General features: G+C 47.4%; 2 protein-coding genes across 3 annotated transcripts; one reads left to right on the forward strand and one right to left on the reverse strand.

Moving 5' to 3' along the window:
• The first annotated feature begins 10,076 nt into the window (after positions 1 to 10,076).
• Positions 10,077 to 49,713, forward strand: GPAT4 (glycerol-3-phosphate acyltransferase 4). Of its 2 annotated transcripts, XM_079779085.1 has the most exons (14): positions 10,143 to 10,204; positions 23,371 to 23,421; positions 24,776 to 25,775; positions 34,822 to 34,891; positions 35,065 to 35,365; positions 36,325 to 36,399; positions 37,657 to 37,746; positions 37,920 to 38,013; positions 38,611 to 38,726; positions 39,559 to 39,614; positions 40,070 to 40,155; positions 43,492 to 43,620; positions 43,699 to 43,778; positions 45,597 to 49,713. In XM_079779085.1, the coding sequence occupies exons 3-14, from the start codon at positions 25,587 to 25,589 to the stop codon at positions 45,703 to 45,705; spliced, it is 1,395 nt and encodes a 464-aa protein (XP_079635211.1). In that variant the 5' UTR covers positions 10,143 to 10,204; positions 23,371 to 23,421; positions 24,776 to 25,586; the 3' UTR covers positions 45,706 to 49,713. The 2 variants fall into 2 exon arrangements, with proteins under 2 accessions (XP_079635210.1, XP_079635211.1); XM_079779084.1 differs by lacking the exon at positions 23,371 to 23,421 and having other exon boundaries at positions 10,077 to 10,204.
• Positions 49,714 to 63,741: 14,028 nt separating this feature from the next.
• NKX6-3 (NK6 homeobox 3) lies at positions 63,742 to 67,734 on the reverse strand (the record flags this gene model as incomplete). Its single annotated transcript, XM_079778792.1, has 3 exons — positions 63,742 to 63,987; positions 65,331 to 65,500; positions 67,353 to 67,734. 3 exons carry the CDS (start codon positions 67,732 to 67,734, stop codon positions 63,742 to 63,744), a joined length of 798 nt encoding a protein of 265 aa, XP_079634918.1.
• Positions 67,735 to 70,939: the final 3,205 nt, after the last annotated feature.

Raw genomic sequence — 70,939 nt, forward strand, 5'->3', positions numbered from 1 at the left:
CGTCACAAGATGGCCACCATAAGATGGCCACCCCCCATGTCACAAGATGGCAGCCCCACATTGTCACAATATGGCCGCCCCACATCATCACAAGATGGCTGCCACAAGATAACTGCCCCCACATTGTCACAAGATGGCCAGCAGAGGAGGGAAGTTGGGGGGGACCAGGCCGGCAGGGGAGGGCAGTTGGGGGTGAGATCAGGCCAGCAGGGGAGGGCATTTAGGGGTGATCAGGCTGGCAGGCAGAAGCAGTTAGGGGCAATCAGGCAGGCAAGCAAGCGGTGGGAGCCAGCAGTCCAGGATTGTGAGAGAGATGTCCGATTGCCTGTTTAGGCCCGATCCCAAACAGGCAGTCAGACATCCCCCGAGGAGACCCAGATTGGAGAGGCTGCAGGCTGGGCTGAGGGACACCCCCTCCAGTGCATGAATTTCGTGCACTGAGCCTCGTGTGTGTGTGTGTGTGTGTGTGTGTGTGTGTGTGTGTGTATTTAATGATTTGAGAGAGGAAGGGAAAAGGAGAGGGAGCGATAGAAACATAATGATGAGAGAGAACCATTGATCAGCTGCCTCCTGCATGGCCCACACTCGCGTCCTCTACTGGGGATGGAGCTCGCAACCAGGGCATGTGCCATGACTGGGAATCGAACCATGACCTTCTGGTTCATAGATCCACGCTCAACCATGGAGCCACCCCGACTGGGCGCCTGTGCTGCTTTTTATCCAGTGTCTTTAGACACCTGTGAGCAGGGAGGAGCGCACTGAGGCGCAGGCTGCAGTTGAGAACACCTGGTTCTTCTGCTCTTCATCGGAACTTCCTTCCTCCTTTGTCAAAGGTCCCCGTGCTGCCAGCAGGTCGTCTGTGCACTGCCCCATGCACCTCTGCCTCAGCCACAGCCCACCTGGAGCAGCTCCCGCAGGCTGGACCAGGGGAGCTATGGCCCCAGTCGTCCTTTCGCTCCTGCTTGGCACGACCCCCTGAACCCCAGAGACCCAAGAAGCAAGTGTTGTTCGCAGACAGGAAGGGGCTCAGGTTGAGTCGGTGCACAGGTTTGAAGAGGCTGTGGGCAGACTCCGAAGAGGGCGCATATCCCGTGCCCAGTTTCCCGCGCCCAGAAACCACCTGCACGCTGGGCATCCCTGCATCCAGCCTCCCGGGACTCCGCGGGTCTCGAGGTACCTGCAGACTCCGAGCTTGTGCCCAGAACAGCGTGCGGTGCAGGGAGCCTTCCTGCGAGGCACCCTGCGGGTGCAAGGGCTAGGTTTCTAGAAGCCAGTGCAGGTGCGCATCACCTTTGATACTTGGGGCTCCTTCAGAGAAGTGCCCGGTGTTCCCACGCCCGGTTTTTGGCAGAGGCCAGACTGACCGCTTTGCCTTACAGGAGGTGTTGCCTCCAGGTCCCCCAAGCCCGGTGGGCACCATCTATCTCCTTCTCTTTCGTGTGCTCAACAGCTTTTGGGGAACAGTAATCAAGGTCAAAACTGTTGCGTGTACCCAGTTCACAGTCCTGCACATCAGAATGACATTGAACTCCGAGGGCCTACAGATAGGGTGAGCCCTGGGGTTACTTTTGCCGCACAGGCAAAGCTTGAATTCCTTGCGCAGGGGGGTGTTGTTTTCCCCGGTCCTGGAACTTTGTTCGGACCCTTCTTGCTCCGGATCACATAGTAGGGATACAGGATTCAACTCCTAACCACGCAGAAGGCCCTGAATGCCTTGCACTCTTGTCTCACCCGCTTCCTGACCAGAGGGATGAGATTTCCTTCAGGAGACCTGGGAATGGCGCCCTTTACGGTTTGCAGGGACGCCTTTGGAGTGCCGAAACAGAAGAAACGAAAATAAAGCTTTTATATGTGATTAAAAGGCCTGGCAGAGTGTCTGAAGGGCTGTGGGAGGCGGCAGGGAAATGTGCTCTTTCACTTTCCTCTCGGTCTGGAAAGGCTAGTTTTCTGGCTACATACTTGCAATTATCTTGTGTCTTTGAAATTACCTTGCGTTGTCAGCTTCTGCCTAGCAATGTTCCTTAAAGCATCCTCAACCGTTCATGTTGTAAAAACTTGACACCCCCCCCCCCCCCCCCCCCCCCCCCGCGCCCTTCCTCTGCCCTTTATCAGCTAAGAGTCTGGAAAAACTGTTTGCCTCAAATGTATACAGTTTAGTACATTTTTTGGAGTGTCATTTACCTAGACCCAGAAGTTGGACTTTTGTTCTTATAAACAACAACAATTTTTGTTCCCACACTTTTCTTTGTATCAATCACACCGTTTTGAAACTGCACACTGAACAACTTGCCTACCTCAGGATCTGGGAAGGGTGGGACAGATCCTGAGGTAGGCAATGTGCACTGCTGGCTTCTAGGCCGGCCACACCTGGGGCACCCAGAATGAATGGGTTGGAGTAACACATGAGTATGTGTGCCACGTATGCCTCTAGCTCCAATTTCCAGTGTCCTGGGAATCTTTAGTCTTTGGAAGATTTTAACCTCTAATCAAAGATTGTTCATTCCCTCAGATTATTATTCATGGATGACAAATCCTATATAATAAAAGCAAATTGTCCATTCAACCAGGAGTTCGACCAGGGGACAGGGTCAGCGGAGGCAGGCGGCTGGAGGAAAGGAGGCGCCCCTGGTCGGCAGCTGCTAGGGACCCTACCTGTGCAGGAATTTCATGCACTGGGCCTCTAGTTTTAAATAAAAGTGTTGTTTTAAATATATATATATATATATATATATATATATATATATATATATATAATTGATTTTTTACAGAGAGGAAGGGAGAGGGATAGAGAGCTAGAAACATCAATGAGAGAGAAACATCGATCAGCTGCCTCCTGCACACCCCCAACCGGGGATATGCCCGCAACCAAGGTACATGCCCTTGACCGGAATCGAACCTGGGACCTTTCAGTCTGCAGGCCGACGCTCTATCCACTGAGCCAAACTGGTTAGGGCTTTAATAATATTTTTTAAAAATCTTTTGATCCTTGACTTCTTGGGCTACATTTGTTTGTGCCAGTGGCAGGCTAAATAAATGCAGTCATAGTGGTTAAGCAAGCAACATTGCTTTATTTCTTTTCGTTTTCTCCCTGCCCCAGACACTCCCTGTGTGTTGATAGATGGTTAACAGGGTGAAGACAGCCGAGGCCAAACAGGCCTGCTTCCAGGGACAGAATGAACACAGGGCAGCTTCCTCAACTGATAAGGAATGTTATTGAAAACGCCCTGTTTCCTCCCACTCCTGTCCAGTCTTTTACTCCTGACTCCATTCAGGGATGATCAGGAGGAGGGTGGCCACCCCCACAGGGTATGCTGCCAGGATTGGAGGTGGCTCTCTGAAATCAAAGCTGGTAAACATCAACAGAAAACATGAGTAGCCAACTATAAAGGTGACTTGCCCCTGGAATGCGTTGTACTACAGTTTTAATGAAACTAAGGTTTCTAAAATCTCATCGACGAGCCTCTGAAAAAAATGCAACTCAGGTCAAGGCCACTGGGGAGGGAAAGTCCTGGAAGACCTCGGGGGTCAGGCCTCACAGTCACAGGGGACCTGGAATCGAGACTTTTAATATTATCTCCAATGATCAAGTTACACGCACAACCACAGAGATAGCTAACAGGACTGAAAAATATGTACTTATTAGTCATCTTTGAATTTCACATTTGTGTCTTATTGCCTACAGTGCACTTTGAAGTAATGTTTTTATAAAGCCTTATTTTATAAATAGCACACTGTTTATTGCCCCCTTTTCTATTAAAATTGTTTATTTTGTTTATTTATTTTATTTTTTTAAATATATTTTATTGATTTTTCACAGAGAGGAAGGGAGAGGGATAGAGAGCTAGAAACATCGATGAGAGAAAGACATCGACCAGCTGCCTCCTGCACACCCCCGACTGGGGGATGTGCCCGCAACCAATGTATATGCCCTTGACCGGAATCGAACCTGGGACCTTCCAGTCCGCAGGCCGACGCTCTATCCACAGAGCCAAACCGGTTTCGGCTAAAATTGTTTATTTTGGAAATACACATGTGTACTATATGCCACAACTATAAACCTGTAATTCTTTTTTTTTTTTTTCCATAGTGATAATCTCAAAAAGATAAAAGTGGCCAAGGACTCCCTTGACCTCTGAAACATCCAGATTAAGATAAACTGGTCTAATTTATGACATTCTTTCCTATCTAGGTAATGTTTCCATTCAGTGAGCTCTGATCAATATCAATTTTTGCTCTTAAGAACCCTTCTTATTATTTTTCCACATACCCCTATCTTGTCTACCAAATTTCATGCATTAAGTACTAGTTGATTTCATGGTTTTATTGAATGCATACATTATTTTTCAAGTTTCTCATAGTCACCCCGAGTTTTCACTTTTTCAACAAACATTTATTGAGCCACTGCTATGTGCCAGACATTATGCTAACTATTGGGTATACAAAGACGAATAAAACAAAACTCACAGCCCAGTGAGGGGAGCCAAACATACAAATAGGTAATCCCTAAAAATAAATAATGTTAGAGACACACAGAGAGTGTTAGGGAAATATGGAGAATCTATCTATATAAAAGCCTAAGCAACCGGCCAACTGGTAGCTATGGTGCGCACTGACCACCAGCGGGCAGACGCTCAACGCAGAAGCTGCTGAAGTGCGGTGACTTGGCAGCTGTGGTTCTCAGGTGATGCACCCAGAACCAGAGAGGATGGAGCCTGATTCTGGGGTGCGTCACCTGAGAACCGCCCTCTCGCAATCTGGTACCACACGGGGGATGTCGGAGAGCCGGTTTTGGCCCTATCCCCACAGGCCAGACCGAGGGACCCCACCAGTGCACGAATGTGTGCACCAGGCCTCTAGTAATTCCCTAAGCAGAAATATGAGAAAACTTCCTGATGGAGTTAAGCCCTGAAGTAAGTTTCTACAAGATGAGTGAATGTTTGCCAAAAATTCCAGTTTATAAGTCAACTGGATAAAGACAAATACCATATGATTTCACTCATATGTGGAATACATATATATTTTAAAAGAACAAACAAAACAAGAACAAACTCATAGATGCAAACAGATTGATGGTCACCAGAGGAGAAGTGGACGGGGGAAGGTAGGGAAGACAAAATGGATAAAGGGAGTCAATTGTATGGTGACGGCTAGAAACTGTAGTGTATACAGATGTTGAATTACAATGTTGTACACCCGAAACTTATATTATGTGATAAACCAATGTTACCTCAATAAAAAAAAATTACATTTTAGCTAGCTTAAGTGGCTTTTTCTATTTTATTTTTTAAAATATTTTTATTGATTTCTGAGAGGAAGAGAAGGGGGGAGAGAGAAACATCAATGATGAGAGAGAATCATTGATTGGCTGCCTCCTGCACGCCCCCCCCCCCCACTGGGGGTGGAGCCCACAACCTGGGCATGTGCCCTTGATGGGAATCGAACCTGGGACCCTTCAGTGCACAGACCGACGCTCTATCCACTGAGCCAAACCTGCTAGGGCAAATGGCCTTTTTTACATATGTGATTTCCACTAGAGATTTTGAATTACTATTAAAGTAATTGGAAATCCCCTTTTCTTTCCTTGGAAGGAAGGTGGCCATTGTTTTAATGGCAGGTAAAGTGAATTTTAGAAAGTGGGCAAAGTGAAGTAGTTTATCATATTCACCCAAGAGGATGTTCTGCTGAGCCCAGGCTTTGTTGTTTTTTCTTTCGGCTGCTTGTCAGGTAGAATCCTATAGAAGTAGAACTTTGGAGGGTGTGTGTGTGTGGGGGGGGGGGGGGGGGGGGGGTGTTGCCAGAGCCCTCAGAGTCATACATTTCCTTTTTTCTTTTTAAAAAACTTTATTGTCAACAAACAACCTATTTATGTTGATTTGGTTCCCTAAGTAGATTTTACTACTGCTAAGGGTATAAGCTGACCTATGAATTCTGTTATTCCAGTTGGTTCTGCATTTTCCACTATCCACCTAAATTAATAACTGAGCCCTCTCTTATTATCAGTGTCTCCTGTAGGTTTGATTACTATGAGTCAATCATCAAAACCAGCTCATCCTTGTGTGAATTGGCAAAATTGAGTGTATGTATTTTCAACTTGGGACCACAGTGTGGAAATGGACTAAAAACTGTCTTCATTTTGCTCTTAACTGCAAAGTCTCTACTTCTTAAGTCTGAGCATGCTTGTATGAATCTGACTCAACATATGTATCATCCATATTCTGATGACTTTGTAATTTACATCACTAGCCCAATTCTCTCCTCCCAACTCTAGACTCATATACCAAAGAATAGCATCTCAAATGGCAATTCCCCAAAATATTGAAAATAGAATTACCACATGATTCAGCAATCCTACTTTAGGTATATGGCCAAAAGAATTGAATGCAGGATCTCAGATATTTGTATATTCACGTTCATAGCAGCATTATTCACAATAGCCAAAAGGATGAATTCAAATGCCCATCAAGGATGAATGAGTAAAGAAAATGTGGTGTATGCATAAGATGGAATATTATTCAGCCTTAAAAGGAAGGACATTCTGACACATGCTACAACATGGGATGGACCTGGAGGACATTATGCTAAGTAAAATAAGCCAGTCACCAAAAGACAAATATTGTATTATTTCACTTATATAAGGTATGACTATGAGTATGAGGATATAGTAGTCAAACTCATAGAAACAGAAAGTAGAATGATGGTTTCCTGGGGCTGGGGGAGGGACAATGGAAAGTTTTCACTTTTCAAGATAAAAAATGTCCAGAGACTGGTTGCACAACAATGTGAATATACTTAATGCTACTGAATTGTACACCTAGAAATGGTGAAGATGGTAAATTTTATATGTACTTTACCATAATTAAAAAATTTTAAAAAAAAGATGCCTTTGGTTAATTTGGGCCTTTTTTCCCTTGTGCTTGGAAATGAGTATTGGTGTTGCTGGTTCCGTAGTAAGCAATTGTGAATTTGCTTCTAAATGAATGTCAGAGACTTTGCACATGTCGATGGTGCCTGTGGAAGGGAAAGAAGGTATACAGCATACTTACAGCAGCATTCTGCTACAGGAAAGAGTATCTTTTCAAAGGAGTATCTTCCCAGGTTAATAGTACTATGTGCCATATACACAGTAAACACAATGATTGTAGAGGCACATTTCGGGAAATGAGCTCAAAGTTAGGATGGAAGGGGGGTTGTTAAACCTCTCACTGAGACCTTAACACTATGATCCTCTTCTTTCTTTTTATAGGATTTAATTTTTTAATCCTCACCCAAGGATATGTTTTTCATTGATGAGAGAGAGAGAGAGAGAGAGAGAGAGAGAGAGAGAGAGAGAGAGAGAGGAAGAGAAGAGAAGAGAAGAGAAGAGAACGGAGAGGGAGAAAAATATTGAGGTGAGAGAGAATCACCAATTGCCTTTGCAAATCCTCAACCTATGGTATGTGCCCTGACGGGGAATCAAACCCATGACCCTTCAGTGCATAGGATGACACTCTAACTAACTGAGCCACATGGGCCAGGGCTGATCCCCTTCTTTGAATGGACTATCTTACATCAGGCTTTAAAAAATTATTCACATAGTTTTTTATAGAATATGAAAATGCCTTCAAAAATAATCTAAAGACAGTCCAAATTCACAGTGACAAGGAATTTAATGTAGGACATAAACCTGGTCATGATATAGGCAGTGGGCCTTCTCTATAGATAAATCTGCTTTGCGTCTAATTTTTCAAGCATTACTTGCTCATTTTATCTTTCCCATTTGTATTACTCGTTTGTCAAAATGAATATGCCAGAGATCTGTCCAGATCATTGATCTTTGCAAACAAAACTGTGAAGCCTAAGGGAACTATATTAAGCCAGTTCTTGTTGGTTTTCTCTTCAGAGGGAAGTTTGATTGCCTTCCTGTGCTCAAGTTTAGGGACTGTGCCAGTGAATGTTTGCAGACTCTGTGTGTGTGTACCCAATAACTAAGTCCACTATTTGGTTGGGCAAAGAACCAATCAACACTATTTTTGTTCGGTCTCTAATATGTGAGAAACATTTTTAAACTTCCAAATTATTACATACAAAGAATTATACCAATGGCAAAGGTTGTGAAAAAATGTAAACATGAACACACAGGAGAGAGCAGATGATGGACTACTTGTAAGTTTTGACTGGTTCTGGGGCAGAATAAAAAACACACACAACACACATAAGAACCTAAAGAGCATTTAAGATAGTGGCCACTTAAAACCCCTCTCCCTAGCATTGGGGAAGAACACAAAAATGTATGATGTCCAGTTTCTTCTTAACCTAGTTGAAGATTAGACATGGCCATGCATTCATTATTCAACTTTGCATCATTGTGACTCTGACAAAAACTGCCCACATAGGGCGATGGGGGCTTGCCCCGGCTGGGAATGGCTGCGGGGGTGTGGGGTAGGGGGGTGCGGGGGAGGGGGTACAATTGAGGAAAAAGGAGACATATGTAAAACTTTAGACAATAAAAAATATATAAACCTGCCCATATAGTGAGTGCTCAGTGGAGGTGTACTAAATGGGTAAATGATTGAGTTTATGATAGGTGTTGTGACATATAGTGTGGGGATGAGTGATCCAGTGTTTTGGAGCAGAGTCATTCTTAAAGTCAGATTTTGAGGTCTCAGAATATGGACTTTACTATCAAGATTTATTATCTGACTAGAGGCCCGGTGCATGAAAATTCATTTACTGGGCAGGGGTGGGGGGTCCCTCAGCCCGGCCTGCCCCCTCTCACAGTCCGGGAGCCCTCAGGGGCGGGAGGTGACCCGGCGATCAGGGGAACGTGACGCCCCCATCACACCTCTGCTGCTGCCACTGCCAGCAGTGCAAGCCTTGGCCGGCCCTGGTTACCTGAGTCTCGGGTGGCCCTGGGCAGCTGTGCAACTGCCATCCAAGGCTTGCCTGCACCTCAGGCCGGCCCTGGGTGTTTGGAGGGCTGAAGGGACTGGGGGATTCTGGAGGCAGGTATTCAGAGTACCTACAGCCCCAGCGGGGCTGAGGGGACTGGGTGCCACCATCTTGTGGCTGTGGGCACCGCCATCTTTGAGGGCGTGACAGTCAATTAGCATATTCCCTCCTTATCGGCTGTGGGCACTGCCATCGTTGTGATGGTGTGAGGGTTAATTAGCATACTCCCTCTTTATTAGATAGGATTATTTAGCTCGGAAAAACAGTACTTGGAATAAACAAGGGAGGGCTTGGTATTGGAGGCAAAAAACGCCTTTTAAGGAGGACCTATTTTAGGGGAAATGATAAGCTTGAGCTAGGCATTTGAAGTCTGACGAGATGGTGAGAAATTCCCGTGCAAACTCCAGCAGGCACCAGCCGGCCTTTAGTAGCCAGGTGAGCTCCACATTTAGGGTAGACTTGGAAGGTGGCAGCAGGGAGGGATCCTGTGTACCAGCTCCTTGCACGCCTTGGCTTCACGGGTAAGGCAGGTGAGCCAGGGATGATGAGGTGGTGGTGGTGGTGGCAGCTACTATTTCGGGAGTGCCAGCCCGTGAGCTCAGTTCTTTACCTACAGAACTGTACCCCACTGCATCCTCACAACATCCCCAAGAGGACAAGGTAATGTGGTGACTCACGCCTCCGCTCCCTAACCAGGACTGACACCATCCTCCCCAGAACTGATGCTACGAAACCTAGGGGCAAGTATCCAGTATTCGGGCTCTGGCGCAGCTCTGAGGAGACCCCTATTTGGAAAGCGCGCCTCCTATCAGAGCAGGAATGCGGGGGGCAAGCGGGGGTGGGGGGGGGGGTACCGTGCCTCGGAGAGGGGCCGGCGACCAGGGCCTCGGGGCACAGCCCCAGTCTCTGCAGCACCCGCCCGCCTGGGACAGAGCCCCCCCCCCCCCCCCCCCCCCCGCGCCCCCGCTCGCCAGGGGGCGGCTCGGCGGTTCCCGGGCGCGCCCACCCGGGGTTGCTGACGCGGCACCACCTCCCCGCCCCGCCCCGCGAGCCCCCCCCCCACCCCCCCGCCCGATCAGGCCCGGCGCGCGCGCGCTAGGGTGAGGGGCGTGAGATCCGACGGCGGGAGGGCGGGTGGGACGCGAGGGGTCACGTCAGAGCGGCGTAGACAAAGGCGGCGCGCGCACGTCTGACGCACGCCTCGGCCGCGGCGGCGGGCCAGCGGGGGGGAGGGACGGGCACCGGAGGGGTTTGGAGCCTCGCTGCCTCGCGGTCGGTGAGTATGACCCAGCCGCCTCCCTCCTGAAGGTCACTGGTCTCCGGGGAGCCGACCGGAGAGCGTGGGGTTCGGGGCGAGGGGCCTGCGGTCCGGGGACGCCCTGCCTGCGCCGCGCCGGCGTCAGGAGACACCATCGCGGCTTCCTGGGGTTGCCCGGCCCGTCGGAGCGTTCCGCCCCGCGGCCGCAGTGGAACCGTCCGCGCCCCTTCCGCCGCCCCAGCGCAGGGGAGCCGGGTCCCCGCGCGGCCCGCCCTCCGCCCGCGCCCTCCCCGCTCCGACCGGTCCCCGCGACGGACTCCTAGGTCCTCTCGATCCCGGGGCCCCCGGGCGCTCCATCCCCTCCCGCCTGGGGGTGCAGCTCGTGAGGCTGCAGGGGGGTGTTAGACCTCTCCAGGAAGTGCCTTCGCCTCTGATTTCCTTTCCTGTGTCCTTCGGCTTGCCGGGGATGTCCATTCTCTCTTGTTCTCCAAAGGAGCCCCATTTTTTCCCCCTTTTACCCCCGAAATCCCTTGCCTTTCCGTTTGGATTTCACGCTCAGCGAGGTATCCTCCTTCCTACCAGAGGGTCTTGTTTATTTCCTCACTTTCCGTTTCGCGTAGGGTTTAACTTTGGCAGTTGAAAAGTTGGGGAAAATGTAGCATAGGAAACCTAATAGCGTAGCTCCGTGGAGGGAAGTTCCATACTGATGTGTATATTAGTGCCTCTCCCTGCCCACGCCCTCCTGCCTGGGACCTTCTCATTGATAACCTTGGGATCCGTTGGAGAATTTCCTCTTTGGTTCATTTTCCTTAATTTTGGCCAGACTTGGAGTAGCTTTGCTTAGTTTCAGGTCTTGTAGATTCTATCTCAGCCCAAGGGACATGTTGTGAACAGCAATTATCCTTAGGCCAAAGACTGTGTAGAAAAGAGTCCTGTGATAATTCCAGTTCGGTATTCTTTTCTCACTTTGACAGTGATGTCGTGTTTTGTTTTTGTTTGTGTATGGTTTTTTTTTTTTTTTTTTTTTTTGCATTTTTCAACTTTATATGATGGAGGATTTCTGACATGCAAAAGTAGATAGAATAGTAAATCAGATACCCATCATCCAGCCCCCACAGCTCACTGTATGGCTAAGCCTTTTCCATCCATGTCCCCATCCATCTCCCCCTCCTTTGTATCTTTGGGATAAATCCTTGATGTCAAAAGTAGCTTGAGATTCAGAATAGAAATCTTGCTATCAAATAGTCATCATGTACTTTTATTGGGACACCGTCTGCTATTAGAAGTCCTTCAGATAAGAAACACGTATAGCACTGGAGAAGGACTAGAAAAGGGCATCTAAAATGATTAAGTTGCTGGAGGGCAGGTTAAAACAAGCTCTTTCAGGTCAGGATGAGAACTTCTAGGTCATCTTGTCTAACTTCATTTTTGATGAGCCCTCGAAAGGTCCAGAGAGGTTCAGTGACTTGTCCAGTTCTACAGGAATAAGAGCTGAACTGAGATGAGGAGACATCTCCCAACTCTGCGCTCATCCTTTCCGCTGTACCATACTGCGTGCTCTAGGTCGTCTTCAGGAAAGATGTGTGGAAGGGCTATGACTGAAAACCCTTACACTGAAGGGTTTGGACAGGTAAATGTGAAAAACTTTCCCACCAAATTCTGGTATAACACAACTAGGTGCTATGCCTCAAATTAGTGCTTAAACTACATTGGGGGCAAATGTCTAATCATAGCTTTTCAGGCACATGGGAAAGTTGTGACCCTGGAACTAGAATAGCAGACTGATAATAAGAACACGCTTTTAAAAGATTAGGTAACATTCACAGCTATTTAATTGTGTTTGGAATATACCCCAGAGGTTTTGCTCTTGATATTGGGGAGAATAGCACTTTCCAAAAAACATTCTTTCTTGCCATGAACTGATAAGAATCCTGGGCTGGATGAATTGTGGGGTTGGGTTTTTTGTTTTTCTTACCATGTACATATTTCCTAGCACACTTTATGCTATTAAAATTTCCTATCTCAAGAAAGACAGGTAAGTTCAGTACTTGTACCTCAATTTTCTTACTTTTAAAATGGGGATAGTCTGTCTCCAAGGTATATAGAGTTCTTTGAGTTCAGTTTATATAATGTAACATAATTGTTTATAAATTTCTTTCAGGGCGGACTTTTGTGAGTTTGTGACCTAAATAATAGTTATCATGTGTCTGTTACTGGGGAGATGCAGAGCCCTCAGTTCAAAGATGTTACCAGGGAGACTCAGAGCCTTCAGTTCTTGTCTTCTTGAGGGAAAGATTTTTTAAATATATTTTATTGATTTTTTTTACAGAGAGGAGGGGAGAGGGATAGAGAGTTAGAAACATCGATGAGAGAAACATCGATCAGCTGCCTCCTGCACACTCCCCTACTGGGGATGTGCCCGCAACCAAGGTACATGCCCTTGACTGGAATCAACCTGAGACCCTTCAGTCCGCAGGCTGACGCTTCATCCACTGAGCCAAACTGGTTAGGGCAAGATTTTTTTTTTTTAAATATATTTTTATTGATTTCAGAGATGAAGGGAGAGGGAGAGAGAGAGGGAAACATCAGTGATGAGAGAGAATCATTGATTGGCTGCCTCCTGCGTGCCCCACACTGGGGCCTTCATTTTTTTCATCCTAAGTCATTGAAATCCAATGTGTACTTTACAGAACATTTCATTTTGGCCCAGCCACTTTCAAGTGCTCAGGAGTCCTGTGTTAGTGGCTGCTGTATTGTGCAGCACAGGGTCACTGTCAGCTGAGCATAAAGATGGAGTGTTTTATGTTGCTTAGTAACATTCACTTCTGAGGTTAACGTAGAGTTTGTGGTTGTGGTCATTGGTTTTTTTGTCATGTTCTAGTGATTTTTCTTTGAACAGTTAGTATTGTTTTCGAGTTTGTGGTGAGTTGAACAAAGAAATCTGTTTCATAAATTTTGTGCCTTTGTGAAAAATGCTTTCTCATCCTTTTTGTTGTTGTCTGTGGGATTAATTTCCTCATTTTTTAAAACCATCTTAACCATTCTTTTTTATATATGTATATTTTATTGATTTTTTACAGAGAGGAAGGGAGAGGGAGAGAGAGTTAGAAACATCGATGAGAGAGAAACATCAATCAGCTGCCTCCTGCACACCCCCTACTGGGGATGTGCCTGCAACCAAAGTACATGCCCTTGACCGGAATCGAACCTGGGACCCTTCAGTCCGCAGGTCGACGCTCTATCCACTGAGCCAAACCGATTAGGGCCATCTTAACCATTCTTAAGTATAGTTCAGTAGTAATGCTTTCTCGTTTTAAATGAGACTGTTTAGTCATTGGGGAGGAAAAGCTTTACTTCTAAAAAATGGCCTGTAACAAATTTAATAATAAAATAACCTTAATAAAAAATGGGCAAAAGATTTGAGCATTTCATCAGAGAAGATACACAGGTGGCAAATTAGCACATGAAAAGATGCTCAATAGATGGTCATTAGAGAAATACAAATTAAAACTTTCGTATACCACCTCACATCCACAAACCCCGTGGTCGGCAAACTGCGGCTCGCGAGCCACATGGGGCTCTTTGGCCCCTTGAGTGTGGCTCTTCCACAAAATACCACGTACAGGCACGCACGTACAGTGCGATTGAAACTTTGTGGCCCATGCACAGAAGTCGGTTTTTGGCTCTCAAAAGAAATTTCAATCGTTGTACTGTTGATATTTGGCTCTGTTGACTAATGAGTTTGCCAACCACTGCACTAGTATGAGTAAAATTAAAATACCAATCATGTCAAGTGTTGGTGAAGATGTTGAACTTTCACACACTGCTAGTGAGAATGCAAAATGGTACAACAGTTTATAATGAGGTTTGGCAGTTTCATAAAACGCTAAACATACACCTACCTTAGTCTCAGTCTTTCCACAATTTGGATATTTTCCCAAGAGAAGTGAAAGCATATCTCCATACAAAGCCTGACCTGAAATCCAGCCATGACCTCCTGAATCATAGGTCGATGCTCAACCACTGAGCTACTCAGGCAGGCTAGAAAAATAGGTTTTTAAAGAAAAGACAAAGACCAGGCAGTTGTTTCCAGTTACATAAACAATACTCAAATGTAAAACACCAGTTTTGATATTGAGCTGTTAGAGCAATGTTCAGGCTTGGTAAATGAAATGTCTAGGGTCTTAGAGCTCCAGCAAACAGTTTGTTCTTTTTTAAACTGATGGCCCCCAAATATAAAAATATTCTATATCCTTTGTCTTTTTCCCCCCCCCCCCCCAGCTTTGAAGACTTATGTTGCTTTTGGACGAAATTGGTACTATGTTATATATTACCCAGTTCCAACTCAAGCTTTTCTAGGCAAGGGGAAAATATTTAAGGTCAGAGTGACCTTAGATCAAGACCCTGAAACTGACTATAATCCTGTCTTCATCATAATGAGTTGAGTTATTCTTTGGCCGATCATTCTGGCTTTGTCTTGGTCCATTTATTTTATCCAGGATTAATGTTGGCTGTATGTGTCTTCTTGGTTTGTTTACCATCACATCAGAATGGGATATTCTATGGGTCTGTGTCTTGACAGTACATTAGGAAAAATGAGTGGTGCCTCAAAGCAAAAGAGAGGTCAGCCTGGGGAGCAGTTCTGAGTTCTAGTTCTGCCTCTGGTACTGGCCAAGTTTTAAATTTGTCCCAGTTATTTAGCCCTTCCAAGGCTCAGTTATTTGAGCCATAAAAAAAAAGAGGTTGGATTAGAATTCTCAATGGTTGACTAATAAAGTTGCAATTTATCATTTTACTAGAGGCCTGGTGCATGACATTCATGCACTGGGGGGGCGGGGGACCCTCAGCCTGGCCTGCATCCTCTCGCAGTCCGGGACCCCTTGGGGGATGTCTGCTGCCAGCTTAGGCCTGATCCCCCTGGGAATCGGGCCTAAGCTGGCAGTCAGACATCCCTCTCGCAGTCCAGGACCTCTCGCTCCTTACCACAGATGGGAGAGGCTCCTGCCACCGCCGCTGTGCTCACCAGCCATGAGCCGGCTGAGCAGCGCTCCCCCTGTGGGAAGCGCACTGACCACCAGGGGGCAGTTCCTATGTTGACCGTCTGCCCCCTGGTGGTCAGTGCGCATCATAGCAACCGGTCGTTCTGCCATTTGGTCGATTTGCATATTAGCCTTTTATTATATAGGATTATTATTGCCTCCAGCTTTGTAGTGACAGTTACTTAGTAATAACTTCTATTTATTGAGTACTTTGTGTCAGGCACTCTACTGATCACTTGCATTCTGTTCAGTCTTCACAGCAATACCACAGGATACATATTATTCCCATTTTACAGATGAGAAAACTGAAGCATGGAAAGTTGATTTATTTTCCTGAGGTCACACAACTAGAAAGTAATGGAGGCTGGTTTTGAATGCAACCTGTCTGATTCCCTGTATATTGAGTCATCATGCTTTACTGCTTCTCTAACATTCTACTATTTTAAGTAAAGATACATAGCCAAAAATCTGGATTTGAAAGGAAATTTAAAACATCTGGTCTAATCCTGCAGAATCCAGATATGGGTGAATATCTTCCTAAACAGTCTATTTAAAGACTTCTTTCATTAATTTTTTAGAGAGAAAGGGAGGGAGGGAGGGAGAAACATGGACAGGAGAGGGAAACATCCATCAGCTGCCCCGGCCCCCCTATCAGGGATCAAGCCCACAAACCAGGCACATGCCCTTACTGGGAATCAAACTGGTGACCTCTTGGTGTATGGGACAACACCCAACCAACTGAGCCACACTGGCCAGGGCTAAACAGTTTATTCTTTTTGAACAACTCCTCTGAGATTCTTAACAGCTTTATTGAGATACAAGTCACATACTATACAACTCACCCATTTAAAGTGTACAGTTCAGGTGTGTGTTTTTTAATCCAAAATGTGTTTAATGGGATGCTTCCCCACTCGTCTTGATTGGAGGTGCTTGTAGTGCTGCTTCCTTCTGGAGGAGCATCCTCTGAAAGCTGGCTTTTCCTCCTGTTGAATGGCAGAGGACAGTGGAGCAGCCAGCACACAGAACTACCGTTTGTGCGTGGCTGAAGACGGTGATGTTATAGCAGCCTGCGCATTGCACCTCCATGAAGTAGGCATCGGGGCTCTGCGCCAGGTGGTGCTTCTCGTGTTTTCTCTTCTGGAGAGGATGAAGGAGATCCTTAGTGAGAGGCATGTTGTCATGGGGAGGACATCACTGCCAAAAAGGTGCAATTCGGGTTTTTATTATATTCACAGATATATGTGACCCAACACCACAGTCAATTTTAGGATGTTTTTATTAACTAGCCCTGCAGGTATTGCTCAGTGGTTAGGACATTGGCCTACACACCAGAGGGTCATGAGTTCGATTCCTGGTTGAGGGCACGTATCTGGGTTGCAGGTTTGATCGCTACCCCTGGTTGGGGCTTGTGCGGGAGGCAACCATTTGATATGTCTCACATCATGTTTCTCTCTCTTCCCTCTTTCTCTCTCTCCCTCCTCTCTTCTCTGTCTTCCTATTCTCCCAGCCCTAAGTAACCACTAATGTACTTTCTGTCTCTAAAGATTTAAATTCATATTATGGAATCACATAATGTGTGGTCTTTTGTGACTGGCTTCTTTCACTTTACCTTGATGTGTTCTTTTTGTTTTATTTGTTAATCCTCACCCGAAGATATTTTTCCATTGATTTTTAGAGAAAGTAGAAAGGAGGGGGGGAGAGAGAGAAACATCGATGTTAGAGACACATCAATTGGTTGCCTACCGCACTTGCCCTGGTGGCCTGGATCGAGCCTGCAACTGAGATATGTGCTCTTGATTGGAAATTGAACCCGGGACCCTTTAGTCCACAGGCCAACATTCTATCCATTAAGCCAAACCAGCTAGGGCTACCATGTTTTCAAGGTTCATCCGTATCGTAGCAACTACCAATACTTCATTCCTTTGAATGGCCAAATAATATTCTATTTGTCAGTGTAAAAATGTACAAACCTATTCAAGCAAATTTCTTATACCTCACTACTCCCTAAATTTTTATAAAAACTTATTTGAGTCAAACAGAGGATACTTTTGGAAGCAAGATTTCAATAGGCTGAGAAAAATGCTTTGGAGAATACAGTTTGCAGTTTCTTTTATGCATTTGAGATTAAGGAGGGTTCATAAGTAGATTAGATGAGGTGGGAGAAAGCAAGACAGGGATCAGAATATGGGATAGTTAAGATTATGTGTTCTCTTGAAGGTGGTCATGCTTTAAAGGAGGGATCTGAAGCAGGGGACATTTCAAAGGTGTATTAACTCAGATGCCCAGAAACAATAGACAAGGCTTGCTTAAGGCAAAGGTAAGCCTCTTACTAAAGTTATATGCCTGCACTTGGCTGGCATGGCTCAGTGGTTGAGCGCCGACCTGTGAACCAGGATTCCTGGTCAACACATGCTCAGGTTGCAGGCTCCATCCCCAGTAGGAGGCATGCAGCTAATCAATAATTCTCTCTTATCGTTGATGTTTCTCCCTCTCCCTCTCCCTCTCCCTCTCCCTCTCCCTCTCCCTCTCCCTCTCCCTCTCCCTCTCCCTCTCCCTCTCCCTCTCCCTCTCCCTCTCCCTCTCCCTCTCCCTCTCCCTCTCCCTCCCTCTCTCTCCCTCTCTCTCCCTCTCCCTCTCTCTCCCTCTCCATTTCACTCTGAAATCAATAAAAATATATCTTTTAAAAAAATTAAAATAACAACAACACACACTTAAATGCCTGGGACTACCCACCATGACATGACCAGTGAGGAATTTCTGATCAGATCACCTTGTGAGGTAACTTTCCATAAAAACCTTTTTCATCCACACCTTGTGTCGATAAAGCACATTTTGTTTATTCAGACATTTGGGTAGTTTCTACCTGTTGGGCTATTCTGAATAATACTGCTATAAACATTGGCACAATTTTTTTATGTGGATAGTTGTTGTTTTTAGTTCTCTTGACTATATACCTAGGAGGAGAACTGCTGGGTCATATGATAACTATGTTTAACCATTTGTGGGACTACCAGACTATTTCCCAAGGTGGTTGTACCATTGCACAGTGCCACCAGCAATGTGAGGGTTAGATTCTTAATATTAATCTAAAATGTGCACCCATGTACCTGTTCCTGCCAATTGTACCATTGCATAGTGCCACCAGCAATGTGAGGGTTAGATTCTTAATATTAATCTAAAACATGCACCCATGTACCTGTACCTTCCAATTGTACCATTGCATAGTGCCACCAGCAATGTGAGGGTTAGATTCTTAATATTAAGCTAAAACGTGCACTCCTGTTCCTGCCAATTGTAATAGCATTTCTCTTGTCTCTGGGTTGCTAGAGCCAATCTGCTTTTTCTGTTTGAGTGCTTGCTCACGCTAAATTGCTTCTGCCAGGTTTTGTGGTCCTGTAAAGTAGTTAGATCTCCTTACCAGCTCTCTTACAAATTGACTCAGAACTTCTATGAAAGTCTTAGTCTTTGCTGGAGCACTCACATAGGGTGCCATCTTTAATCATGAAACATTTTTCCTGATTTCTACAGATCGTGTTTCCCCTCAGCGTGGTTTGGCAATACTGGCTCTGGCTGTTTTGCCTCTCTGCCAGGCAGGACCCACAGCAGTGTCTGAATGGGATCAGCACGATCCAGCCATATCAGGGGATTGTATGCACCGTAGGCAGGTAGTAGTTGAAACCGAATCTCTCATTAGTGTAATGTCATGCCTTCTTGGGAAATACCTTCAAATGCCCCATCCTCCTTCCTAGTAACAGGAACTTAGAATAGTAATAATAGTTAATATATTTTGAGCATTTGCCTTGCTCTAGGCACTATGAAAGTGCTTTATTTTTGTTACCTTGTAATCTTGAACATTACATCTAGTAGGTATTGTTTAATAAAAGCTTAAAGAAATTAAGTAATTTACCTGAAGTCACTAACACTACTGGTTAAGTGATCAAGTCAGGATTCAAACACTAGTGTGTTTCTTTTGATTTTTGAACCTATTCAAAATGACAAATTAATTTTAAAGATACTAAAAAGGTAAATAGTAAACTCTTTCCATCCCTAGAAGCAGCTGTTATAGCCAGTCACTTGTGTATCTTTCCAGACATGTATCTTTGCGAGTACATATGAATTGTATATATTTTTCCTTTTCTCCCCTCCCTTACAATTGGTATTTATTGTGGACATTGTTCTGTATCAAACTGGGAGATTGTTTCTTAGTGCATGTGTGTGTGTGTGTGTGTCTTTTTACTAGTAAACAGATGAATAATATTCCATTGTACCCTCTATTAGTGGACATTGATGTTTCTTTTGGTATTACAAACAATGCTTCAGTCAGTAACCCTGCACATATATTATTTTGCACATGCTTTTCTACAGGGTTTCTCATCCTCAGCACTATTGATATTAGGGCTGGATAATTCTTTGTTGTAGGAGTTGGCCTGTACATAATAGTACATTTAATACATCCCTGCCCTCTATGCACTTGCATGCCAGTAGCACCCCCATCCCAAGTTGTGACAACCAAAAATGTCTGCAGACATTACCAAATGTTCCACAAGGGATTAAAGAATTGCCTCTTGTTGAGAACCACTGTTCTAATTTATCTTTAGGATAAATTTTTAGAAGTAGAAATGCTGGAACTAAAATTATGTACATTTAAAATTGTGATGGCAATTGCTAAATTGTTCTCCATAGAGGTTGTGCCAGTTTACATTCTAACCAGCAGTAATTGAGGATATTTTCTCATTTTTACCAATACTGTGGTAAAATTTTTTTCTGCCATCTTACTGTCGTTTTAACTCATATTTCTGTGCTTTATAGCTGACCTTTTATGGAGCACTAGTGCTTGCTAGGCATGTGGTAGTATTTGGCTTGTGAGTTTTGTGACATACTTTGAAATGCCTTCCCTTCTATCTAGCCCTCTTAAAGTTTGGTACCAAGAACTGAAGACAATACTCTGGGTTTCTTCTGATAATGATCTCTATATATAAAAGCCTAAGCGACCAGTGGACCGGTTGCCATGACACGCACTGACCACCAGAGGGCAGATGCTCAACACAGGAGCCACAGGGGGAGCCTGCTCAGCGAGCTTACCGAGCAGCAGGGAGGGGTGAGGGGGGCAGGTGCAGCGGGCGGGCCAGCCGGCTGGGATGAGGAGCGGTGTGGGCTCCTCCCCGGCCGCCTGTGGCTTCGCGCATACTACATCCCCATGTCCCGGATTGCGAGAGGGTGCAGGCTAGGCTGAGGGACCCCACCGGTGCATACCATTTACTGAGACAGGCGTGCTTGGTGTGCTTTAAAAATGCATTCTTGCTGTGTAACCTAAGCATTTATTTGTAATAAAATGCTATATCTTTTTCCTTTTGAGTTGGTGTGTGGCATCTATCTGGACACAGTCTGGTGGTCATGGTCTCCTGAAGTAGGATGTGTCACAGAGGGCTAGCTGAAAAGCATTTGATTCTGCAGTGAGGAATCACAATAGTACTGGCCTTGTGATTTGGTTTAAATGAATTGGTTTAAATGCCCCAATTTAAGTTTGTAACTTCCCTCTGTTATTTTCTCTTCCAGGACTCTTCCTTGTTAATCATCATTGTATGAAATTATGACTTTGTGTATGCTTATTTGGTTAATACTTTTCTCTAGGCATATTTGTTCACCAAGTATCTAACAACTAACAGTGAGTGTTTGTTAAATGTATGAACTGAATGAGTCTGAGAACTGAGGCACACTGGAAATTGTGGGCCTAAAAGCCCGGATTTGCCATTCAGAGTGTTGAAAAGTTTAGTTACTTTAGCAATGGGCTCTGTCACATTCCTAGAATGAAGCCATCTTTCCTTTTAAAGAAGTCAGAACCAATTGGTTCTTCTGTTTTTCTCTGGACCATTTGGGCTGTTAGGGAAACTGGTCCAATGACTCAGTGATTTTGGCTGAAAGCTGTGGAAGAGAACGAGTAAATATTCCTTAGAGTTCATGGCTTCCCTTGCCTCATGCTTAAGGAGTCATGGTTGTATTTACTTGAGACATAGTGATATCCTCTCCTAAGTGAGCAGTTACCTAGAAATTGTAGTGTGATTGGGTTCTGATGTGAGCAATTTTCTGATATTTCCAGAGATCAAAGTCTGTGTTCAGGGGGCCTTATGGCACAGTTACCTCTGCCTTTAATGACTGCTTTGCTCATCCAGCAAGAGGTTTGGAACCCTGTTTGATAACTGTAGCTTGCTTGCTTTTTCTCTACTTCTAAGAATTTATAAGAGGATTGTATAGTGTTGGCCAGATAACTTGTTTGGCTAGTTTGGCTGTTCTCTGTTCTGGAGTCTGGCACCGGTAAGTAAACAGGAACTCAGGTGGGGTGGGACAGTAAGGGGAAGTTCACTACCTCTCAGGAGGAAGAGCAGCTGGATCATGGGTCAGCAAACTCTTTTGTAAAGGATCAGATAGTAAATATTTTAGGCTTTTCAGGCCCTGGTCTCTGTCACATATTATTTTTTGTTTTTACAAGTCTTTAAAGATATAAAAACAATTCCTAGGTCATGAGCTTTATAAAAACAGGCCATAGCCAGATTTGGCCCATAATCATATGATGATTTGCCAACCCCTGAAATAGGTGAAGAAATGAGTTGATTGCTTAAAAGTGTTTAATGTTTTGGGGACATGAACCCAGCATAATCTTTGAAATTCTCAGTTGATTGTATTTCAAAGAAACTCTGGCATGGGAAAGTCAAAGTGACCCTACTTTCAGTCACCTTGGGTACTTGGAACTCAAGGTAACCTTGGCCAGAGTGACAGCAGCTGTCCAGTGGGACAGGGATCTTGCTGCCTCTTTCCCATGGGAGTGCTGGGCAAGGGTGAGTGGTATGGAAGAGTGGAATGGAGGTGGGACCCTAGAATTAGGCTGGAATAGACAGCTTTAAGGAATACAGTATCTCAGACAGCATATTAACCTTTTGCACTCAGATGTCGAGTGTGACTCGACACATTTAGCATCGGTAGCAGCTCATATGTCGAATTGTATTGAATGTATCAATAATTTGAAGTATAAAAAAATCCAAATAAATAAGTTTGTATGAAAAGAAACTCCCGTTTTTTATTCTACTGCCGCGCTTTGTAAAATCTGGGGTATTTAAAAAATTAAATTCCGAGTAGAATAAAGGAATCGAGAAAAAAGCAAGCGAGTGCAAAGGGTTAAGTTGATTGAGTCTCAGAAATATATCTAATTTCCTAAACCTCTGTTGGGATGTAGTTAGAAATCTGGCATGTATAATCAGTTTGGCTGGTTTTTGAAAGAGCAGGTTTGTTCTTTGGATTCTGAGAAGAACACCAAATTCGATACATGAATCCAGAATTGCCTTGTGGTTTTTCTCTGATCACCAGAAGTTCTGTAGAGCAGGACTGGCATGAAGGAAGTGTTCATTTATTTCAGGGTAGTCTGGGAGATAGGGAGAGCATAGTGGTTAAAGAGCAGGGGCTCTAAGACAGATATACGTGTCCAAATTTCTACTCCACCACTTACTAGCTGTTTGACCCTGAGTAACTTACTTTATCCTCTAAGCCTCAGTTTCCTCACCTGTAAATAGCAGTGATGATAATAACTCCACCACAGGGTTGTTGTGAGGATTAAGTGAGCATATAGTATGCTTATTATATTAGCTCATTGTATATATAATATGCTTATTATATAGTATGCTTATTATATTAGCTTATAATATAGTATATATAATATATAATATAATACATAATATAGTATATATATTAATATTATATATGTTATATATAATATAGTATATATAGTATATAATATAGTATATAATATAATATAGTATATATAATATAATATAATATAATTATTATATTAGCTTATAATATAGTACATATAATATTAGCTTATTATATAGTATGCTTATTATATTAGCTCATTGTCCTGTCGTTAGTATTTGACAAGTGTTAGCAGTAATAATGGTAATGTGAAAGTGGAAGATGTTGAGGATCAAATGCAGGGACTAGTATTTGTGACTCGGTGCCACTGAACTATCATGTCTTTTAATCACTAGATGTGTGGGAATATAATGGGAGCAGTAATGGGTTAGGAGTCAGAAGAATTGGATCTGTGTCTACCTTGCTTGGTTTCCTAATTGGTAAAATGGAAATATGTGTTGACAGGTTGTAACATCACATGTGAAAGCTGAGTTCTATAAATGGACAAAATTTAAGGTAATTTCAGTTATCTGTTCATTCATTCTTGAACTTCTTAATATATTGAAATAGAGCCTGAAGGTAATTGGTGTGAAGCCAAAATGTTTGTAGAGGGGCTTGATAAGATGCTCCCAAGGTCAAGATTCACATTGGTAAATTGTAGTTAGGGATGAGTAATATAAAACTGGAATACTTTTGTAAGATATTTGAAATAGTGGAATTCTAAAAAGGAGTGGCTATATTAAGTGAAAGAAGCCAATTTAACAAGGCTGTGTACAATATGATTCCAACTATATTCTGGAAAAGGCAAAACTATGGAGACAGTAAAAAGATTATTGATTGCCAGGGGTTGGGGAAGGGAAGAATGAATAATCAGAGCACAGGATTTTTAGGGCAGTGAAAATATTCTGTATGATACTGTAATGATGGATACACATCATTATACATTTGTCCAAACCGATAGGATATACAACAAGAGTGAATTGTAATGTAAATTATGGACTTGGGTGATTATGATATATTAATCTTGGTTCATCATTTGTAACAAATGCACCTGTGTGGTGGATGTTGATAATGGGGGAGGCTGTTATGTATGTGGGGGGCAAGGGATAAAAGAGAAATCTCTGTACCTCCCTCTTAATTTTGTTGTGAACTCAAAGCTGCTCTAAAAATAGTCTTAAATAAAAAAAGAATGGCCAGTATGGGGAGATAGGCTGGAGGAGTTTAATCTCAATATAGAAAATGTGACAATATCTTATGAAATTAAAACTGTATATTTTCTTTCCCCCTGAAGTTCCCTTTCTAGGAATTTATCAAGAAAATATATTTGCTTGTTCATTTTGTGTGCTAAGTCATATATGCAACATGGTTATTCATTACATTATGTATATCAGCACAAAAGTAGAAACATTGGTGTCCAACTGCAGAAAACCAGTTAACTATTCTTACAGTTAAAAACAGTATACCTGTAAAAAGTGAGGGAGCTATGTATGTGCTGATTGAACACTCTTGCATGGTATATTGAGCTAAAAACAAAACAAAACAAAAAGCAAGGTGAAGAGCAGTGTTCATAGTATGCCATCATGATGGTTGCCAGACTGGGGGCACATAGAAAAGATCAGTTATGATTTACTTGTATAAGCATAGAATAGTGGGAAGAAGACGAAACATACAGTTTTCAACTCTAATGTGTGTTTTTCTCCCACATTTGTGTCTGCCACCTGTTGCTCTGCTCATTCCCTTTGACCTTGATGACTTGGGAAGCTGGCACTGACTCTAGGCTAATCCTCGAACAGACTCCCACCCCCAAAGCATATTGACGTTTGTCCTCTGGATTTGTGTGACTGACAGTGTTTCTGTTTCCACCCCCCAGCTTTGGCAGCATGTAAGCAACTTCTTGCCAAGAACCCAGGACACCGCTGAGAAAAGGGGGCCTTAGGGAGAAGACTATCCAGAGGAAACCAATGCCAAGAGCGTCTGGAATTACACTCTCCACAGGCAGCATGAGACATTCTGTGCCAGCATCTGTGTCCTGCTGGCAAAGACTGTAGCTGTCCAGGTAGGAGGGTCCTGGAAGCAGCGTGCACCCAGGAGCCTCTAGAGAGGAAGAATGGGGCCAGATATGAACTCTCTACAATGAACCAATTTTCAGCTTATGAAGGAATTTTAAGTAAAACAGTTATTTAATTTCTACATATTCAAGTTCAGTAGCCTTCTGTGTGAAGTGCCAGCAGTCACCTCCCTCCACAGGAGTTATCAGGATATTTCTGGCACCACGTTGAACTCTTCTTGGTATTTCTGGCAATGACAGATCTTCAGGACAGATTTATCTGCTAAATGCTCTTGGGCAGGAAAAAAGTAAAACTCTGGAAGCAGTATAAGGGTAGCAGAGCGGAGATCCCTCCCTTGCTGCTCACCGTCACAGAAAGTCAGCCTGGACTCAAATGCTCACACTGAAGATTGATCCTGCCTCATTCACCACCAAAGCCCGTCTGTTACGGGGAGATCGGGTGTTTTGGGGCTGCCTCCTGTGGCCCTTTTTATTATCATTCCCCTCCCATGCTCTCTATGATGTGAACTTTGGAATGGAGTTGGTTTTCCGTTGGGAACTTGCTCTCTTTCCCCGGCTGGTGCTGTCTGAGAGGACCATCTGAAGGCTGTGCTTTGTTCTTGGGGAGGAGGGCATGGCCTTGCCTGGACCCTCCACCATGTTCCTGTTGCTGCCTTTTGATAGCCTGATTGTCAACCTTCTGGGCATCTCCCTGACTGTCCTCTTCACCCTCCTCCTCGTTTTCATCATAGTCCCCGCTATTTTTGGAGTCTCCTTTGGTATTCGAAAGCTCTACATGAAAACTTTGTTAAAAATTTTTGCGGTGAGTTGTGCTGTTTACAAATGGTTGCTTCACAGAGGAGGAAAAGAGTTGTTCTTTTCAGGTTGATGGTTATCCCTATGGGATCTGAGAAAGTTGGGAGAGTGGGAAGTAGCATTTTGAGTGAAAAGAATAACTAAATGTATACTTGTGAAAGTCTTTAGCAGTCTTTCTTTTGAGGGAAGGTACTTGTATGTTCGATTCATCTCAGCAAAGGAACCTAACTAAGTCTGCATGTTCCGTGTTTATTTCAAAGAGAATAGCTTAACATTGAAGAAAAAATTTGCTGCCAGGTCCCACTTCCTATGTAACAGATACTGAGAGACAAAGCTGCTGCTGAAATATTCTCTCACTGATAAGTATGGGAGAGTATTTTCTCTCCTTCAAACTTTTATTTTAAATAGGTTCTTGCATTTCACACCAAAATCATTAATGAAAAGGGGCATTTGATGAATTGTTTTATTTTCTTAAAGATAGAGAAGATGGATAATAAATTCCTTAACATATGTCAGAACCTAATTAATTATACTGCTGAACCAAACTGGTCATAATGTAAAAGAAATGGGTGAGAAGTGTATGTCCTTGAAGCTGTTCTGTGCCCCAAGACTTTTACTTTTTAAATGTATTTATTGATTTTTAGAGAGAGAGAAACATCAATTTGTTGCTCCACTTATTTATGCATTCATTGGTTGATTCTTGTGTGTGTGTTCTGACGGGATTGAACGTGCAACCTTGGTGTATTGAGACAATGCTCTAACTAACTGAGCTACCAGGGCAGGGCCCAAGATTTTTAATATCTATCCAAAGATTTGGTAATTTATTAGCAACACCTGTTTTCATTCATTACCAAATCTTTATGTATTTTCCACAACTGAGATCATGTATAATTTGAGAAATGCACTCATAATAGTAAAAACAATATAGTATTGTTTGTTCATATAGTATCTAATAATGGCTTACAGGATAATTTCATTCATTTTTCTTTGATGCCTTTTAATTTTGCAGTGGACAGGGTACCTACATTTTATCAATAAAGAAATAGAGACTCAGATGGTGAACTCTATGAAATGTTATATTACAGTGGGAACTTTTTTTATGTATATCATTGAATATTAGGTGTTGTCTTTTGATATTTAATATTTCTATAAGAGTATGATTTTTTTATATTTTTAAAAATTGAAGTGAAATTGACATAAAATTAACCATTTTAAGGTGAACAATTTAGTGGCATTTACTGTATTCACAGTGTTATAAAACCACCAACTCTACCTAGTTCCACAACATTTTCATCATTCCAAAAGGAAACCTCCTATTTATTAAGCAGTTGCCCCTGTTTTTTCTTCTCCCAGCTCCTGGAAACCAGGAAAGAGCCTGTTCTGTCTCTAGACTTAATCTGTTTGGATATTTCATATAAATAGAATCATATAAAATCTGCTCTTTTGTGCCTGGCAGACTTCATTTATTCAGCATAAAGTTTTTGAGATTCATCCACATTGTAACATGTTTCAGTACTTTTTTTAAGGGCTGAATAATAATTTATTATATCTTTACCATAATTTGCTTATCTATTGGTGGACTGTTTCCACCTGGCTATCGTCAATAGTGCTGCTATGTATACATGAACTTGTTTGAAACCTGTTCAGTAATACGATTTTTTAGCACGACTTACGGTCTCCTGGGTTATTAAGTTCCTTGCTACTCAGGAAGAGGTATGGAGACCAGCAGCATGAGTATCACCTAAGAGCTGGTTAGAAATGGAAGGCTCAGGCCCACTCCAGACGTACTGCATTATATTTTGCATTTCATTGAGATCCAGGTGCTTCATATGCACATTAAAGTTTGAGAAGTGGTAATCTACTCAGTCTTTGGACTAGTTACTAATGTATAGTGTTTGTTTTAATAAGCCAGGAAATCTCATTTTCTTAAATTTCAATCCAAGAAAATCTTCAGTAGAGCCTAGGGTTCATGTGGAACATGTAACTTAACTACCCATGCCGTTTTGCCAGTGTGGAAAAACCATACATCAGTATAGAATCAGTAGAACAGCTCATAAACTTTTAGAAGACAACCCATGATTAGCTTTTATTCAAGTTTATAAGCAAGTGACTAATTTATAGCTCTATGGAAATCCTTATTTTTTAAAACATAGAAATAGGAATTATCAGCCTATCTTTTGTAATAGCTAAAATTTTTTAACTTGGATTACTTGGGTGGGACAAAGGCCTAGAACACATGTATATTCATTTTGAAAATATTTTCCCAATATTAATATTTTAAAGTTCATAGCCAGGTGAATCCTTCTTATTGTGGCTATATTTTTAAATGTACATTCTTGTGACCTTTAGGGTAGATTATAATTAACAAAGGAAATTTCATTAAGTATATATTGTTGGGTTAATCCATAGGACAGGTAATTTTATGCCATCAGATACTCTGCTGACCACATCTTGAAAATCACTGGTTTGGCACACAGTGATTTAGAAATGATAATGGAAATAATGTGTGTATGTATGTACCCATTTTTTACCTCAAGATTTAGAATTTCAAGAACTATATTTTCACCTCTTATTTTCAAGAGGTGGTATCAGGCATTCAACGGGCCCTATGGCTCCTGTTGAGCATCATCGGTATCAGTATTTGGTGACAAGGTAGAGTAAGGGGTAGGCTAGGAAGAACTGGTATGTATCAGCAAGAGCATAGGGGGCTCTCCCTTTAATAAAGGTTACTGCTCTGAGTTGATCTTAATGGACAGTAAGAACTTAATGCTATTTTTTTTTTATCAGCAGTAATATTAGATATAAGTTGGATTTTGGCCAAACTGGTTTTAGATCATGGAAAGCATACATCTGTATATCATGTATACATGTAAAATACACCTATACTGTGCGTGTTTTTTTAATAGAGGAGAGATCTTTATTTAGCCTCTTCTGAGCTTTCTTCCAGCTGCAAAGTTATATATATCAACCCTCCTACATATAACTTGATATATATAACTTTGCTGCTGGAAGAAATCTCAAAGACCATCTTAATTCTGTGGGTCTTTCTCACTCAACATACATCTACATCTGAATCACCTGAGAAAGCATTTTAAAAGTACTTATTTGGGAGCACTATAGTCTCCCCAGAGATTCTGATTTAATTGGTCTGGGTGGGCATTTTTAAAAGCTTCCCAAGTGATTCTAAGATCTGCCATCAAAAGATGGAGTCTGGTTGATTTCCTCTTGAATGGAAATCTGCCTTATGACTTGTTTCTCACACATAGAATGTGGTGTATGTGATGCTGTGTGGCATGTGAGATTAGGTTAGAAAAGTCATTGTAACTGCTGTCTGGCTCCTGGGATGCTTTCCCCTGGAACCCAGATGCCATTATTGTGAGGCAGCGCAGGCCAAGCGTAGTTGTTCCAGCTCACAGCCCCAGAGGGGCTCTGACAACCAGCATCAATGCCACATGCAGAAATGAGCAAGTCTTTGGAGGGTCCAGCCCTCAGCCTTTGAGCCACCCAGCTGATGCCACACTCTGCAATTTGCAGATTCCTGAGCAAAATGGATAATGGTAGTGTTTTCAGCCACTGAGGTGTGGGTTGCTTTGTTATGTAGCAATAGATAACCAGACAGATAATATAATATTAAAGACTTTTAAACATTTTTTCATGTTCTCCAGCTTACAACACCTTAAAATTTTTTTACATTACTTTTCAGTCTTTGGCAATACACATTCATATTTTATGGTTGTGTTAATAGCATGTACATAAAATTTTGTATCTATGTTTTCTTTTTATCAGCCATTTTTGCACTGTACTAGATAATCTTCATAAAGATTATTAAAAGTGGATATCTAATAGTCCATATTCCTGTGCATTTGGTGGAACTGAGTAAGCCCTGGCTTAATAACTAGTTTATGATTAGTTCCTTTTTCTGTGTAAAAGAACCTTAGTATGATACCTGCCAAGGAAGGAAAATAGAATATGGATGGGTCAGTGTCTTTTCTGTACCCTCTCCTGGAAGACTTAACTCAGTCTTATTAATGCTGGGTCATGAAAAATCTTCATGTGCAGAGGACAGTATGTAAAATGTTTTAGTTTTCTTATAGTGTTTGTGCTTCATATTTGCCCTCAAGACAGTCATGGTATTATTTGGGGTAGAATTTCTAGGAGTGGACTTTCCACTAAGTTGAGAATGATTTGGGCAGGAGGAGAGAAGAAAGCCTGGTTATAAAGGAGAAAGATGATGAAAACAAATGGCCTGAATTTTCTTGCCTGACATGGAAAGGGTTGATCAGGTCAGGTTAGAGAAGATGGGAGAGTTTTAATCTGATCAACACTAAACTCCAAGGTGGAGTTGATTGGTGGGGAGACATAGGAACCATGAGGAAATGGAATAGACTGTACAGGTAGTGAGATGGGGTGGGATGGGCAAGAGATTCTAAATCCAGGGCTTTTCCTACCAGCTCCTAAATTTGACCTAAGTTATTAGACTTTCCAGTCGGCTTCCTCATCTAGAGAATGGGAGTAGTAATACCAACTTCACATGATTATAAGTGAAAAAGGTCATTTTAGTCAGATATGTCCTCCCTGCCCCAGTGAGAAGAGTGATTTTAACATAACCTTGAGTCACTTAGAAGACGAAATCAAGGAGAATATGATAGTGATGGGGTAGGTGACTGGAAGTAGTTTTAGGTTTTATTTCAGGTTTATCTTTTCATATGGATCTTGATGAAAAGAAATAACTGGGAGTTGGTTGGTTAAATGCAGCCTTATTGACTGCCTACTAAGTGCAAGACACTCTATCAGATTCTGCTGGAGTTGCAAATACGGGTAGGTTCTGGCTCCTGCCCCTCAAGGTATTTATAGTCAGAACGACAAATATATATGCATGCATAACTGATTCATAATGTGATGCCAGCTAAAATACACAGACCACGATGTATTCTGACTGCAGGAATTGGGTAGATAACATTTCACATAAGATGTTGGCATTTGAACTCGATCTTAAAAAGCCAAAATCATTCTAGACGTACAGATGAGAAAGTAGTCTTTTTTAGAGACAGTGCATAGTTCTGTAGAGCAAAAACATTGGGTGCATGGAGGGAATGAGATAGACTATAAAGCTGACTATTTCCTTAGGCATTGAGAAGCTATTGAAGGTTTGTGTGTATATATATATATATATATTTTTTTTTTTTTTTTTTAAAGACTTTCTTACTGATTTTTACAGAGAGGAAGGGAGGGGGAGAGAAAGAGAAAACATCAATGTGAAAGTGAAACATTCATCGGCTACCTCCTGAAGACACCCTACTGGGGATTAAGCCCGCATCCTGGACATGTGCCCTGACCGAGCATTGAACTGGCAACCTTTTGGTGCATGTGACAATGCCCAACCAACTGAGCCACACTGGCCAGGGCAATTAAAGGGTTTGGGGCAAGGAAGTGACACAGACTGGCAGCATATGTTCAGATAGGTTGGAGGAAGGGAAGAGCAATTAAAGAGCTGTTGTGCATTAGTAGTGTAGGCAAGAGAAAGATTGGAGTGGCATGACACAAGAGGCAGCTGGGAAAGACAGCCTCAGGGGAGCATTGGTAGGAGTTGGTGACAGATGGGAAGCCTGAAAGCTTGGGTGACAGAGGGATAGTGATCCCAGTACCACAGGAGAGTGGAGGGAGGGCGCACACTGGGGCTTGGAAGGAGGTGTGTTGCCTTTAATTCTCAACCTGGTTGGACTTGGTGTGGAGAAGACCAGCGGGTGATTGGAATTGTGAGGTTGGCACTTTGGTGCAGTCAAGATTCGTAGATTTGGCAGTTTACTTAAAGGTTATAGCTGAAGCAGGGAGAGAAAAGAGTTGTTAAAAGATGTAGCCTTTGCTTGGGACTTAGAAGTATGGAGGATGGGAACTGGATTTTTTAAGGTCTGAGTCTTTGGGTATATCTAGTTAGTTCATGGGCAAATGCAATGGAAGCTGACTGAAAAGGAGGGGAAGGTTTCTGCTGAGATTAGTGTGGCTAAGACTGTTAGACCTTACTCGTGTGATTAGTTCCTAAATTAGTTCCTAATAGAATGAATGCCCAACAGAAGTGCACCATCGAACCATCTGCACGTCTAAGGGCAGGGTCTGCATTTCACCTGCCAAGGTCTGCGTTGGTTTTAATGTCACCTAAGAGTGCAGCATTGTTAATGTCCTTAAATGGTTTCTTCTCTGTCTGCTGGAAGCTGAAAAGGGATAATTTAGCAGTCTGATACTGACAATGTAGTAAATGGCATCTCACAGGGGAAGAGAGGGCTTGATAGGGAAACTAACTGTGAACCTAGGATTCTCAGTTTTATTCTGGATATCTGAACACTGTACTTTTTAAAGTGACAGCGCAGAGACGCCAGTTGTGTAGTTGTCAGGCGTTGCTTCATTCAATCCTCCAAGTAGTCTAGCCATTCCTTTACAGGCTGTTCTGAGCTAATAACCGGGTTCCTGCCATCTTCCCCTACTCTTGTGACTGGACAGATCTTTCCTAAACAGAAGCATTTTGTAATGTACAAAGCAGGAGGGCAAGGGGATGTTTATGACAGAGCTAGGAGACATAGAATCTCATTTAAGGCAGTCCCTTTCCAATGGACAAAAACCACAGCCATCTTAAATTTTGCATAGTGAAGCAGTCCTCACATACATAAATTCGAATGCTCAGGAGGCCTGAGCTCATGTATTACCTGCCTGTTGCATCCTGATCTGAGTATCAGAATTATCAGTACAGAACCAATTCTGATTGTGTGCTTTTATTTGTGCTTGCAGTACAAATACAGAGTCTTGGCCAAAATGGAAAGCCCTTTAAACTCTGGTTGAGTGACCTCTCTGTATGCCAGGCTTGTAAACTTCTTGCTCCTTATTCACCTCTTCCCTAGATGGAATCCCCAGATGAAATTCACCTTCCTCCATTTTAGGAGTTATATTTTCTTCTAGAAAAGGTCATCTATGCATAGAGCCGAAAGACATCAATGGCTAAATATCTGAAATACAGAAAATGGGTTAGGAGAGTTTTCTTGGCGTTGACCTGTCTTTGAGTGGGTGACTCTGTAAGCCATCTGTTTTTTTAGACAGTGGAGTTTGAAGAAATTTCCAGATGAGGTCAGATCACTGATTAAACTTGTGTCCTGCTTTTGGCTCTGCTAGACCATGCAGAGCAGTCTTGCTAATACTTCAGGCTCTGCCAGAAAAATCCACACCAAATGCTTTGGGCCATGTGGATTTTGCTGTGTCATGGAATGAGAGGGTTCATTCCCACCTTGCATAACTGGAAACAGAAGTTTGAAAGACACTTTTTAAGATATCTGTTCCATTTCTTTGATCACCATGGACATAACTTTCTATTTGATGACAAGGTATTCCTGTAGGTAATAAGTGAGCTAATGTTTTCACCTCTCATTTCATAGTGGGAGAGACCCGGCCTCTGACTCTTTTTCTTTAGTTAAAAGGATTTTAATGAAGGCTGGCCGGTGTGGCTCAGTGGTTCAGTGTTGACCTATAAACCAGGAGGTTAGGGTTCAGTTCCCCGTCAGGGCAAATGCCCAGGCTGTGGGCTCAATCCCCAGTAGGGGGCATGGAGGAGGCAGCCAATCAGTGATTGTCTCTCATTGATGTTTCTATCTCTCCCTCTCCTTTCATCTCTGAAATCAATAAAAATATAAAAAAAAATATTTTAATGAAGGAATAGAGGCTCCAGGAAGAGCCTCTTTTTTCTAGATCTCTTCCAGAGTCGATTATTATTTTAGTAATGAGGACAATTAGGATATTATGCAGTTGCCCAAGTTCTGCCATGTACATAATTTCATTTGTCTAAGGGGTGGGGAACATCTGGCCCACGGGCCATAGAAAGACCTGATAAATCATTTGGGTCTGCCACTGCCTAGGCATTAGGGATAGCTAATTAAATGTTTGACCAAATACAGCAGGCTAATTTTTAAGTTGATAATTTTGTATGGCCTGCGAATGATATTATAAATACCCAAATGGCCCTTGGCAGAAAAAAGGTTCCCCATCCCTGGTCTAAATGATCTTGTGATGAAGGATGTTGATGTGCTATCATTCTCTTCTGTAGATAGAAAAGACCAACTTTCAGAGTGTTGGAATGGGTGATGTAAGGGACATATGTGTCAAATATTTTAAATTTCAAAATAGTGGTCTTCTTTCTTAACACTTTTTTTGTTTTTTAACAATGAGCCACTCTTAGGACTTTCTATGTTAAGTGGGGTTCTCCTGTTAAAAGTTTACTCAGAGGGTGAATGGACAGTTTAGACATATAGATTACTTAAATCCATTTTTCTACTTGAAAACTAAAATTGTTGCTTTCTTGGAATAATTTGGGAGGTAGGCAGCATCCGGTGCCAGGCAATAACTTTAAAAATGCTTGATTTTAACAGACTGTCCAACCTGAGAGAGAAGGCAGGGGGGTGGGGTGGTTAGAGATCAACCAAAAGACTTGTATGCATGCATATTAGCATAACCAATGGACACAGACACTGGAGCAGTGGGGGCTTGTCTTGGGGGGTGGGAGTGGTGGGGCTGGGGGTCAATTGGGGAAAAAGGAGAAATATGTAATACTTTAAACAATAAAAAAATATGAAAAAAATATGCTTTTACAAAAGAAAAAATTAAAAAGTAAAAAAAAAAAGCTTGATTTTGCTGTTTGTGAATAGCTACTATTTGGCAGTAAAGAAGGAATGTGTGAGGTCCACGTACAGTCAGCTAGGGAGTTCCTTAAGGAACCTGAGACAGAGAGTTAGGCAGTGAGAAGCTAGAAACTTACCCAGGCCTCTTGGTCTACAGCTCTTTCCTGTAGGTAGCTTAACTCTTGGTCTTAGTTATCAAGCAGGAGGCGTGCTCTAGGAGGAGAGCTTTTTTTTTTTTTTTTTTAGGAGGAGAGCTTTGAGTTTACTTTCACAATGGGTGCTTTCTTGGCTACAATCTGATCTCAGGTGACAGGGCTTGAGGCTTTCACAGAATGGCAATGGGGGTGTTCCCTGAAAGAAAGGATTTTATTCTTAATTGTTCCCATTTTCCCTCTGCAGTGGGCGACCTTGAGAATGGAGAGAGGAGCCAAAGAGAAGAACCACCAACTCTACAAGCCCTACACCAATGGTAAGACTGGGTCTTGGTCCTTATCCTAAAAGCTCCCTTTGAAATATGTTCCTGGGTGCTTGAATCCCACACAGACTCTTCACTATGTCAGAGGTGGGCTGTGTACTCTGAGCATCTTGAACATGCTTTCTTCTCCCAGCACACTGCTTGACACAGGGTGTTCTCTTTTGCAGGAATTATTGCAAAAGATCCCACTTCACTAGAAGAAGAGATCAAAGAAATTCGTCGAAGTGGTAGCAGTAAGGCTCTGGATAATACTCCAGAGTTTGAGCTCTCTGACATTTTCTACTTTTGCCGGAAAGGAATGGAGACCATTATGGATGATGAGGTGACAAAGAGATTCTCAGCGGAGGAGTTGGAGTCCTGGAACCTGCTGAGCAGAACCAATTACAACTTCCAGTACATCAGCCTCCGGCTCACTATCCTATGGGGCTTAGGAGTGCTGATTCGGTATTGCTTCCTCCTGCCTCTCAGGTGAGAGCAGGGCCCGAGGGGGCACCAAAGGACCTGAATTGCTGCTGCCTAAACCCCATGCATGATCTGCTTACCTTTGTCTCCCTGCTTTATTTTCCCATTTTAGAAAGGATAGCAGGATTCTTTCATTGGCCAGTCCCTCTGACCCTTGGAAGGGTACTGGTGATCATCCTTTAAAGACCCTGATTTTCTGTGTATCAGACAGAAATAGTTCAGTTTCTAAAGACCAGTTGCTTGTCTAGATGGACGAAACACAGAGAAGGGAACATGATGTTCTCTCTGGCCACTCCTCCCTGGGCAGGGCTAATTCTTTCCTCTAGTACAGAGGCAATATTGATCTCGGTCTCTCTGTACGGTGTGCTTTGCCAGATGCTGGTACCTTCAGGCTCTACTTCCTATTGCTTCACAGAGAAGCTGTGCTTCTGCACCTTAAAGCCAAAGGGAAGGGTAAGACAGCAGGACAGCAGATGCCTGCGGGCAGAACAGCCAACCAGTGTTAGGATTTGCCATCATTCTGGCAGCCTGAAGCCTGAGGAAATAGTGTCAGCTCAGAGCCAAATCCATAGTCGCTATCAGTTTTGAATCAAAATGATCTCTGGTTCTGATAGGCCTGCTCAAGTTTCTATATAGAACTTGAGTCTAGGTCAGGGGTGGGGAGCCCTTTTTCTGCCAAGGGTGATTTAGAACGTCATTTGTGGGCCATACAAAATTATCAGCTTAAAAATTAGCCTGCTATTATTTGGTCAAACATTTAATTAACTCACCCCTATTGCCTTGACAGGGCCAGACCAAATGATTTATCAGGTCTTCACGGCCTGCGGGCCGGATGTTCCCCACCTCTGTCCTAGGTGATCGGGTCTTGGGGGTGGTTTCATGATACCGCTTTCATTTCCCACATTCAGTTCTATATATGGTGTGAGGATTTGTTTACTGTGTTTTAATTTGTCTTCTCATTACAGGATCGCTCTCGCTTTCACAGGGATTAGCCTTCTGGTGGTGGGCACAACTGTGGTGGGATACTTGCCGAATGGGAGGTGAGTAGAATGAGTGAGTGCCCAGGCTGAGGGGTGGTTAGTTCTGGAACGTGGCTACAATAATGAAGGCCAGACTACTTCTGTGGGTGCAGCCAGGCCACAGAATCTTAGGTGGATGAAATAACCCAACAATAACAATGGCATCAGCACTATAGTCTTTTTTTTTTTTTTTTTTTTTACCAATCTTGCCCTCTAACCCTCACACTCTTCCCATTTAAAGACAAAGGAGAGAAACCACAAACTGTAGAGTCCAGTGTTAGCAAGTTTTACAGCATGTCGTTTACCTTTAAGCATTCTACTGCGTTAATAAATTGGTAAGAGGATAAGAAATGTAGATAGGGCTTCTTTGTTCTCTGAAGGAAAAATGTGCTTTTTCTGGGAAATTCTGGAGCAGATAAGCCTCTCCTCTGCCCAGGCTGTGTAGGAGGTTGGACTCTGGCCTTTCTTTGCCTCTAGGTGTTGACTGGGAAGAAAAGGAATCTAGTAGACTCACCTGTGCAGGAAATTCTAGGGCTATGAATTCTAAACCCTTTACTTAGGTGAATTTAACAATTCTCATCATGCTTTGTCTCCTTATATATGGGCATAAAGATGCTAATAAATTATAGGGTTTTACCATATACACTAATACAGAATACTTTGCAGTCATAAAGGACTGTAGGCTGTGATAGTTAAATGCCAGGGTTCTTGTCCCAGCATTAAGAAGGGTTCAGCAATCTGGAGAAAGGTTGTGCGTAGATTCAATAAGGAGTCCAAAGACGAAAGATATTTTTGACAGGCATTGGGGGTCAGAGGAGCTTCAGCTAAAGGAGCTAAAGACTTCTCCTTGACTCAGGACCTGTGCTTTTTATTAACACAATTTGTCCTAAGACAAGGTGGAGATAATACACTTCAAAGGGTAGGGTTTCAAAGGGTAGGGTTTACAGAAGCATTGTCAGACTGGGGAATAGCCTACAGCTGTTCAGGTGTTTGGCCAACAGGAGGCAATAACATGTAGATTAAGATGCCCTGAGCTGTCTGGCAGCAAATGATTATCCTATTCAGGTTTGGGGGAGATGCTTTTTAGCCACTCCAACAGATGATTACATATGTGGCTCAGCCCTTATTGAGCACCCAAGCTTCATCAACCTTTTGATGAAATTCTTGTAATTACGACATGCTGGAATTGGTTCCCGGCATTTAAATTGTTGGAGTCAGTAACTTTTCCTGTCTTCTGACATGTAAAAGAAAAACAAAATCTTTGTCCTGTTGTTGCAGGTTTAAGGAGTTCCTGAGTAAACACGTTCACTTAATGTGTTACCGGATCTGCGTGCGAGCCCTGACAGCCATCATCACATACCATGACAGGTGAGTGGTACATACAGAGGGAAAGTGGTGCTGGCAAAACACAACCCAACTACAACCAGCCAACCAGAGCTCTTCTGAGCTTTCAGTTAGAGTTAGTGAAGCTGAGGTGAGGGATGAGTTCCAAATGAATTGTTTCACATGAATTTGTATTGCTTTGCATACATTCTAAACAGGAAAAACAGGCCTAGAAACGGTGGCATCTGTGTGGCCAATCATACCTCTCCTATTGACGTCATCATTTTAGCCAGTGATGGCTATTATGCCATGGTAAGACTTCTTTCTTTTGCTTTCTTGGGGTAGGCTTCTTACTTTAGAGACTGGTCAGGTCTGGGAGGCTTCTGGACCCCTCACTAAAGCTCTTTCTTAAGGCTATGAGCAAGTAAACATGTTTTATGTACAGGCTCCGGTTTAGATTTTTGCCTTTTTTTCTGTGGCTTCTAAGAACTCCTTGGGACTTTGATAGCAGATATTCTGAGCAGAGTGACTGAAAATGTGGCTGGAGATTAGGCATGGAAGCGGGGGAAAAGAGGGAGGGAGGATTTGAACGTACTGGGTTCCAGGGCATTGGAGAATCTGTCCAGGGGGCACTTTACACAGGTGTCATTCAGCTTCATTATTTCATTTTAGGATTTTCAACTGTGTTTTGAATTACACATCTCTGGTATCACTGATTAAAAAGAGAAATGTAAGATTCAGGGAGTCTAATAGTGGTTTCTGAATAGTAAGAAACCTGTGGTTATCAATAAAATGTTAGAGTGTGAGAGGTTGGTGTGGTTATCTTGTGGGATCTGGGGCTTTCTCCACAGAGTGGGGGATTTGTGTGGGGATGGCTTCACTACCAGTTATTTCTTTGTCTGAGATTAGGTGGGTCAAGTGCACGGGGGACTCATGGGTGTGATTCAGAGAGCCATGGTGAAGGCCTGCCCTCATGTCTGGTTTGAGCGGTCTGAGGTGAAAGATCGCCACCTGGTGGCTAAAAGGTAAATCAACAAAATGCTATCGTTCTTTATGACCAGTTACAGAGAAAATATGCATTTTAGAGGTAGTTATCCCTCCACAGTAGAATTATGGTGTCTTCTACACTGAGTCTATACTGCTTTCATAATAAAAATATTTTTTTTCTAAAACATGAAATATAAAAATATATACAAACCCTAATATTATTTACCGATAGTAATGTTTCTAAACCTAATTTCTTGCACCCCTTGTAACAAACAACATATGCTATTTGAAATCTCAAAATGAATTATTACAAATAAAAACAAACTTAAAGCAATGCAACAAAGTGCTGCCCTGTTTCAAGCTTGAAAAAAGGGTTAATCTGGTGCAAGTAATGGCAGAAGCTTTGCAGTAAATCGAGAGGAATCCAGACCCAACTGAGACCATCTTTTATAAGGACAAATGAACCTGCCACGAAAGTCCCTTTGCTGCCTCTCGGGGACGGTGTAAAGCCAGGTGGATGCAGGCCCAGCTTAGCAAGGCTGGTACAAGTTCTATACCAGGTGTTTATTAAGGGTGCTCTTTGCAAGGCCCCATAGCAGGTGTCCCAAGTCTGTGCAATGTCCTCTGTGTACAAACTTCAACACTTAATGGAATAATTGCATGAATTAAATAGTAGTCATCTCATTATCCTGTCCTTATGAGTTTTATCTGTGAGATTTAGATTTGGGGTTTATAAAATATAGGGTCATGCTTGTTCACTTGTTTTTATGCGGCATCTACTGTCACATCTATGTAGGTTATTCATAAATGCATTCTGGTGATAATGGACTAAGGCTGTCTGACCCTCTGTTTTATTTTTCTCTTCTAAAGACTGACTGAGCACGTGCAGGATAAAAGCAAGCTACCTATCCTCATCTTCCCAGAGGGTAAGAATCCGTTGATCACCACCGAGGGCTGCTGTGGGGGAGGCGTGCAGGATGGGGACGCCGGTGTTGCCTCAGCACCAAGTTCCTCAGCCTTTGTTGGGGTTATCTGTTTTCATGAATAATGTTAGGTCCTCTTAGATTGGTTGTGGGACTAAAAACTTAGAAATTTAGAATTTGGACCAAGTGTGATAGTGTGAACTTTCAATGCAGGAATCCCTTCTGTAGTATTGTCTTCAGCTTCCTATAGAGTTCTTGCTGAGACCTGCCAAGTCTGCAGGCATCTTGGTGTGTGCTCATCAAGGTCTGGTCCTGTTATAAGATAATAGGAAGTGAATGAGTATGTTGCTCATCTCTCTTAAGTATTCATTCATAAGCTGAGGAGAGGACAAATTTATCCTGTTTGAAGAGTCATTAGAACTGTTAGAAAAAGCATTTTATTCTCTCTTGCATTTTAGGAACCTGCATCAATAATACATCTGTGATGATGTTCAAAAAGGGAAGTTTTGAAATTGGAGCCACGGTTTACCCTGTTGCTATCAAGGTACAAGACCTCTGAGGGTGCATGTGGTCATTGTGGCTGCTGCCAGGAATAGGATGCAGCCGGAGAAGATGGAGGAAGGCGCTGGTGGCACCATCAGCGGGTTGATCTTCTCCGGCAGAGCAACCTGGGCTGGGCTGTGTGGGTCGAGTGCTTAGGAGAATTTGGCCTTGTTCACAACCTGTTAGAAGGGACTGGGAGTATTGGAATGTGGAGCAGCCAGATTCCAGCCCACGCCTCCCGCCCCCACCAGATTCAGGAAGTGGGGAATACTTTATAAGCTTCGTGTATTTCCCCCCTTATTACCTGTCTTCATAAACCTAGCTGGGCTGGAAGGTGTTCCACCTGAAGAGGTGGCTTACTGCAGGGAGTGGGGGTGCTGCCCAATAGATTGGTGTGCTTGGTGGAGAGGCGAAGGTGCGAGGGCGCAGGGCGGCTCATCTGTGTTTATAAGGTGAAGTGGATCTTAAGGGCCTGTCTAGTCTATCCCCCCACCTTTTAGGAACTGGTACCTCTAATTGTTCAAACTCACCCAGAGAGATGGGACTCAGTTTCCCTTTTTCTCCTTCCCCTTCACATTCTTCTGATTTTATAAATACACAGTATTCTTTCTAAAAGTTTGCTGTTAGAGTATTCTGAGAAACACAGGCTGTTGTTAACATGTTTAAAGTATTTAGGTTGAAATCAGGGTAAAACAGTGAGGAAATCTGAGCTGTGAGGAAATTAGAATTTAGTCTCCATACTTTGGCAAGGGCCTGTCTATTGTCTGCAGAGCATCCTGTGAAAATATGGTTTCTTATCTTCATCTTGCCAGCACAGCTGGTGCAGTGGGGGAAGAGGCGCTCCTCTTGCAAATGCTTCCAGGTGGGTGAAGCACCAGGGCAGGGATGGCCGATGCAGAGTGGCTGCAGGGCAGCGGATCCGTGGGTCAGGGCTGCTCGAGAGATTTGTGGGGGATGCAGTGTCTGCAGGACTGGAGAGTGGCGTTTGCTCTGCTTGCACGCCATCTGCATTTTAGTGTGCTGAGAACCCAGTGCTTCCCCATACGTGTTTATTAAAAACAAACCAAAGGAAACGTATGTACTACTCTTTGTAATACTTTAAACAATAAAAATAAATACATACATACATACATACATACATACATACATACCAAAATAAAAATATAAATAAAAATACCATGGGCCCTAACCGGTTTGGTTCAGTGGATAGAGCGTCAGCCTGCGGACTGAAGGGTCCCAGGTTCGATTCCAATCAAGGGCATGTACCTTGGTTGCGGGCACATCCCCAGTGGGGAGTGTGCAGGAGGCAGCTGATCGATGTTTCTCTCTCATCAATGTTTCTAACTCTCTATCCCTCTCCCTTCCTCTCTCTAAAAAAAAATCAATAAAATATATTTTTAAAACACAAACCACTGGATAGAAGCCTTCAATGCTCACTGAACAACATTAGTCCTTGGATCTCAGCTGCATTAGCTCACCTGGAGGGACTGAAAATGCAGGTGCCGGGCTTGTGCTTCTGACTTGTTCCTGAGCATTGCTGATGCTACCGTTCAGGAGCCACACTGTGCACCCTGCTCTGGAGCGGTGGTTTTAGCCAGTTTTGGAACCTAAATCCTTGGGGCAGTTATGACTCCTCTAAAAGAAAAGGCATGTGAATTTTACATAACTTCATTCCATTCACAAATTAAAGTCCACATAAGATTAAGAACTCTGCTCCACGGATACTTTTCTAGTTTTGTGAAGTTTGCAGTAATCAAACCTGGATAACCTTAGCAATTTCAAGACTCTTACTACACTTCCACCAAAATTGTCATTATCTGATTTTGAGCAGTTCATTGCTGTTTTGAGCTTTTTGCCTTCTTTTTCTCCCTATAGGGTCTGCCCAGCATGGAATAGAGAATCAGCCCTAAGCGAAGGACTCACACAGACTGACACATACCACATTTTTTAATCTATACAGTATAGTTAGTGCTTTATAAAACAGGACAACACTCTTCAAATCACATTCATCTGTTTAAAACTCATTCTTCTCTCTGGTTTCCTTTTGGTATTATAATGTGAAGTCATTAAGCCTTCTGTAGTTATATCTAAATTTCTTATTTTCTGTAATTAAACCTAAATGTCTTCATTTCAGTACTCGAGTTCTCAACTAGGCATAATTATCCAATTTCTATTCTGAGAATCACAAAATTTAGGCTTGAAAGGCCTAAGAGATCATATAGGTCAGACTGAGCCCATGCCCTGAGTACAGGGGTCCCCAGCACAGCCTCCTGCCTGTGTTCCTCCGCAGCTCTTCCCGGCAGGGGCGCTGTCCACCTGCTGGCAGCTTGGTTGTGTGGCTTCACTCTTGAAATTCCACCTCCTTCTATTTTTCCACTCTCTGACCTCGGTCTTTGCTTTATAGTCACACAAAGCCAGTCTCGTGTCTTGTCTGTGATAGACTTTCAAACATTTGATACCAGTCCCATGCCGCTTTGTTCGGGCATTCTCCTCAGGCTCAGTTCCTTTTGTTGCTTCTGTAACTCACTCCAGGACCCCTCCCACCAGGCTTACTGGCCACTTACATTATTCTTCTGTTTGGTGAGAATGAGGGTCACAGCATTGGCCTCATTTCCCACAAAATCCTGTGGAATCCCAGCCTTTGCCTCCATTAGAGTCGTTGGGAAATGAAAGTATCTTACAAGCCCGCGTCCTGGTGGGAAGTGCAGCAGCTCGGGCGGACCTGTACTGTCGGTCAATCAGAGCAGAGCCGCCTGCTCAAACAGATAACTAGCTTTGCTAGTGCATAATTGCAGAAGCATATTGTAAGCTTTCTTAATGTTTTCTTTTGGGTCAAAGGCACTAGAAATGGTATTTAAAACTTGGTAGTTATGTGGGAAAATATCATTATTTGGGGGAGATATATGTATTTATGAGTGAATAGCATGAGGAGGTAGTGTTTATAAGAAGGGAAGAGGATCGATGAAGCAAGTGTGGTGAAATTTTGGTAATGATTAAATCTAGGGAATGGGTATATGGGAGTATATTATCCTAGTCTCTGTTTTTAGATATGCTTGAAAACTTAAATACTAGAGTATATGCGCCAATAAGTGAGCAAGATGTGAAACTAATCAAAGGGGGAGGACACTGGTCTGAGGAAAGCTGTTAGGGGTGTCCTCCCTGGGAATCTACAGCAGTCTTTTGGGTTAGTCAGGGGGGTTAATGTTTCTAGAGGTCAGAATTGCCGGGAGTAGCATTACTTCAGAGGTGTTTGTGGAGGGGCTAGAATCAGCTTTCTAATACTGACACTGCCCCAGGGATGCATTCATTGTCAGAACTGCTGTCCACTGTTTTTCAGTATGACCCTCAGTTCGGTGATGCCTTCTGGAACAGCAGCAAGTATGGGATGGTGACGTACCTGCTGAGAATGATGACCAGCTGGGCCATCGTCTGCAGTGTTTGGTACCTGCCTCCCATGACCAGAGAGGTAGGTACCCCCGCTGCAGAGGTCTTCACTTAGCTCTGTGTGAGCCTGGGCTCAGTGGTCTCGTTCACTTTCTTACAGACAGATGAAGATGCCGTCCAGTTTGCAAATAGGGTGAAATCCGCCATAGCCAGGCAGGGAGGACTCGTGGACCTGCTGTGGTGAGTCTATGTGATTTTATCAGCTGGGTCTGAGAGAATGTCAATTTCTGAAGGAATTGCTAAATTGTTGACCTCATTTACGAAGACTCCTCCCCTCTCTGGTGTGGAGAATGAAGCTCACCAGCCCTGGGGCATGAGCAGTTTGACTGCTCTCTCCCTCTGTTACCCTGATCTCGGGGGACATGGAGCCTGGGATGCTTGGACTAAAGCAGTGAGTTGTAGCTCTGGGGTTGGTACCAGTCTACCAGGGCACCAAGCAGTCTTGTCCCTTCCGGTGGGGGAGCCCTGATGCTGATCTAGAAACCTCATAGGAGTACTAGGCTCTCTGATCTCATATATTTGGCAAAATTGGATCATCCTTAGAAAGGCAAAAGTTTCCATTTTTTCATTTAGTGTGTTACCTACTAGAGCAGGAATTGGCAAGCTTTTTCTGTAGCGTCAGTAAATGTGTTCGACTTTGTGGACCATGTGGACCATTAAGCTGCAGCTGCTTAATTCTGTCATTGTGGCACGAAAGCCACCAGAGTCGACACATAAACAAATGAGCGTGTGTGTTCCAGGGAAACGTCATTTATTAGAACAGGTGTCAGGCTGTGTTTGGCCTGTGATCATAGTTTGCAGACCCTTACACTGGATATGAGATAGTTATACTCCAATAACAGGAGAGTGACGGGTGAGTGCTGGCTCAGGGAAACCATTCTGGCATCTTAGGATCCCCAAGGTTAAGTGCAGGGTTCTGGAGAACATTTTTGGAGTGAACATTGTGGGGAAAAGTGTGGAAATTCAAATTTGTGGGTGCTCCGTGTGATCTTACTTCATCCTCAGAGGGGCTCCATGAAGTATGGAAATTGTTGCTCCCATTTTTCAGATGACAGACGGAAACTCAGAGAGATTAAGTAACCAATGTTCAAAGTCACAGAATAAACACTGGGGCCAGATTTTGAACTCAGGTCTGACAGGCTTGTAGAGCCAGAATGTTCATGCACTGCTCACGGTCCCTCTCAAGGCTGGAGAAAGACAAGGTGGCTGCCTTTGAAAGGACGCCTTTTCTACTGATGTGAGAGGGCGGAGCGATGTCAGGTCTTCGTGTAAGGTCTGTCCAGTGATGAGGCTTCGTCAGAGACTTCCACCACTACCGCTCCGTAACTCAAGAAAAGGGTGGGTGGGGACTGAACGGGGGCATGGATTCTCTTTAGTCATCGAAGACGTGATAATCCTAGGGTGTAGGTGAAGAGTTGAGGTGACATGGGTTGGGAGTGGGACTCTAAAGAAGCAAATCCAAGTGGGGAGCGCATTATTTGGGGATATGAGGAAGTGCTGGGATTCCCCATGGTACTGCACTGAGCACAGAAGGAAGAACACGGTATTTCTCCTGTGTTTGTTGTTTGCATGAATTTGGAGAGTCCTTGGATCTGAACTTGACAGATTTTATTTCACAGATCCATTTTATCGATTCATTGTAAGTCTCAATGTTTCTAAAGCTTGGTTCACTTTCCATAATGCCAGAATACCTCCTTTGTCTTTTTTAAGGTGAGGATGACTGTTGGAGTAGAAAGAACTTTAAACTCCTTGGTAGGTTTAAGCAATGACAGTACCTTGGACATGAGTGGTGAATTCTGGCCCCAGGCAGGAGTGAGTTTTGAGGTAGAAAGGGTGGATTGCACAGTCCGGGGCCGGTTTCTGAGCTCACCCTGATGAGAGGCCGTGGGGGACCTTTGTTTCTGCAGGGGGGTCTTGGTTCTGGGCAGCATAGGGCAGTGGCTGCGGTGCAGGGTGGGCAGGAAGCTTCGTCCTTACATGCAGCCTTCCTCTCCCCAGGGATGGTGGTCTGAAGAGGGAGAAGGTGAAGGATGCTTTCAAAGAGGAGCAGCAGAAGCTGTACAGCAAGATGATCGTTGGGAACCACGAGGACAGGAGCCGGTCTTGAGCCCACACCTCGTGCTGGCTGGAGCCACCGTGCCCGAATCCTGGCGCTCCTGATGGGAGCCAGCTGGAGTCTTTGCCGCCGCCCCCACTGCTGCATTCCTTCCAGGCCCGGGTCTTCGGGCTGCTCTGGATCCTGGCGCCAGCTTCTTCAGAGCCGCAGGCCCCCGGGCTTGCCCTCTGAAGCGAGTGCTACTGGGTGTTGCCACCCAGGACGAGAGGCCTTCTTGTTTCTTTTACACTTAAGTCCATTGGAGGAATGAATGCCATTAAAGTCAGCCCTCCACCTGTGCACACGCGGGGCTGAGTGTTGGGGAAGATTCGGCCACATTCCCATGCTGGGCCGGTAGGACACCCACATGCCAGGGACGTGGCTGGGGGAAGGGCCACCCACTCGTGAGGAGAGGCACTGCAAGGCAGTGTGGCCAGCCAGCCCCAGCATCGCCCCAGCCTCGGGGCTTTGCAGACTTGATAAAAGAAAACTGTTGTCTGCAGGGGCTTTCCGCTAAATGAAGTTTTAAATTCTCATGCAATCACCAAAGGGCATGGGAAGAGGCAAGATGGACCAGTGACTAGTGTGTGGTGGGAACCAAGAGTCATTTCACGTTCAAACTCCAGTGCTCACCCCAAACTCCCATGTGACTTGCTCTTTGTTAACACGTGCCTCAGTTTTCCCATCTGTAACCTGGATCGGGAGGGGAGGGGTGGTGATACCTACCTCACAGGGTTGTTGTGGGGATTGAAGTGCTACTGTGCGTGAAGGATAATGGAGCTCAGTGTTACAAGTCCAGGACCCTGAGATGTGGCAGGACAAGGGCAGAGCTTAGCGCTGCTGCCCAAGCTTCGGAGTTGTTTTGTGAGTAAATAAAATTGTCTTTGACGGTGAATGAATAGAGGGGATTTTCCCTTCATTCTTTCTCCCCTAGATGTAACCCTAAGCAACACGTTTCTTAACAAAGTTACAGAACCCGGAACCCGGGCCTGGCGGGTGTAAGCTTGACTTCTGGTCTGAGGAATAGCATTGTTCAACGGCTCCTGCTGCTGCTCTTTGAAAGCATATCAGATGTTTGTTTGCATTTCTCCCTGGTTAACCTAGAATTCCCAGCAGGGATGGAGATGTGGAGTTCTGCACAGATGGTGCCCTGGGATTAGAGGTGTGTGATGGGGCACGTTGAGTCGAGGTGGGCGAGAGAGTGCAGGATGGCAGGGGCAGTCTGTAAGGACAGGGGGAAGCCATGAGGAGATACAGGGCCAGGCAGGAGCGGAGGCCCGGAAGAGGCAGTGAGGGGCAGGACTGGCTGTGGGTGTGTGTGCACCATGGGCTGCCACACAGCCAGAGGGAAGCAGCAGGCTTCATGGCCCCCTGCGCCCACCTGCAGGCACTGAAGGCAGATCCAGAGCCAAGCCACCCTCAGCTTCCGGGTCAAGGGTCTCCCAGTTTCCAATCCCTCAGAAGAGAGCTGCCTCACCTCTACCATTTATCCTCTCCCCCACTTCCCTTCACTCCGCGTGGCCCAGTCACCACACCTCTCGGGATTTTGCACCAGCCATGGTAAGTGTCACCTCTCCAAGTCCACCTCCGGCCTGCGATTTGGGGATGTGGGAATGAAGCTCTGCCCCTGAGGCTCCTGAATCGATAGCACTTTGCCTGCCTGACCTGAGTGTAACTCGCCCTAACCACTGCCTAACCTCTTTGCCCCATTTCCTCTTAACCTGCTACCCAGTGAAACATTTTACTCTCAAATAAAAACACTATTATGCCTGCAAGAACAGCCTTATGAACTGCTTTACAAAGTATTCAAGAGTAAACCGATTATCAGCCTTTATAAGAGGCGATATTTACAGTGTTTTCAAGCTGTCTGGAATGATCTTTAAAAATGGATCTTTGAGACAAAGGTCCCTTTTTAAATTCCCTTTAAAAAAAAAAGAGCCTGCTGATTAGTACATTTATTTTATGGTTTTCATAGGTATTTAATATTTTATCTCTCTTTTCCTCATATTCTTTTCAACAAAACTGCTGATGACAAAGTATTGCAGGAACCTGGTTTAGAATCACTACTATGTAAAGAAATAACTTGAGACTAAAAAATGATTACTTCCCTCTTTTACTAAGTGGGGAGAAGAGGGATTAATGACACCGTACCCCCCACAACAAATGTCTAAAATTTTAATTCAGTACTTGTTACAAGCATGCAGAAACATCAGACTGCTCCATCATTCTAACTGGGGACCCTGCGGGCCCCAAGTTCTCCCTAAGTCAAAATACTTGGCTTGGGATAACGGAGTTGGTCTTGTGTGGTAAAACTTCATTGCCCTCAGGGATGATAACAGAGAAGCATACAAAATACAAAATACGCTCGCTCCTGTGATCCCAGCAGCAAAGAGGGTGCTCTTAGAGTAAAACCAAGTGTGGCATTCATGAGCACCAGCAGCTTCCAGTCCCGCTTCCAAATCGGACATCTCCTTGGCTGCTTGGACTGGATTTCCCTGACTGCTCCTTCACCCATAACTAAGGACTTGGGCTAGACCCGTGGTCGGCAAACTGCGGCTTGCGAGCCACATGCGGCTCTTCGGCCCCTTGAGGGTGGCTCTTCCACAAAATACCACGGCCTGGGCGAGTCTATTTTGAAGAAGTGGCGTTAGAAGAAGTTTAAGTTTAAAAAATTTGGCTCTCAAAATTAATTTCAACCGTTGTACTGTTGATATTTGGCTCTGTTGACTAATGAGTTTGCCGACCACTGGGCTAGACCACCTCTAAAGCCCTTTCCACCTCCGCAATTTCTGTAATTTTCAAGCCCATAGTTCAAACTTGGGCTTTAAGTTCTACAGTCACCTGGGTTCAGAACTAAGAAGTCAGTTTAAAACCATTTGCTTCCTCCAAAACAACAACACTACAGGGTGTCCCACGTGCGAAGGAGAGTCCCCAGCCTTGGTGACTATGGGCCCAGGTGGGCTTGATAGCAGATCTTGGAAAGACTTTTTTCACTCAAATAAGAGATTTTTTACCCCAGCCAGTTAGAGAAGGAACTTTCTAAAAAAGGGTAGTAAACTTCCCCTGCCAGAGGAAGCTCACTAGAAAGCTGTGGGCCAGGCCAGAGCTCAGCGAGGCTAAGCTTGATGGAGCAGTTTGAGATGACATCCTTGTTATTTCCCTCTTTTACTAAGTGAGGAGAGGAGATAGGAATTATGTCCTACAGCTGGAATTATATCCTACAGTTGGAATTATATCCAACTTCGGAACTTGATTCTTGACTGTGTCAGACTCCATTCCCTGTTGCTGCTCTTCAGAGGTGATACAAGGTTTGGTGTGAGGTGGTGGGAGTGCTGCCCAGAGCCCTGAGTGCCCAGCCCAGCGACCGGGCCTCGGGCACGTCCTGTCTCTGCCCTCCACAGCAGCACCTACCAATGGTGGGACTATACATTCAGCCATTGAGGTTTTGGAATTGACCAAAACCTCAATGGTCAGGAATAGTGTTTCCCACGGTCCCTGATGCACGAGAGTCCCTGAGTCGTAGGTCCCATCCGTGGGCTGTGCGTCCAGGGTGGCCAGCCTCGGTTTCTCTGGCCGCACTCGCCTGTGTGGCCTGGGACACGGGCTGGAAGGGCAGCTGCATGCACACTGACTCTTGGACACGTTAAGAGACGACCATCCCGCCATCCATCTTCCACCGCACCAACACTCCCGCTCCCCCCAGTCAATATGTCTCTCTCCGATGGGAAAGTTAATAAATTTTGCTCTAGATTAAAAGTATTGATCATTTCATTTGTAAACGATAAATAAAAAGGGGGAACTTTTCATTGCACCAGGGGTAGCGTCTGGTGTATTTGGCTGGTGGAATTGCGCTAGCTGTCGGGGGGGTGGGCTGCTCATATGCATTCTGGCTGGCCAGCTGCATTGATTTCCTATTAGTCTCCCAGCACCACCCAGTAACACATCATTTCAGTACCGGCTATTAATGGTCTTTTGATAAATAATCACTTGTAAGTCAATAAATTTTTATTAAACAGTGTGGCTCTTTGATTTATTAAAATCCGACCGTGTTTGTCTGGGAGAAAAGGGATGCTGAATTGAAGTGGAGGTTTTCATACATCTTCCTGACGCCGAGCAGTCACCGCACACTCCAGAGAAAAACAATTGCATTTTAACAGAAACAAAATAGCCGAGTTTGGAACTTGGACCCAGGGAAACTTTATCTCCGTCAGTCCCAGTCCGAGGCTTACTCTATGGGGAGCAGCAGGCCCGAGGGCGCCGTGTCAAGAACTTTGTGTTTGCTTCCGAGAGTGGTGAGGTCCCCGGGCTGGGCCCCGCCCCTCAGTTGCCTTCTGGGTAGCACAGACCCTGCCCGTCCACCGGCCAGCCCTCCCCTGGCTGAGAGGTACACCTTGGTGATGGCGCCTTTGGCAAACAGACATTTGAGATTCATGAGTCAAGTGAGACTGCAGGTCCTGTTAGCATCCTGATCAAATCAAAGACATCTTGTGGCAGGAAATGCCCAGAGACGGACTGTGTTTTGGTATGTGGAAATTTGGCTGTATGGATTATTTTAAGAAGTGAGCCAATAGCTGAAGACGGGACATCTTTTTTGCAAGCTTGTCATTTGCCTAAAGTTGGCTGTAAAGGTTTTAACATCTTTTTCATTGAGATGAATACGGCCCCAAACATGAATATAGAGTGGCCCAACCCATGAATACAGAAGCAGAACTCCCAGAGGGAAGTCTGAGGAAGGGAACAAACCTGGCTATGAAGAAGGTTTTTATTAAAACACTAGTTGGAACGCCTCGTCCTTGGCCCTGCCCTGATTCCAGCCACTGCCGATGACTTCCCTTCATATTCAGGGTGATAGGTGTTCACGGAGGGCTTTCGAAGGGGGAATTGCTGGTGAGTTCAGCTCGGGCCTCGATGTCCAGCATTTCATGTTATTAAACGTTTAAATCACATTTCTAGATGTTTTTATAACAATGTTTTAAACCTGCTGCAAGGTTTCCGTGCTGCTGCTTGGGGTCCTTTTCTGTCCTGGTCTGAGGGTTGAAAGCTGCCACATCAGGGGACCTTGAAGGAGACCAGGAAGCCACAGAGAAGAAAACAAAGTGTGACTGTGCCCAGCAGGTGTGCATTTACATAGGGGTTTTCCCTCCAAGGCCCACTCTGTCCCAGTGCAGGGATTGGTCAAGGACCAGCTTCTTTTCCACGGAGCTCTGAGGCTTGGGCCCCACCCCCACCCAGGGTGGCACAGGGGTGTGCCCAGGCAGGGAGGCCCCAGGACAGCACAGCTTTCTAAAATGAGTCACACTAGTTCTGCACTTTACACATGCAAAACTCAAGTCCACTTTCAAGGTTAAACGAGAGACTTGTGAAGTGTTTCGCTTGGGGCGTCACCCCCTAGCCTTCGTGAATCCCCCTTCACGTCACTTCCCCTGCTTTGTTGTGAGGGCGTTGGCAGGAGAGCTGGGATCCTGTTTGTTTCTTGCGCTCCATGAGTTTACTTCCGGTGATTTTGGGTCCAGTACACGAAACTACAGGAAAGGAGTGACTTGCTGTGCAGCTTTCATAATAGCGAGGGGAGTGAGGTTGGCACAAGGAGTTACAGGGGCATTTGGGCCATCATCCCACAGGTACCTGCATCTCCTGTAGGTATGGCCCGGCTGCAGGAGGCCGAGGGAAGGTGGGGTTGAGAGGCTGTCTCCCTTGGGAGACCTGAAGCTTCCAGAAGACGACCTGGTGATGCTAGAGAGCTACAACCACTTCCTTCTGTTCACCCCACGGCTCCCAGAAGGCATTCTCATTGCATTTGAACCCCTCCACATATTGCAGACTCCGCTCCGAATGGCTGGAAATGAGGCCAGGAGAAGGTTAGCGGGTGCCTTATCCCATCCAGATCTAGGCCACGGTGTTCTCCGGCTCACCTTGCTTCCTCCCACCCTGTTTGCAGGGTCTCAACAGACACTTGCCTCCCTAGCTTGGGGAGCGGCTCCACAGGAGTGCCCGGGGGAGGTGCCCAGCGTTTGGGGTCCCCGGTTCTTGCTGCTGAGGCAGGGGGCTCGGGGAAGGGCTGCTTGCACTCAGATTGATCCACCAGCTGTGATTTGTCATCTCTCCAAGGCAGGCGCTGTTTTCTCTTGCTTCAGGAGGCCCCTTCGACACCTGCTTTATTTTTCTTCCTGCGCTGACGTGACGGGAGACAGGTGTTAAACTACTTAATCACTTTAAAATTGTTTTAATTTTCTGTTTTTTATTGATCTCTCCAGCACCAATTAATCAACTCACTGGACCAGGCAGTTAGTACATTAAAAATTGTCAGCGAGGCCGTGCATCTTGCAAAATGTCTAAAAAATATTCGGCTAGCAAATTTCGTTTTTCTTGGGCATGCAACAGTCCTCGGCCCACAGAGCTCCCACGTGGACAGGGCCTCTGGGTCTGAAGTGGGCCAGGCTTAGTCAAGGTGCAGGCGGGGCTCTGGCCAGAGGGGCTTCCTGTGGGGAACACAGAGGCAGGTGCCCTTCTCATCGCTGACCTCCACCTTTCCTTCCACTTGTGTTCTCTGCTTCCCGAGCAGCGCTGGGTCCCCTTTGCCTGAGAGTGCTGGGGATTTTGGAGGAAGGGTGTGCTTGCTCTGGGTCATGTGTCCTGCCCCCGCCAGGGCAGGACTTCATCGTCTGTGACTGCCCTCGCGCCCACGGCCAGATTTCCTCTCCCAGGACGTTGGCACTTTTGACTCATCCTTCTGTTGCTGCAAAGCCACCTCCCTCGGTTGGAGGCCTGCTCTACCTGGTAACTCTGCTGGCAGGTGGCTGTGTGCCATGCCACCTCGTCCCTGGCACCGGGTGATGAACCTGAAGCCCTCCCATGGGAGGTTCTGGGCAACCCCATCCCCACGGCCACCCGTCCTGTGCTGCTGTTATCACTCCCCTTGAAAATGATTAACCTCTTGGCTGTACTTTCTGAATTAACGAAAACACGGACAGAATAACCAGGGGCTTCCTTAGCATTTCTCAGGCGTGGAAATTTGTTTCCCAGTGTTCCCATTTTTGCCTAATTTTCTATCACGTTCTAAAAGCAAGCCCCTTATTTTTTCTGTAGCAAATTAAATATCAAGCAGCTGGGCTGCCTGGTCTGGCTGTCTGTCCCTTCCCAGTGGGTCCCAGCCTCCCAAACATCTCTCCCCCACCTCGCCCTTCTTCCTTCCGCCCCTAGTGCTGACATGACGGAGGGGAGGGTCCTGTTATCCTCCTTCCCCCAACCATACAGGTTTCCCCAGAGACCTCAGACACGGGCCCTTTAAAATCAGGACCTGCAGCCCCCCACCCCCCCAACCCCCCCAATCAGAGGAGGCCCGGATTGTAGGGCAGCCGGGGGCAGGCAGTTCAGCCCTTGCAGCCTGGCTGGACTCACCTGTGCCCAGCCCGCAGCCCCACCCTCTCTGTATTAATTGGTATAAGATTGGGCTAGGACGTATAATCCGGTATTGATTTTCTCTCTGGACGCCACAGCTTTATTTGCTCACATCTGCCTTGTGTTTAATTGGTGCTTTGCTCTGGAAACCAGAGATCTTATCGGCCGGTTGGGTTTCTTTTCCTGGGACACACAGGCACGCACACACCCTCACGCTCCGAGTTAGCCGGCCCAGCCCTGCCTCTCCCCCACCCTCCCACCGGGAGGCATTCCTGCTGGGTGGAGGGGAGGAGAATGCCTCTGATGGGCTTTCTCAGCAACTTCCTGTCTTTACACTTGACCTCACGTGCCCGTGGCTGATCCTTCCTGGCGTGGAAGTGTGTGGCTGTGGAGTCACACTGGGTTCGAATCCTCCTCCTCCCTGGGTGTGGCCTTGCAGCTAACCTCTGGAATGGGTCTGCATTGCAGTGCCGTCTTTCTCTGAGAAAAAGGCAGCATACTTGCTTCGTGGGATTTTTAGAGACTGTCTGTCAGTCATCAGGGGCAGGACACATGGCCCAGAGACCTTCTGTCAGGTGCCTGGCGGTTAGTGGGTGGGTGCGTGCTAAACAGCAGCTTGGTCAGTAACAGCGTCCCCTTCAGCCTGTGCAGCCGTGCGTGGCCTGCTGGGTGAGAGATCATGGCCACGTGTACCGGAAAGGAAAAGGAGTCTCCCGTCACCTCTGTGTGACCGAGTCGGGTGGGAGAGCATGTCTCCAGGGCTCACGGTCCAATGAGCATCTCTGACCAGAGGTCCTGCTGTCACCTCTCACCTTGTCTGAGGCCCGATGACTCTTGTCCTCTCCCTGCAGTAGGGAGCTCCTCTCAGCAGGGCCCCTTGTCACCTGGCCCCCCTCCCCAGCACAGCCCCAGGCCTGCCCCTGTGTTGGAATGGGGGGTTGGGGGTTGGGGGGTGGGGGGTTTTCTCTCCTCTGACTATGGCTCCACCTTTGGGCTGGTCTGCCCTGGGCTTTCTGTAGCAAAGCGGGAGTGGGGGGTGGGGGGCGGGGAGGGGGCTGCAAAGGCCAGAGGTAAACACTAGTTTCCTATTGACACAGCATTCATTCTCTCGCCTGGACGGATGAATGTGCTCTCACTCACTTTACCAAGATTAATGATATTTGTTTGCCTGCACAGAGAGGCCAAGTGAGGGACTTTTGAATGCGTGCCCTCTGGCTGCGGGGAAAGAGGCAGGCAAATGCTCTACCTGCAAGAGGACGGGCCTCCTCCACCACTTCCAACCTCATTGTCCCTGCTCAGGCGAGGGCACCGTCCCCCGGAAGAAACAGGAGGAAAGAAATATTTAGCAGAACGTGAGCTATTTGTGTCCTGTCCCAGGGGGTTATTACTGACAAGGACACCTCTGCAGACCTGCACAGGGGGGCCTGGAGGTCAGCCAGCTCCTCCCCCTGCCAGTCACCTGAAGCTCTCTTCCCAACGGTGCAATCGGGGGTCCTCACCCCATTTGCACCCAAGGCTGTTGCCAAAGGAGGGCCAGTCTTCGGTTCATTGCTCTGCATCAGAGGTGGGGAACATTCGGCCCGAGGATCATATAAGGCCCATGAAATCATTTGGTCTGGCCCTGCCAAGGCATTAGGGGTGAGTTAATGAAATGTTTGACCACATATAGCAGGCTAATTTTTAAGCTGATAATTTTGTATGGCCTGGGAATGATGTTATAAATATCCAAATGGCCCTGGGCAGAAAAAAGGTTCCCCTCTAAGGAGTGACAGAGTATTAAAGGGGACGGGTCGGGATTCTGAGGTGGGCACTGGCAGAGGAGCATCGAGTCAAGTGAGGCTGCCCCAGGCAAGACCGTCAGGTGGGAGACTCCTGGGCCTGTGGGTGATGTGGTAACAAGACTGGATCTGAGCCGCTTCTGCTTTGAGTAGGTTCAGCACAGCTTAAAGGGCAAGAAGGAGCCAGCCTACTGCACACTCTTCTCACAACAGCGCAGAGAGGACAGAGGTGCCAGGGCTGGAGTTGCTCCAGCCCGAGGCTCCTCAAAGCCCAGGACTGTCATGGTCTCCTGGGGGTGGGGGATAGACCAGGCCATCTCCTGTAAGGCAGCCTGAGTCGGCAGACCCTCCACGGAACCACAGGGTCACTCCCCAGGGGAGCTGACCAAGACTCAGAACCAATCGACACTGGGGACGGGAGGAATTGTTGGTTGAATCCAGTCCCTTTCTGTCACAAAGGGTGGGCCACTACAGCCTGGCCTCCTGAGCTGAGTGCAGAGCTTGGGAGTGAAGAGAGAGAACGGGGAGCAGGACCCAGCTCTCAGGTCATGGTTGTAAGGCAGGGAACACTGGGAAACTCTAACCCAGGGTAGCTCCCTTTCCCCAAATGTCCCCCAGTTGGACTCCCTGGCAGGGACAGCCTATAAGCAAGCAACAGGGCTTTCCTCTCTCTCTCTCTCTGTGTGTGTTTAACACAGTTTAAAAAAATTATTTTTTTGCCCAGCCGGCATGGCTCAGTTGTTGAGCGTCAAGCTATGAACCAGGAAAAGCTATATAACTCAGTGAAGGTCTTTATGAACAACTCCAGGGTTTAAATTTGAGTTGGGCTTCTCAAGTGTGCGTGTGTGTGTGTGTGTGTGTGTGTGTGTTTGTATTCCTCACTGGCAAATTTGCCCATTCCCCATGCTCTTGGGCGCTAGTTAACCAAGCACATTCCAGGGCCACACCCTGCCCAACTGAAGCGAATAGCTGGGAAGGGCCCCGGGAATCTGTATGTCTAAGTCCCGTCGTCAGGCGAGCTTGGGAAACTGCCTAAATGAGTATCTGGCTATGGTATGTCTGCTCCATCCAGGGATACTGTCCATCGATTATAAAGCAGCAGAAATCACACCAAGAAAAACGATGTTTACTGCAATCGTGCATTACAACACATAGATTAGTGTGTCTTTAATTAGTGAACTTTATCTGGTCCTCTTGTGCCCTCTGCAGCTTTCAGGTCTGTATTTACCCAGGGAGTAGACACAGCCCTGGACTTAGAGCTGGAAGACAAGGAGTTTTGACCTTGGACAGGTGTCCTCAGCACTCCAAGCTTCAGTTTCCTCTTATGCACACTGGGGATGAAACCTGATGACCAGTCCATCTGAGGATCAAATGGAATAACGTCCATGGAAACAGAGTGTCATAGTGAGCACAGTATTGTGTCACATGGGGATCTGGTCATTGCTTTTCATGCAAACGCCATAAATTCTTAATTTCAGGTGGTGTCGAGACAGTGATCCTTATGGATGAAAGTTGCCTACATTCTAGTGCTCCTTATATGTTAAAGGATGTCATGCTTTTGATGAGATAAGGTACTGTGTGCGTCACTTGTGAACTGCGTTTTTGTTAAGGTACGTTGCCATTAATTAAATTCTCTCTTATTCGTAACCACTGCCTGCTGTGGATTTTCTGCTCCCTGTGAAGACATTTCTCATGGCACTAATAGCATTGTGTTCACTTTCTTTCTTGTCAGCCTGTCTCCTTCTAGACTCTGAGTAGCAGGGGGCCAGGGAGCTCGTTCTGTGTCTGTATCCCCAGCAACGAGCACAGTGCCAATCAAAAAACGGACTTCTCATTGATTGCATGGATTTTAATTTATAACTCATATAATCCTAATTCTCTTTTTAAATAGTTCACAGCCCAGACTTACTTCAAATGGGCCCTCTCTCTTTCCCTTTTGTGGTGATTAAGAATGGAAGCTCCAGAGTCTGTCAGACTGGGTTAAGCTGTGTGACCTAAGGCAAGTTACATAGCTTCTCTGTGTCCCAGTGTCCTTGGCTATAAAATCCTATCTAATAAAGATGGAATATGCAAATTGACCATCACTCTGTGACAAAGATGGCGACGCCCACAGCCAATAAGGAGGGAATATGCAAATTGATGTGACAAAGATGGCGGTGGCCGGGCCTGGATGCTTGTTTCTTCACCATGGCTGAAGATGCAGACGTTCCGCCCCGCCCCGGCTACTCCAGGCCTCTGGGCAGCACGTGCGTGCAGGCACGGAGTGGCCAGGGCAGGGCGGGATGCCTGCTATCAGGGGGGAGGCGGGGGATGGAGGGAGCTACAGGAGGGCGGCAGGGCTGGAGTGAAGGCGTAAAGCGACTCCAGCTGGAGTGAAGGCGGAAGTTGGTGGCCAGAGCGAAGACCTGGGTCCCAGGTGCCAGAGGGAAGCCCGTGCTGGCAGCCAGGGGAAGGAAGGCCTATTCTTGTATGAAGCTTCATGCATCAGGCCTCTAGTGGGTATAATAATAGTCTTGTTTTCTGTGGGTTTTTGAAAATTAAATGAGCTAAGTCAAGTCCCTAGAACATTAGTGGGAAGTAACAGCAGGCATGGCGGTAGATGTGGTCATTGCAATGGCAGTGTGGTGAGAGGACAGGGCATGGGCTATGAAACTGAGCACAATCACCACTGACTGCCCCTGGACCTGGGGTACAGCAGTTCACTTCTCTGCCTCAGCCTCTTCATCTGGAAAATGGGGCTACTAGATTGTACATAGATCTTGGAAGACAAATGAATGAATGTGAATAGAGCAGTTAGGAGTCTCTTTCTTAGAAGGCATCAGAGTTTTCCCTGCACTGTGGACCTCCTGCATTATAAGGAGCAAACCAATGCCCTTTGGTATCTTGACCTGATGCCGGGTGGATCCTGTTGGAGTACTGGGCCCTGGGGACAAGGTAACCACAGGGAATCCCATGGCCTCTGCCTCTCAAATGATGGAAATCCATTTCACACAGGTTTATATGAGACTAGAGGCCTGGTGCACAAAATTCGTGCACTAGTGGGGGGGGGGGTTGTCCCTCAGCCCAGCCTGTACCCTCTCCAATCTGAGACCCCTTAGGGGATGTCTGACTGCCAGCAGTTGAACATCCCTCTCACAATCCAGGACTGCTGGTTCCCAACCACTCGCCTGCCTGCCTGCCTGATTGCCCCTAACTGCTTCTGCCTGCCAGCCTGATCACCCCCTAACCACTCCCCTACCAGCCTGATTGACACCTAACTGCTCCCCTGCTGGCCCGATTGCCCCCAACTGTCCTCCCCTGCCAGCCCGTCACCCCTAACTGCCCTCCCCTGCTGGCCTGGTCGCCTCCAACTGCCCTCCCCTGCCTGCCATCTTGTGGTGGCCATCTTGTGACTACATGGGGGCAGCCATCTTGTGACCACATGGGGTGGCCATCTTGTGTGAGGGCATGATGGTCAATTTGCAATATTACCTCTTTATTATATAGGATTCCTCCATAAATTCCCAACCCAACCTCTGACCAAGTTGAAATGACATGATCCAACAGCAGATTTTGATCTGGAACTATTTTGTTTATCTGAGCATCATCAGGTGGTGAATTGTTCTAAGCAAAATAATTTCCCAATGAAAATCCTTCTAAGATATGCTCTTCTGGCCATCTTATGCAGAAGGCAAAGGACACAGCTTCATATTTCTGAAGGCTCTGGGGCATCGTTATGAACATGAACCACAGTGATGTCCTCAAAGGCCTCTGACCTAAGCTGGGTTTTCGGTCCTATTACCAAATGCCCACAGATGGCTGAGCTTCTGCAGTTCCTCTTGCTGCTTGTTGCCTGCTGCTAGGAGTCCGTTTGGACTCCTGTGCCTTGGCTCTGGGCCTCTCTGAATCTAGTCTTGTACCCGAGGCAGCTCCAGCCTTGCCTGGGAAAGCAGTGTGTGCGTGCCCTATGGCAGCTACTTTCTTGTCCTCCGAGACGTTTCTTCTTCACCATCAGGTTCCAACCGTCACAAATGCTAGGAATCTACTTACACCCATCTACAGCCGTCCAGGAATGTTTTACTGAGCACCTGATTTGGGCCAGGATCCGTGCTTTGAGAAGAGGAGTGTTATCTGGACACATTCACCCAATCACACACTTACAAACATCTCACACTGCTGTGTGCATATAAACTGCCGGGCATCTTGCTAAAATGCAGCTTCTGATCCCAAGGGTCTCAGACAGAGCCTGAGTGTCTGCATTTCTAACAAGTTCCCAGGTGAGGCCACCGCGGCTGGTGCTGCTGGTCCATGCGTTTGAGTGTCACGGTGTTAGCAGGACGCACACACCCAGATGTCCCTAGGGGCCAGGAAGGTGACTTAATGTCGAAGCCCATGCACGTGGAATTGGTGGCGATTGCTCACTGGACCAGGATTTCGCCATTCTGACCCACTGTCATTTTCTACCTTCACCCCCGTCCTGCTGGGGACATGTCTAACATTGGGAACCACGAGTGTGAGGGCTGTGGGATGTGGCAAGATCTGGGCCTGTCTGTCGGAGCCTCCTGGCTGCCTGTCAGAGCAGGACTCCGTGGCTGTGGGAGCACAGGACTTAATTCCTTCCCCTTGTCTGAGCCCTGAAAAGTTTGTGATGTGGTAGCAGAGAAGTTGCAAGAAGCATGAATATTTTAAAAGTTTATTTTTTTAACTCATCATGTGTAAAGAGTCCATTTCATGACCAGACATAAACAATGGGTGGGTGTGGGTTTATGGCTTATGATTTCTCTATGATGGAAGAAGTGAGATGGTCTTTTTTCTTCCATTGATTTTATTGTTTTAGGGAGAGAGAGAGAGAGAAAGAGAGAGAGAGAAACATCGATGTGAGAGACACATCAATTGGTTGCTTCCTGCATGACCAGGACGGAGATTAAACCTGCAACCCAGGTATGTGCCCTTACAGGGAATCAAACCTGAGATCCTTCAGTGTGAGAGCCAACACTTTAATCACTGAGCCACACCAACCAGGGCAGAAATGAGATAGCCTTTGTTCTTTAGCAACACGCACACATGCACACATATATTCACACACATATACACTGAGTGGCCAGATTATGATGATCTCTGAACGCATAATAATCTGGCCACTCAGTGTGTGTGCGTGTGTGTGTGTGTGTGTGTGTGTGTGTGTGTGTAATATATATATATACATATATATATATATTAGAGGCCTGGTGCATAAATTCGTGCATGGGTGGGGTCCGGACAGCCTGGCCAGGGGGAGGGGATATGGGCGGTTGGCCGGCCTGCCTGCTGGTCAAACTCCTGGTCGAGGGGACAATTTGCATATTAGCCTTTTATTATATAGTGTAGAGGGCCGCCTGGGAGGCACCTGGGCATTTCCTTAATTATCATCAGCTGAACTCAGGGTGTAGGCCAAGTCACGCCCTGGGAACATGCTTCCCCAATAAGGCTGGACATGTTAATCGGTTCTGACTTCATAGCAGCCCAGGTGTCGGCAGGGGCGGGTCTAGATATGTAAATCCAGTAATGCTAGGGCCTAGTTAAGAATGCAAATAAGCTCCTTTGATCCTAAGTTTTGGTGTTACTTCCTGGATTTCTGGGATATAAGATAAACCTGCTGGGTGGCTCAGGTCGTTGTCATGCTGCCTCTCCATGAGAGAGGAAAGATGGCGCCCCACCCAGCCCCAGCTTCATGAATCTATTTCTGCGTCTTGTTTTCTTTATTTCTATTATTTCTCAATCCCTGGCCGCCTCCACTTAGAACCGGTTCGTTCATCTCTCTTTCCGCGCGGGACACGGAAAAGGGAGATCCCCGCCATGTTTGACCCCCGCCGCATCAGGCCCCTGCAATATAGGATATACACTGAGTGACCAGATTATTATGCGTTCAGAGATCATAATAATCTGGCCACTCAGTGTATATACACATGCACATGCACGCACACACATGAATGTGAACATCTGCAGAGAGCAAGACATTCCAAATTACCCACAGGAGTCTGGGCCATTCACCTTGGCTCTTCTCTGCCTCCAAACTCTGAATCTAGTCTCCTGATGAGGCCTGAGCAAGATATGAGCGCAGTGGTCCCTGTGCTCAGGACAGCAGTGAGGGAGGGGCGACGCTGGGAAGGCTGGAGTCCTGGAGCCACAGGGTCCAGTGGCAGGTGTCCCAGAGCTTGATTGGAGGAGGTTTTGTTTAGCTCAGCAAATGTCTCCCAGGAAAACAACTTCCCCCAGGCTTGACTTAATACTGACTCCAGAGGACTTGAATCAGACATGCAAGAATTATAGTCATGACAGAGCAGTTAGGATTACAATATGCTTACAACAAAGGCAAACACGCACAGGTTTTTGGTCACTGGCTTTCTCTCCATACCTGCTTGATGACTTTGCATGCCTGGCTCCCTGAGATTTCAGAGGCGTTTGTTTTTGTGTGTCCTCAGGTCCTCCCAGGCTGCTGCCCCTTCTGCTGCGTGTGGCCACAGGGCCCCTCTCAGGACACCCCTGTCGGCAGAGGGCTCCTCAATACTTTGTGACCAGGAACACACAGATGGTGCTCGATTCTTAGAAGCTGCCTTCTTATATCCTTCCCCCTTTATGGGGCGAGACTCCACCTGGGGCGATCGTTGCATATTGAGGGCTAGAGCTTAAAAGCAATCTCTATTTTCTTGTCACCCCACCCTGTCTTCTGGGTTCATCAGGCTGGTGCCTCAGTTTCCTGGCTGGGGTCTTCCTCCCACCTTCCAGCTGAGCTGACTCCACCGACCAGATGCACCTGCCCGCGGGCCCAAGGGACAGGCTGAAGGACTAGCTGGGGCAGCTGAGAGGGCAGGCTGCTCACTGCTACGTGGGCCTTGGTGTTTGCAGAGATCATAAAGGCGGGAGGGCCCTGAGAGCACCTCTCAGTCCAGCCTTTCCTTTTGCAGAAAAGGCTGCCCCTGGCGGTGGGGCAAACAGGTGTGAGGGCCTTGAAGTCAGCTTGTCCCATTTCTGTGACTTGGGGCAGGTTCTTCCTGAGCCTCAGTTTTCTCACCTATGCAACGAGGGTAACTTCCTAGGTTTCTTGGGGGGTCAAGTGGGGTAATCTAGGCCTTCATCCTGGGAGAAATTAGCAGGTGTTCAGTTAATGTCAGTGCTTTTATTTTCTTCCCTGTTCTCTTTTCTATGTGGTACCTAGTTCCCCAAACAGATAATTTCCCCCACTAGGCTATGAATTCCTGGAGGTCAGGGACCCCGATAAACTCAGGTTTCTCAGCACCTAGGACAGTGCCTGGGGTATACCAATGCGATTTCAAGTTGACCAGTATCATGCAAAGCTCTGGGACTCACAGAGCACGGATATTCCCCCTGGGAGAGGCCTGACCTCTGGGAGGGCCCCTCGGGGCTGGCATGCCTGGGACTCCACAGCCAGTTTCACAGAAGAGTAGGAGCCACGGGGAGGTTTCTGGGACTTTTATTTTTACTCTTTATTTATATATATATTTATTTATTTATTTTAGAGAGAGAGAGGAAGGGGGGGTGAGAGAGAGAGAAGGAAAGAAACATTGATGTGAAACATCAATCAGTTGCCTCCTGCACGTGCCCCCACCAGAGATTGAACCCATAACCTGGGTATGTACCCTGACCAGGAATTGAACCTGCCACCTCTTGGTGTACAGGACGATGCTCCAACCAACTGAGCCACACCGGCTGGAGCTTTACTCTTTATTTTTTAAAAGCCAATGAGGTTGGGCAAATGCTTGGTCCCTGTTGGGCTGCATTCATCGGGTCAGCCCCACTTGCCTCCCCCGCCCTCTTCCACCTGCCGGTAGCAAAACACCACCCTGGGATGAAAAACACCACCCTGCTGGCCAGTGTCCTCCCCCGGTGCCCCAGCATCAGCTCCAGTGCCAGGCTCAGGGGGTCCAAGGAAAGGACAGGCCGTGGGTCCCCTGCAAGCCCTGGTGCACCTTCTCTGAGGCCTCGGCCTCTCCCTTCCTGGGTGGGCACCCATGCTGAGGTTCCTGCCAGCCCTACTGTCCCTCCCCTCTTTCTGGGTGGTTCCTGCATCAGCACCCAGGAAAGCCAGGTGGGTGGCTCTGGGGTGCGGCATCAGCTGCTCGGGCTCTCGTCTTCCCTCTGCCCCTGCCTACCACCTCCGTCGTTCCCAGCTGTGGGCCTTCCTGTCTCTTCCAGTCTGGGGGAATCGCCATCGAGGGCAAAAGGAGAAAGGAGGCCAGGCCTGATCCCTCCAGGGGAGTGGTCCTTGATTTGGGGTTTCACGGTGTTTCTTCTTCCCAGGGACCCACCTCCCCTCCCTGAGGTGGCTTTCCCCCAGCCTGGGTTATGTGTTTGCCTCTGGCCCCTCAAGTGCCAGGGTCTGAGGAGGGTACCATCCTGGACATGCCATCGTTTCTTCCCGGTCAGCCAGCAGCTGCCCTGGGCCCAGACCCTGGTTTCTCAGCTCCCGGGGCAGAAGGGAGCCGCCTGCGCGGGGCCAGCTGCCTTCCTGGGGGAAGTCCCACAGCTGGATCAGGGTGGTCAGTCTGGGATCCCACGGCCAGTTTCCCGGCTGCAGAGTCTGGTCATTTTTCTCTACCTGTGCACTTAGGAATCCGCAGAGCTGGCAGGGCAAGGCCTGGGCCCCCCAGAGGGGCAAGAGGCAGAGAGGGTGCAGGTCTCAGGACCAGTCTGTGGCTCCCTCTTTGCTCCCTCCTCTCTCAGCCGGGCTGGTCTTCTCCACCCCATTCTGACCCTCCTCCTCCTCCTCTCCCCCTCCCCCTCCCTCTTCCTCCGCAGCCCCGCAGGTGAGCGCGGCGCCCGCAGTCCCCTGCAGCGGGGAGGGGAGGGGGCTGCCGGCGGCCCCCTGAGATGCGGGGCGGGGGCGGGGGCGGGGTCAGACGCTGTGCGCGCCCAGGCTCAGCACCGAGAAGGCGGCGCGGTGCTTGCGGAGCAGCAGCCGGATCTTCTCGTCGTCCGAGTCGGGGTCCAGCGGCTTGTTGTACTCGTCGTCCTCGTTCTCCGAGGCCGCGCGGTCCCCGCCCGCGCCCGCGCCCGCGCCGCCGGGGGCCCGGGGCGTGGAGGACGAGGGCTCCAGGGCGCTCTTCTTCCGCCACTTGGTCCTTCGGTTCTGGAACCACACCTGGGGCGAGAGAGACTCCGGGGATCACACTCAGCACGCACCGCCCCTTGGCGGAGGGGCTCCACTCGGTGGCAGGTACACGCAGTCCTCATTGTTATAGTAAATAAATGGCTTACTAGTAGAGTGGGCTGTAGTGTTCACACGAGTTATTTTAGGGGGCAATAAAGAAATAAGCATTGTGAGTGCAGCAGCCCTTTAGGCTGAGCTGTCCCCCTCCCCGGGGTTTGGGTGGAAGATGCGGGGACAGCGGGGTGGGGAGGGTGTAGCCAGTGAGGGCACGTCAGCAGGTGCTCGAGAGTCACCCCTTCTTTTAGCTCCACAGTCCCTCACTGACCTTCATTAACAATTTCCCCTTAGTTATAAAAAGAATAGAGTCTCCATGCCTGAGGTAGTTGAAGAGTAAAGCACCTAAAGCAGAGAAATATGTAAGAGAGCCACATCGTTTCGTTCCTCTTAGATGCGCAGCTTTCTCTCCAGCAGAGTTAATACTGGGCTGGCAGGAGGCTGCCGAGGCCGGTGCCTGCAGATCCAGGGCCCTGAGCAGAGCCCAGGACCGTCCTGAGGCCCCACCTTCCCCTGCACTTCCTTTACCCTTAAGCCTGTCCCCAGGCACAGAGCCGGGCAGTCCCAGCACCGCTCAAAGCGTTCTTTGGTGCCCCGATCTAGCATGGAAGTTACCCGAGCAGCCTCAGGAGGCAAAAGCCCTTACAGATCTCAGGCTCCCTGGTGTCTCTGGGCATGAGCGTGACCCTTGCATGGGTCTTCCAGGCTCCCTACATCTGGCGTGGCATCCGGACTTGACCAAACTTGGCTTCCTCTGCCGGCTGATAGAACAAGCCTGAATCCAGTCGGAATGTAGCCCGGAGGCTGACTCCTGATGTGGGGCAGAGGCTGCCACCAGCTCTCGAAATTTCCGGCCCAGATGGTGCAGAGGAGAGGAAAGCGTGAGGCTGAGTCCCACAGATCTGGGTTTGACTCCCATGTCTGCACTCACCCCCCCACCCCCCCGGGTGACCTTGAGTGAGGCTCAGCTCAGACTGTTTTTTATCTGTAAAATGGGTAGTCATACCCATCTCAAGGTGGCTGTGAGGGTCAAATGAGCTGCTACAAATAAAGCTTTCAAAACTGGGCCCAGTCTTGACAGCCATTTTGTGGTTAAGGTAATTATCTCCATCTCTAGGGCTGGGTGGGCAGGCAGTGCCCAAACAGCAGCAGGCCCCTCGCTGAGAGCTGGGAGTTGCGGGGAGGGCAAGGACGCATCCTGTCCTTCGTGCTCCTCTCTGCTAGCAGTCACCTTCCCCCCACCCCCACCCCCCCCCCCCCCCCCCCCCGCACACACTCACCTTGACCTGTGACTCGGTCATCCCCAGGGAGTATGCCAGCCTGGCCCTCTCAGGGCCAGCCAGGTACTTGGTCTGCTCAAAGGTCTTCTCCAGGGCAAAGATCTGGTGCCCCGTGAAGGTGGGCCGAGTGTGCTTTTTCTTGTGGATGCCGTCACTCAGGGGGTCAGGGGCTGGCAGGAGGAAGGACAAGTGCGGTGAGCAGGGTGAGTGGGGTGCCTGCCCTGTGTCTCCCCCACCTACAGAGAAGCCACTGAAGTTGGGGGTGGGTGGGTGGGTTATGACACCTCTCACATGAGCAGCATTCCTGACATCCTGATGACAGTGACTGTGACCTCTGCCATGTCCGGACGGGCAGACACCTGTTGGAAAGGCACCTGCCCCAGGTTACAGCTACTTAGAGACAGAGGGGGCTGAGGGCCTGCCATGGGCCATACCTGTGTTTAATGTGCTTACTCAGCGATGCTGCCCTCCCCCCTGAGGCAAGAGGCGTTTCCCCTCCATCTCAGGGACACCAAGGAAGGGATTAGGCACCGTCCACCAACAATCAGGGCCGAGGGGCCTGAGAATTCCTCCCCTCCTGACTTCCTTGTTCTTGGGATCCTATTTTCCAGGTCTCCAGAGACCAGAGCCTTAAGCCCCAAGTTACTGCTCTCCCCTGTCCCCGGGCCTGGGAGTCATCCACACCGGAGAGTGTGGACACAGAGGCTCCAGACCTGACCCTCCACCCCACCAAGGCAGCCTGCTAGGAAGGAGCGGGGCCGGAGGGGCTGCAGGCCCCAGAATAAGCAGAGCGCCCACCTGTCGGGCCTTGTTCAGTGCAGCCTGATGGCCCACGTCCTGCCTCCTCATGCTACCGGTGGGGAAACTGAGGCACGGGAAGGGGAAGAGACCTCTCTCCCTTGGTTCATTCAACCACTGACCTTCTTAGAGGTTTCCTGTGTGTGGATGTGCACCAGGATGGAAGAACAGGAGGGTGGGGCATGTGTGTGTTGGGCGTGGGGAGGAAGATGGAGATGAGCGGGAAGGCTGCCTGAAGCCTAAAGCACCCCCCAAACTAGGTTATAAAATACGTTTCAAGAGACGGGGTCTTCACCCCCAGGAACCCGCTGTCCCAGGTTGGGTGAGGGGTGGTCTGCCAGGCAGTGTGGCCGCGGGGAGCAGTGCAGCAGAGGGAAGGAGCTGGTTTCCGGTTTCCCCGGCTGGGACCCATTGCGGCGGGCGGCCCTGTGTGCACACGGGCGCGGAGGCAGGGCCTTCGCGGCATGGGATGGTTCTGGCAGCCACTGTCACCTCCCTGCCTCCCGGGTGAGCCTCACCTGTCTGTGCATATCCTGCCCCCTCCTCCGGCCGGTTTTTTGGAAGTGGGTTCGGGGATGGGTAGGGGGAGGAGAGCCCCCACCACAGCTACAGGGAGTCCGACCTGGCTCAGCAGCTGCCCCTGGGGGCTGGGCAGTTGTCGCTGTGCTATTGACATAACCCTTGAGGAGGATGGTAGGAAACAGCCCCCTAGATCGCAGGTGGGCTGCCGTGGGGTCACTGCACCCTGTGTCCCTGGATGGAGCCAGGCAGGAGAGGGCTGTCTGGGAAGACGATGCTGAGGCAGCTGCCCCTCACCGAGCACAGCATTGTCTGCTGTGGATGAAGACGTGGGGACGCGGTTTCTGGGTGGGAGAAGTAAGGTGAGCTGCCAGCGGGACCCTGTGCCGGGTGGGTGTGGGCCATGTGGTCTTCCCCAGACCCAGAGACCCCAGTTCCCTGGGAGGGCAGCCGAGGTGGCAGCTGGGAAGGGTGGGGATCGGCAGGAAGACGCCCTGTCCAAGCAAGGTGGAGGGGAGAATCGTGGGACGTGGAGGGGAGAATTGCGCCCTGCACCCAGCTGAGAGATGGGTCCGGTGTCTGGGCTTCTGCGTTGGGCTGTCTGATGGCCACTGAGGAGAAGTGGGCGGTGGGGGTGGGCCCACTGTGAGTGTCCCCTTAGGACACCTCCTCCCCCCCGCCCCCCCCCCCCCCCATCATACTCACTGTTGCTGCACTGCCGCCCGCCTCGCCAGTCCTGGCCCGTGTCCGCCCAGCAGTTCCGGGTCCGGGTGGGGTACTCGTTCCCAGCCTTGGAAAAATTCCCCACCTGGGGGCCATAGTAGACGCCCTGGGAGCCCAGTCCCCCGAAGCCCGCCACGTGGGGGTAGCCGGAGAGCAGGCTGCTGTTCGGCGTGGCCACGGGCCTGCTCAGGATGTCTGTGATGCCGTGCGGGGTCCCGGCGGCCAGCTGCGGGCCCAGCCCCGGGGGGCTGAGCTTGTAGAAGGAGTTCTGCACCGAGTACTGGCACACGGGGGCCTTCATCTCCGAGAACTGAGCCAGCGGCGCGTTGTTCAGCAGGAACGTCCCTTGCAGGTTGGACTCCATGTTCCCTGGGTCAGGGCCAGGGGAGGCAAGAAGCCCCGATCCAGGCTCCTAAACCCTGAGACCCCGAGATCTGGCCCAGAATCCCATGGTAGGTTCTGAGGGTCAAAAGCGGCCCCGGATCCCAACCGCCTTCCCGCCTAAGGCATCGGCCCAGCCGCTGCCCAGGGACTGTCACCCACGTCACCTGCTCGGAAGTGAGGTGCCCCGGGCCAGGTGAGAGCCTTGCCCGCACCCCTTCCCTCTCAGCCTGCCAGGCCTGGAGAAAGGCGGTTCCCCACGCCTCAGCTCAGACCCCTCCTCTGCCTCTGAGTCGGGGGACCCTTCCTGAGAAGTTTTAAGTTCAGAGAAGCCACATTTCCCTGATAAAGATAGGGCCCATTAGAATACAGACCAGAGACTGGCTGAGCCGCGCCAGCCGCGTCGCCATTGGTTGAAATCCACATGGGCCTCACATTGGCTTTTCCTAGACAAATTGCACTTTGAAAGATTGACTGTAAAATCAGCCAGTGTGTGTGTGTGTGTGTGTGTGTGTGTGTGTGTGTGTGTGTGTCTGAGAGAGAGAGAGAGAGAGAGAGAGAGAGAGAGAGAGAGAGAGAGCGCTCTCTGAAGGCTCTGTTCATTCTCAGAGGGTCCACCTGCTCCTGGTCCCCAAGTCCAGCATCTAGGAAAAGGTGGGTGGGTGGGGGCCTGGAGGCTCCTGAGGCAGCTGCTGGCTGTCAGTCTCAGTTCTTGCAGCTGCTCTCCTGAAGGCCAGGAGGCCCCGTGCAGGGGTCGCCGTCCTGAGGTGCTCGGTCAGGCCCCTGTGTGCCGATGCCCGCGCCTCCGTGGGAGTGTGCAGTCTGGGCGTGGATGCCTGTTTCCCTCCTCCGTGCTGGGATGGGTAAGTGGGGAGGCTGGGCTTTCGGGAGGGGAATGCGGATCCCTGTGGCTGGCCTGGGAGCCCGGGGGTGGGAGTCTGCCAGGCAGAGGGGCAGCTCTGGGCATGCTGGGTGTGTGCTCTTCCTGCCTCTGCTCTCCGGGCAGCCTTCCCTGATCACCTCTGTCGTCCCTTCCTCCTCCACCGAGGACTCATTTGTGCCTGTGCTGGGGCAGCTGCCATATTCTGCCTGGCTTGGCACCTGGGTTGGGAATCTTTGTGGGCCGAGAAGCTGTTGATTGAGCAGTGGGTCCCTGTGCCGGGCACTTGGTTGGCGCTCAGTGTATTTTTTGTGGATAAAACTAGATTGGATCACAGAGCACCTACATGCCCCCCCCCCCCACCCAATACATTTTTACAACCTACCAGGCTTTTCTGGGGCTCTCATTGTACGAACAGGGAAACAGCAGTGAATAACTTGGGTTATTTCTGTACGGGGCAGCATCCTTTCTTGAAGTGCTTGTTTTTGTTCATGGAAATCAGCATGCTGCTAGTCTGAACAGACCAAACGACAGGAAAAAGAGTGACTCCTGGACAGGTGGACTTCTGTCCCCCCTCTGCCTGGCCCCCAGGCCTGTCCTGGCCGGCTGTGGGCTCCTTGCTCTCACTCCCACAGGCGTGCTTTGGCCTGTGGGAGGCCAGAGTGCCCTTTTGCCAGAAGTGGTTTCCAGCGGGAGGCCGAGGACCCAGGAGTCAGGGGGCTCCCTCTCGCTCAGAGCCCAACTCCCTTCGCTGCTTGCGGTGGAGCTGGTCTCTGAGCCACGCTCTCTCTACCATAACTTAGAGCAAGAAAGGCCTCAGAAAGGCTGTGCGTGGAGACTGTTTTTCTAGAAGTTTGGTTTAAAAACAAGAAAACAGGTTCTAATCCAGCTGAGTGGGCTGTGCTACCAAGCTGCTATTTTAGGAAACTTAGTTCCAAATCCCAGTGTTGCCCCGAGCCCCACCCGGGCCGTTGAACCTGAGCCTTTGAAAACCCGCTGTGCCATGCGGTTGCACAGGCCTGGCTGGCCCCGTGGTCGGGGTGGCTTTTCTGATGCTGAGAGAGAAGCTTCAGCGTGAGGGCTGGGAGGGAATTCCTAGGAACCTGCCACCGTGACTTTGTCACCGGCAACGATGGGAACTTCTGGGAAAGAAAAGCTGCAGTGCGTGATGTGGTTCTTATTTAATGTCAGCTTGACAAAGGCATTCATGTTCCGGGATCCCAGGATGACACACAAGCCCTTAATCCCTTCTCCCATTTGACAGGAAAGAAAACTGAGGCCAGCTTGATGGCCAGCCTTGCATGCAGTGTGAGGAACTAATTGTTAGGAACAGGGTGCTTTTCCCAAAAGTTCTTCAGCTTGGAATGGCATTGAGTGCAGGAGCCAGACGCCTTCACAGGGGGCACCGGGGGCTCCCCCTGAGTGTATGCCGGCCACGGGCTCCTCCATGTACCCTGGTGGTTTGTGATGCCCCCCTCCACCTTGGACGAGCCCCCATCTTGCAGTCATCAGGTGGGTCAGAAATCTGTTCCACCATCTCAGGGGTTGGGGAGCTGCTCCCAGAGTGGGCGGCCCTGATTAAGGGGGGCCGTCCGGGTTTCTGGAAGCTGGGCACCTCCTTGGGGTGCAGGCCACCCTGCTGACTGATCCACCCTCAGGCTTCACTCCTGCCTCAGGCCCTCAACCCCACCCCCCCACCCCCAAGGATGAACCGAGAAGGACAGATGGAGCCGTGTGCCATGAGTCAATTTCTTTATTAATTTTGACATTTGTTCAGCTGGTGTAGGGAGAATGGTCTATACATCATAGTGGGCGGGGGGAATTCCCTCCCGATTACAGAGCATGTGGGAGAGAGTCAAGAAAAGATTTATTTTCATAACAATTAGAAAAATCAAGGTGATTCCAAAACTTCTAAAAAGCGTCTAATGTGCAGACTGCAGCATTCTCTAGGCATCGTGTGGAGACCCCGAACTCCTCCCCTAACAGCTCCTATTAGCAACCAGAGCGGGCAGCCATGCCGCCAGGGCCGGCCCGGGGCCAAGCAGCCAAGCCGTACAGAGCAGAAGGTGCCAAAGCGGAGGCCGGGCCGGGCCGCAGGCTCTGCGGGCGCTGCTGGGGCTCTGCGGGCGCTGCTGGGGCGGCGGCGGCGGCGGGGGGGCAGGAAGGGACGGGACGGGACGGGGCGGCGCCTGTCTTCCCGGGGCCAAGCGGCCCGCCCCGCCCCGCCGCCGCGGAGCAGCCCCGCGCTCCTGCCCCGCAAGGCAGGCGGGCGCTGCGCTTGCTGGGGCGCAGCCCTGGGGGCCTGAGG

Source organism: Cnephaeus nilssonii (assembly GCF_951640355.1).
Source record: "Cnephaeus nilssonii genome assembly, chromosome: 8".
Lineage (NCBI taxonomy): Eukaryota > Metazoa > Chordata > Mammalia > Chiroptera > Vespertilionidae > Cnephaeus > Cnephaeus nilssonii.

Coding starts and splice junctions, on each gene's coding strand:
- GPAT4 (XM_079779084.1), top strand. CDS start 25,587: ATGGCCTTGCCTGGACCCTCCACCATGTTCCTGTTGCTGCCTTTTGAT. Junction 37,747..37,919: donor ATCATCACATACCATGACAG/GTGAGTGGTACA, acceptor CATTCTAAACAG/GAAAAACAGGCCTAGAAACG. Junction 38,014..38,610: donor GTGATGGCTATTATGCCATG/GTAAGACTTCTT, acceptor GTCTGAGATTAG/GTGGGTCAAGTGCACGGGGG.